This window comes from Leptosomus discolor, chromosome 9, assembly GCF_034619465.1.
Source record: "Leptosomus discolor isolate bLepDis1 chromosome 9, bLepDis1.hap2, whole genome shotgun sequence".
Classification (NCBI taxonomy): Eukaryota; Metazoa; Chordata; class Aves; order Leptosomiformes; family Leptosomidae; genus Leptosomus; species Leptosomus discolor.
The window spans coordinates 12,000,064-12,069,969 of NC_141399.1; the positions used below are offsets into that span (position 1 = coordinate 12,000,064).

At 46.3% G+C, this 69,906-nt stretch overlaps 3 protein-coding genes across 4 annotated transcripts; 2 read left to right on the forward strand and 1 right to left on the reverse strand.

Annotated features, from left to right (window-relative positions):
* Positions 1-233: 233 nt before the first annotated feature.
* On the forward strand, positions 234-12,834 carry ZXDC (ZXD family zinc finger C). Of its 2 annotated transcripts, none has more exons than XM_086469721.1 (10): positions 234-1,332; positions 1,863-2,015; positions 2,962-3,040; positions 3,151-3,281; positions 4,201-4,371; positions 4,942-5,627; positions 7,316-7,400; positions 9,190-9,362; positions 10,692-10,802; positions 11,850-12,834. In XM_086469721.1, exons 1-10 carry the CDS (start codon positions 234-236, stop codon positions 11,931-11,933), a joined length of 2,772 nt encoding a protein of 923 aa, XP_086325847.1. In that variant the 3' UTR covers positions 11,934-12,834. The 2 variants fall into 2 exon arrangements, with proteins under 2 accessions (XP_086325847.1, XP_086325846.1); XM_086469720.1 differs by having other exon boundaries at positions 10,692-10,793; positions 11,847-12,834.
* A 1,856-nt stretch (positions 12,835-14,690) lies between these two features.
* Positions 14,691-26,192, reverse strand: CFAP100 (cilia and flagella associated protein 100). The gene is made up of 15 exons (XM_086470339.1): positions 26,126-26,192; positions 25,639-25,725; positions 25,165-25,271; positions 23,589-23,781; positions 22,886-22,953; positions 22,058-22,221; positions 21,331-21,411; positions 20,562-20,713; positions 20,291-20,453; positions 18,696-18,744; positions 17,969-18,120; positions 17,012-17,147; positions 16,336-16,538; positions 15,806-15,899; positions 14,691-14,798 (listed from the first exon to the last, which is right to left on the reverse strand). Exons 1-15 carry the CDS (start codon positions 26,190-26,192, stop codon positions 14,691-14,693), a joined length of 1,824 nt encoding a protein of 607 aa, XP_086326465.1.
* Positions 26,193-54,511: 28,319 nt separating this feature from the next.
* KLF15 (KLF transcription factor 15) lies at positions 54,512-61,798 on the forward strand. The gene is made up of 2 exons (XM_009952312.1): positions 54,512-55,554; positions 61,630-61,798. Exons 1-2 carry the CDS (start codon positions 54,512-54,514, stop codon positions 61,796-61,798), a joined length of 1,212 nt encoding a protein of 403 aa, XP_009950614.1.
* The last annotated feature ends 8,108 nt before the right edge of the window (positions 61,799-69,906 follow it).

Consider the following 69,906-nt stretch of genomic DNA (forward strand, 5'->3'; position numbering starts at 1 on the left):
AGCCTTCCCCCAGGAGAGGGGAGGCCGACACGGGCGAGCGCTCCCGGGGTAGCCCCTGCCCGCCCGCCCGCCGCAGCCGCCCGGGCCCCGCTCCGGGATTCCACGCTCCGGGTTTCCCCGCCGCCTCCCGCGCCGCTCCCGCTCCGTTGCGCCACGCTCCGGGTTTCCCCGCTGGTCCGCCCCGGCCCCGCCCCGCGGCTCCGGTTTCAGCCGCTGCTACAGGGACCCCCAAGATGGAAACGCAGGGGCTGCCCGCCGCGGAGGCGGCCCGGGCCCGGCCCGGCGCCCAACATGGCGGCCCTGCCGCGCCGCCCGCCGCCCCGCGCCGCCCGCCGCCGCCGCCCGACTGGGAGCCGGCGGCCGCCGCCGCCTCCTCCTCCTCTGCCGCCAGCACCGCCGCGTCGGGCCTCTACGTGAGCTTCCCGGTGCTGTTGGTGGAGGAGAAGCCGGAGCCCGGCGCCAGCCCGGCGCCCAGCCCCTGCGCGCCGCCGGCGGGACCCGCGCCCGACAACGACGGGCTCCTGCTCGTCTTCAACGTGGTGCGCGGCGCGGCCGAGGCCGACCCGGGCGGCGGCGAAGCGGGGCGCGCCCAGCCCGGCCCGCCGCCCGCCGAGCCGCCGGAGGAGGCCCCCGGCTCGGCGGCAGCGCCGCCGCCTCCTCCCCCGCCGCCGCCGCTGCCCCCCGCCGGCGGCGATGGCGGCGGCGGGGCAGAGGACGGCTCCTTCTCGGGGACCATCACCATCAACAACCAGAGCCTAGTGGTGCGCATCGAGAACGGCGTCCTGACGCTGGGGCCCGGCGCCGAGCAGGCCGCGGGGGCCGCCCCGCCGCCGCCCGCCCCGCCGCCGCCACCCGCTGCCGCCGCCAGCCCCGCCGAGCCGCCGGGCGGGCCGCGGCCGCGTTCGCCGCCGGCCTTCCCCTGCCCGGAGCCGCGCTGCGGCGAGGCCTTTCCCCGCAAGCAGCAGCTGCGGCTGCATCGCCTCTCGGCGCATGGCGGCGGCGGGGAGGACGGCCGGGGAGCTGCGGGGGCGGCGGCGCGGCCCTTCGGCTGCCCGGTACCGGACTGCGCCTGGTCTTTCGCCACGGCCTACAAGCTGCGGCGGCACCTGCACTCGCACGACAAGCTGCGGCCCTTCGCCTGCGCGGCGCCGGGCTGCTCCAAGCGCTTCACCACCGTCTACAACCTGCGGGCCCACAGCCGCGCCCACGAGCAGGAGGCGGCGCACAAGTGCGAGGCGTGCGGGCAGCGCTTCCCCAGCGCCGCCCGCCTCGCCGCCCACCGCCGCCGCAGCCACCTGGAGCCCGAGCGGCCCTACCGCTGCGACTTCCCCGGTAAGCCGCCTCTGGGGCTCGGTTCTCTTCTGCTTCCAGAAAAAAAAAATAACTCGCCCGCCGGGTAAGGATGGGGGACCCTGCCCTGAGTCTGTGCAGCGGCTCAGCTCGCTTTTCCTCCCCGCTGCCCCTCCTTCCCCTTCGGGTCACCCCCCCCACGAGGAAGGCCCCCGCTCCAGGCCACCTCACTTACCAAGAGGGAAAGTTCGGGAGCTGGAGGATGCTACGCCTTCGCTGGTCGGCGTACGTGTGGCTTTGTGTTGGTGTGGTGAAACGCCCGAAGTCACGAGCCCAGCAGTATACCTTAAACCGGGCTGCATGTGTTGTGGTTGCCTGTCTTGGCTAAATAATTGTAATCCCTGGGAGAATGTAGTTTAGGACTACACTGTTTGTTTTTTCCGTGTGCCAGGATGTAATATCCTGGAAAAAGGATCATGAAGGTCCCTCACTAGAAGTTGGGAGGGAGAAAGTGCAAGTTTTGTGATTCAGTTTTGTATCGAGCTGATGCGCTGTTTCCCTTCTCTCCCCAGGCTGCGAAAGAACGTTTATCACAGTGAGCGCGTTATTCTCCCATAATCGAGCCCACTTCAGAGAGCAAGAGCAGTTCTCCTGTTCATTCCCTGGCTGTAACAAGCAGTATGATAAAGCCTGCCGACTGAAAATCCACATGAGGAGTCACACAGGTATTCCTTGTACCTGGGGAAGTCGGAAGATACTATGTGGAGAGTGGACCTTAGTTTGCTGGAAAAACTGAAAGCCATGAAGGGAGAAAGGGTGACAGGAGTTATTTGGAGTCAGTGAAAAGGCTTGATTCTTGGCCTTTTGCAGAGTAGGAGTCTGCTGAATGAGCTTGCCAAATGCGATGTAGCTATGGACATGCAAAGCTGTGGCGTTTGGCATGTGAACTCTGTTCAGAAAAATTATCCCAGTTCTATTCCCAACTTCATAGACATTCAAAACATTGGGTGGATTTTAATCTTGGCCAAAACAAATGGCTAAAAAACTTTCAGAACACATGAAATGTGTGTACCAAGGTCTGGAACAGCAAGAAGATAAATTTCAACTCGAGCAAGCACTTCTGACTTGCAAGGACCATTGCTAAGCTGAAATCCAGCCTTTTAGTCTTTTAAAGATGATTATATGTACTCTCAGCTGTCCTCTGTTTTCCTGGTTTCGTGACTTTAAAGTGTTTCGGGTTTTGTTTTTTGTGGTTTCTTTTAAAGTGTCATTTTTATTAAGTGAACATTCATAGATGTGATGGAAACTAGCTTCACTTACGTCACTGTATTGTAATCAACATATAATCACAGGCATGAAAACAAAAAAACATTTCAGTTGGTTTGTGTTTTGAATAGCGGTTAGTGAAGCACCTTCAAGATAGCTCAGATTAATATGGGATGGATTGATAATTTTCTGTGCTCCCTGATGCATAGGGAGAGACGCGATGGCCTTGAGTTAAAGAAGGCTCAGACTGAGTGGGAAGGAGGATCGCAGTACTCCACAGTGAATTGCAGGAGAGGGTGGTTGGGTCTTGTCTTGAATCAATTCAGTTTAAGCAGCTCTTGAGATTTTTTAGTGGCAGTGTGTGTTTCTGTATTAGATTACTAATGTCACCTTTCTTTGCTTAAGGTGAAAGGCCTTTTATCTGTGATTTTGAAGGTTGTGGCTGGTCTTTCACCAGTATGTCCAAGCTGCTGAGACATAAAAGGTAGCCTTTTCTGATTATACTGTCCTATGTCACTTGTTTGTTTGTATTTCTTTCTGTACTTAAGCAGCAGTGGATTTAATCATACTGATGGCAATTTCCTTCCCTTGTAGGAAACATGAAGATGACAGGAGATTTTTGTGCCCGGTAGAAGGCTGTGGGAAATCCTTCACAAGAGCAGAACACTTGAAAGGTCACAGTATAACTCACCTTGGTACGAAACCCTTTGAGTGTCCAGTAGAAGGTAACGTTCAACTATTGTATGTGTTAGCTGATAATTAGCGAGTATATTGCCTAAAAATTGTATGCCTTTTCCCCAAATGCAAGCTTGTTACAGGGTTGGAACAATTTAGAGCAAATCTTCTAGCAGAGTTTGAAGAGGTAAAACTAAACAGAAGACATTGTAACTGCATGAGTGATCACTCTACATTTTACCGAGTGCGGAGGAAACATCGGTTCATACTGTAGCATTTTTTCTTTATGATGACAGGACTCCTTTATTCTGGAAAATTGTACTTCTGATACTCAGTTTCTGTAGCTCAGCTTTTCCACCTGATTAATCAGAAGTAATGAAAAGCGGCCCTGTCCAACACCTTCAAGGCCACGTTTTGCTGTTGTGACATGTCATCTCAAGTGTTCAGTGGTTGCGCTGTGGTAGTCTCTGCTGCTGGTTTGGTGGGTGGCTGTGTGAATGGTATCTGTTATGGTCATATGGGAGCCTCGCTGATGGTCTGTGGGTTTATTAGCACTAGCTCCATCGCTTTGGTAGGACTCAAGGAACAAAGATTTTGAGTCTGGTCTGGAATATTCTGCTTCATAAAGTAAACCAGCTCTACTTGGTGATTGTTTTTCCTTTAATGGTTTTGGCAGCAGTTGTCATGAAGAGTTTACATTTAAGATGCCGTAGCAGGGAAAGATTGTGCATGACACTGAATAAGTTAAGAGTTTCTTGTTGTCAGAAACAAGTTGTTGAACTCTCCTGCCCACTGGGATGTCCTTGATGTTGAATGAGGAAGTGGATATCTCTTCTGATTCCTCCAAAAGTATGCACAGGCATTGCAAAATAGCAAATAGAGTTCTGCAGAGCTACTCCGGTTTGTTTTCTTAAGATACTAGATATGAACATCAAATTGATATTTAAAGCCTTGTGTATCTGCTTGCAGGCTGTTGTGCAAAATTTTCAGCACGAAGTAGTCTGTATATTCACTCCAAAAAACATCTCCAGGATGTGGACTCATTAAAGACTCGTTGCCCTGTATCGAGCTGTAATAAATTGTTCACTTCCAAACACAGCATGAAGACACACATGGTCAAACAGCATAACTTCAGCCCAGGTAAAGTGTGTGTTTCAAACTATAGGAGGGTGCAATGGGAAAACTAAATGTTTTATTAAGGAAAATGTGTATTTACCTGATGTTGAAATCAGAGCACCATCAATAGGAGTGGCAGAATTTTCATCGACACTGGAGTTTGTTTTCCTCCCTTAAAATTTTCAGTGGGGCCTGTAACTGAGTGTCAGAAAGTGAGACTTGAGCTTGCCCAGTGTGAAACTATGAGAAATTGCAGCTTTTTTGAATGGAGTAGAGCTTGTCCTTCTCTATGCTATCTGTAAAATATGAAGAAGGACTAGAAGCACTCCTTTTTGCATTCCTCTACAACCTAACTTAATCTGGACTGCCTTAGTGTTATGTTTTGGCAAGTGCTTTTGTGACTGAAATGTCTCAGTAAAGCAGTGAACTTACTTCAGTAAACTTGTTTTCCTTAAATCTGCTTTCAGGGAAGTTGGGAAGTGTTTTAATAGACTGAGAATCTAGAGTTTTAAGCTTCCTCCTGTGATCATTCATATTTTTCCTCCCTATTATCTGATGAAAGGTCTGTCTTATAACCAAACCCTTCTCTTCCAGATCTCCTAACTCAGCTCGAAGCAACCAGCTCCCTCACACCCAGCAGTGAACTCACTAGTCCAGGACAGAGCGATCTCAGCAACATAGACCTCGTATCCCTGTTCTCCAATGTGTCTAGTAACAGTTCTGGAATTGCAACAGACATGGCACTAGTGAACTCTGGAATTGTCACGATTGATGTTGCTTCAGTGGGCTCAACGCTTGGAGGAAACCTGCCTGTCAGTAACAGTTCTTTAAGCCAGGCAGTCGATCCCTTGATACTGGTGGCTAGCAGCGATATGCCGCAGAGCCTGGACAGTTCTCTCTTGCTGGGAACCAGTGCAACAGTTCTACAGCAAAGCACTTTAAATTTGGATGATGTGCAGACTGTCAATGCAGAAGCCTTGGGTTCACTAGCATCTCTGTCCGTGAGGAATTCCAGTCAAGATGTGCATGGCTTGACATCCAGCAATAATTTAACCATCGACACAGCCACTTTGACTCCTTCCAGTAGCCTTGGCAGTACCAATGTGCCTGAGTTACTAACACCAACTAAAGTTGAACGGAATTTGCTTCCTAGCTCGGATGTTGTTGGTCAACAAGAGGGCAGCAAAGTAGTGACGCAGTTTGTCTTCTCCAACCCTCCAGGGAGTTACAGTGCACAGAAAGAAATGGATCTCGGCACAGTCACTGGCAGCTCATTTTTGGTACGCAGTAACTGTGTTCATTTTACCCCTAGATGACTGAGACACCCTGACTTTGGGGATATCCATTGCATCTTACACCTTATAGGGAGACCTTTCTCTCAGATTTTGCAGATTATGCATTTTGGCTTTTTTTGATGAAAGATGCAGAATGTTATGTTGAACAGGGTGTTGTCAGAAGTAGATTTGGTGTGGTGCTGAGTTCTGTTAAGAAATACTGGAATTCTGGTGGGGAGAGTTAAGGGAGAACCTTTCAAAATAAGGGATTAAAAAATAAGTGGCCACCTGTCTGAGGATGAAATGGAATTTATGAGAATACCCAAGAATCACAGAATGGTTTGGATTGGAAGGGACCTTAAAGAGCATCTAGTTCCACCCCCCTGCCATGGGCAGGGACACCTTCCACTAGACCGGATTGCCCAAAGCCCTGTCCAACCTGGCCTTGAACACTGCTGGGGAGGGGGCAGCCACAGCTTCTCTGGGCAACCCGTTCTACCCTCACACTAAAGAATTTCTTCCTTATCTCTAATCTAAATCTGCCCTCTTTCAGTTTGAAACCGTTACCCCTCATCCTGTCACTACCCTCCCTGATGAAGAGTCCCTCCCCACCTTTCCTGCAGGCCCCCTTTAAGCACTGGCAGGCCGCTGTAAGGTCTCCCCGGAGCCTTCTCTTCTCCAGGCTGAACAACCCCAACTCTCTCAGCCTGTCCTCACAGGGGAGGCGCTCCAGCCCCCTGATCGTCTCCATGGCCTCCTCTGGACCTGCTTGAGCAGGTCCATGTCCTTCTGTGAGGGGCCCCAGAGCCAGACACAGCCCTGCAGGTGGGGTCTCACCAGAGCGGAGTTGAAAGGCAGACTCCCCTCCCTCCACCTGCTGGCCACGCTGCTTTTGATGCAGCCCAGGATGTGACGGGCTTTCTGGGCTGCGAGCGCATGTTGCTGACTCATATTTAGTTTGTCACCCACCAGCACCCCCAAGTCCTTCTCCTCGGGGCTGCTCTCGATCCCCTCATCGCCCAGCCTGTGTCTGTGCTTGGGATTGACCCGGCCCAGGTGCAGGACCTTGCGCTTGGCCTTGTTGAACTCCATGAGGTTTGCATGGGCCCACCTCTCCAGCCTGTCAGGGTCCCTCTGGATGGCCTCCCTTCCCTCCAGCGCGGCGACCGCACCACACAGCTTGGTGTCGTCAGCAACCTCGCTGAGGGTGCACTCAGTGCCGCTGTCCTTGTCACTGACAAAGAGGCTAAACAGCACTGACCCCAATACCAACCGCTGAGGAACACCTCGTATGTCTTGTACATTTCATTCCAGAGAAAGATTTGGTCTGGGAGACTAACAAACATTTTCATCTCAGTCTTCATTCCCATTTTAAGTATTCTTCCCTTTCTGCTTTATTGTGTTACTGCAGACTTAACTCTTTCTCTACATTACAGACTAAATGTTTACACTGTTAAAATCTGAACACTTAAAAATGTGGAGCTAACTTCTGTTTGTGCTGAACTCCAGATATTAAGTACATGCAGGGAATTTATTGAAACTCTAATCAGAACAGCCTGGGAAACTAGAATTCAATGTTTGCAGTGTAAAAGAACTGCAACTGAGAACTCATTAGTCTGTGTTCATTGTCTTGGTTTGTTCCTGCATTCAAAAAACTTGGTGTCTCTTGGCTTTTTTTTTTTTTTTTTAACTAGGAGAGCAGTGGGTCTGCCAGAACAGACTACAGAGCCATTCAGCTAGCCAAGAAAAGAAAACAAAAAGGGAATGGGAGCAGCACAGGTGAGAAGCCATTAATTTTGTTAAATTTACTAAATACAGTTATTTAAGGTTTTTGGCGGTTAAATGGGAGCAGGTATCTGAGTACACTCTTCAATATCCCATCTGGTTTATTGCTAGTTAAAATAATTATGCATGTGGTGTACCATCTGCTACTCAGGATAATCACATTCTGTGGAATATCAAATTCACAGTAAATTTACAAAGAAATCTGCACCATATGTTTCATGGTTGTTAACAAGACGCTGTCCCTCCATCTCTTCATCTGCTTTTTGTTTTCTTACAAAAACAACAAAAAAAATTAAGGTCACTGCTTTCTGTTGTTTATGTGTTTGGTCTTACCTAGGTGGGTTCTCTTTTACTCAGCACAGACAATGAAAGTATCAACTGAATTTGTTTTGCTTCTGTGTTTCACGTAGTAACAGTGTGTATGCAGTGTTAAGGAATTCGTTTCTTTGTTGTCTAGCAATAAACTCTCTCTTAGGTTTTAGCCTGTAGAGAGTTCTTGTGCAGGGTGAGGTTTAGATTATGATTTCAGGTGTGTGCTCTTTGTCTTAAACTGCAGTTTGGCTCAAAGCTGCCTGATGTGAATTATACACTGTTACTTTGTCAGATCAAACATGGTCTAGGGCTCGCTAGACTTGCACAAGCCGAGGTGTTTGAGCTGTGTCTACCCTTGGCACTGGGGTGGAGTATCATGTGTGTATATAAATAGTTTAGTTTTTCCTTGCTGTCTGTTAGACCTCCCACCTCTGAAAATCATCATAATTTTTAAGGTGAGTTGAGACTGGTTCCGAATTGAGCACTGCCGTGCGCCTGTATCTGTCACCTGCGTGACTTTGGTCTGGTTCGTGAGCCCTCGCAGTCCCGCGGAAGGATAACTGCTTTATGAAGCTAGTTCTGAGTGCGCTTGTATTATCAAACCTGTGCATGTGTCATCAGACGCGTCTTGGGGACATTAGTTTAAAAAGGTGATTGCACTCAATCTGCATCTCTCAAAATGACCTCAGAAATTCCTATTTCTGTTCCTCCTCAAGACTCCCTGTAGTCCACTTTTCACCAGCTGTTGCCTTAATGCTACTTGAGCAACGTGGTCTGAAGTGTCTTGTATTTCTAATTGGTTTAACTAGGTCGAATAAACGCTGTGGAGGGAAGTTCAGTGTTTAAAAAGAAGTTATGCAAGCCTTTTATTTACTATAGATTTAAAAAAACAAAACCAAACCCTGAAACAGCTGACAGGATTGTATCCTTACGTTTATTTTGATCAGGTTTTTGGTTTTCAGCTTGTGATACAAGCAGCTGATTTGTCTTGTTTTAAACTGAAAAATGCTTAAGGTTGTCATGGTTGTATTTCTGTAGCTCATTCTACCTAACGGTCTTTGAAATCTTTCTGGAAATAGCTCTTTTTACAGCTTGGAAAAATAACGTACATGACTTCTCAGGAAATAAGTTGCAAAATTAAAAATAGAAAATGCAATTTTACTTCCTGATTCTTTCTGTAACTCCACAAATATGCTGATATTTCTGTGCTACCGCAGGGGTGAGCCCTAAGCCTAGCAGTTTGTGGTGTGATTTTAATAGCATTCCTGTAAAAAGATGCTCAGTCAGCAGCTGGAGTTCATCACCTGATTGCTCTCTGGCCTTTTAGCAGTTATCGGGTGGTGCTTAATTATATTGCACTGTTCCAGGCATTTGCTGCGTAGTGTAAATAACTGCATAAAATTAAAAAATACTAGCAGGAAACTGGTAAATAGCTTCTGACCATCTAAATATTAAAACTGCTCTCTTTTAGGGGCATCTGGCTCTGGTCAGAAGAAAAGCAAAGGTGGTAAAGTAAGCCCTACAAACTTTTCATCATCCACTACTGGCAGTCGACTGGGTAGCAACATAGTTCTGCCAAATGGAGGTCTGACAATAAGGGACCCTGCCACTGGAGCCCAGTACGTGCAAATTCAGCTTCTTCAGGTAAGAGCTGAGGAGGAAAAACATGCTCATCTTCTCTGTTACCCAAACTGGCCCATTTATAGAAGAATCTGACTGTCTGTGAACTTGGGTACTACTGGCCCTAGATGAGATTTGCAGTATGTACACTGTCTGTTAGGGCATTTGCCCACAAGAAGCACTTTCCTGTGAAGTTGATATGAAACTGGCTTTAGAGAGATCTAGAAATGCCTGGAAACAGAGCTGGTTCAGTCATACGACTGCTGGGGACCCAAACAGATGCGTTGTGGAAATGGGTAAGATGTTTTTATTGGGTTTAGTACTAGTATTCAGTCCAGCCTGGAACATGTGGGCATTGTAACTGTAGGAAACATCCTGTTCCACTTTTTAGGCTGGATATACTTGATGCAGGAAACACTGAGGTGGAACTAAGAGTTTTAGCAAACTTCCATTTCGTGTGTGAGAGTTGTGATCCTTCAACGGCTTAGGAATTTCCTAGTTTGGAGAGGCAGTTATGAGAGCAGCAAAACATGCTACGTTCCCGTTCCAGAGTATGGGGTAACATTTCTTGCAGAAGGAGGGGATTACGAGCATGCATTAACTTAGGGGGTGCATGGCAGTATGACTTTTTCTTCTAGTCTTTTTCTTTGTTGACACCCCCCCGCCCTGAAATTCTTACAGTACTCAGTCTTTCTCTTATTTACAAGGTAAATGAGACTGACATGAAAAGATTCCTGCAAAGTGAAGTTTCAACCCAAACTGTTTATTTCTCTAGATTGTTGGAATAAAGCATAAGATTTTTTTTTTTTTTTCCTAAAAATACCTAGTAATTGACATGGGCTGGTAGTGGAGCATGACAGGTAATATGTTTTTGGCCAGGTGTAGATTTGTATAGTATCCAGAGAGAGGGTTTTTTCTTCCGCTTTATTCCTAACAGCGTCTGGTATGGAGGAAGCTATGAGCAGAGCTCTCAATCTATCTAGCTTTCTGATGGGTATAAATGTTTGTAACTTTCACGTTAAGTATCGGCTTCACACAACATGATGGAACTTGTCTCATGTATCTGAGCGTTATGTTTGTTGGAAGATGAACCATTCCTTCCTTTTCAGGTCTTGCCAGTTGATTACGATAGGATGATAGGTTGTACACTGAGCTAGGTTCAGGTACACTGAGCTAGGTTCAGATCTCAGTGGTGGTTAGCTTTCCCCATCTCTTTGTGGCTCTAGGCCTTACTAGTACAGTGCAGTAGCTTGATCAGGTTTTTTTTTAAGTTTGGGGGGCTGAGTGAAATTTGCCATATTGTGCCAAGATGCTTGAGGGTCTTGCAATTGCATCGTGTTTCTGCATTCACAGGATGATTCCCCGGGAGAGGGAGATTTGCCTTTTCAACTGAGCTCTCAGTCCTCCTCGTCACATTCTCAGCTTACAGTGGATTTACCTGTTCATATACTTCAGGTACAGCATGTCAGAGCCGTTGGGTTTTATTGCCTAGCTTGAAAGTGAAAACGGTTTACTGTGTTCTGCCTAATGAAAATACCTTGTTTTCCATTGGGAGTTTAATTTCACTTAGAAAAAGTAGTAGGCAGAGAGCTGCGCTGCAAGATTTATCGTGTGTATGTTCCCAGCCTTTGACACATCACTGGTGGTTATTTTTCTTCCTCTGTTATTGGGTAATGAATAACTACATGTTACTTATTTATTACTGAAGTGCCCCATCCTTGTTTTCCTGATCCTATCCTGCAGATATTAAGTGGGTCAAGAAGATCAGAACTGGTATCTAACAGGCTACAGGAAGGATGGGGAGTAGGAAATAAAATCTTGAGCCTAGATTTCAGAGCGCTGTCTGTGTGGGAATGGCAGTTGGATTAAAAAGCCTGCTCGCTTCTCCAGTCCTTGGTTTCACTGCTTGCCCTTGTTAACTGCTGAGTGTCAGTGTTGTTTGAACGCAGAAAGCTTCATGTAGCTTCTTGCATAAATGTTTTGTTGTTTGCTGTTCTGATAAACTGCGTGTTAATGAGTAGGAGCAGCTGAGAACCGAGCAGCAATGAATGATTAGCATCTACATAATTAATAGGTAAATATTTTCTACTTGACCATGTGAGGCTTTGATTCTGATAAGCTCTGCAGTGCAGTTACTCTTACCAACTGTGCTTCTCCTGGATAGAAAGTAAAGCTTTTGTATTTGGGAGGAGCACCTTGCTGTGATAAATATAGAAATACAAGAAGACTACAGGGGCTGTGGTGGAGCATTAACAGAGGAAAAGCAAATAGTCAGTGATTTTCAGTTTATCTCTAGTAGTAATGCTCATCTGGAGAGTTTCAAAGAAAAACTGTAGTGGCACTGTTTGAATGGGTCCTCAAAGTAGAGGAAAGCTTTGGGTTTCCTCTAAACCATTCAAAGCATTTCTCTGGTGTTTGATAAACGTCAAGGCAATCTTACTGATAAGCATTAAAAGCATCTAGAGGTGAAAGCACTGAACTCTTCCTGCTGTCTGTTTGCTTCAACAGGAGCCACACAACTCCACTGAAGATGATGCAGGTTCTGATAACTCTCAGTTCACTGGAAGCACAATAAACTTACAGGATCTGGAGTGACCGTTATTAAGAACAGTTACTTGAAAACAAATTGGGCAATCGTGTCTTGATGGAGCGAGATAACTGTGTGGGTCTTTTTCCAAGGAAAATACGAAAACGAGGAATACTGGATTATGGTTGCACTCTTTGCAATTTGCTAAGAACAGTTGCAGCTGAAAGATTTTCTTAAAAATTGTAAATCCCACTTGATGTGCCTGTGTAAGATACCCTGTCTGCCTGGTGGTCGGAGAGACTGAGGCAGACTGTTGTACAGTATTGTTTCAGGGAGAAGTACTGTATTAATTAAACTTCAAACTGAGGTAATATTTACTGTTTTCACAGGAAAGCAAGTATTCTACAGCTAACAAGTACAAATTTATAATCCTGCCTATGACAGTTAAAACTTTCCTTCTGATGGTCTCCTGCTGGAGCCAGTGGCATTGAAGAATTAAGAGCTAAAATTTGCAAGTGTTTTCCACACACAAAAAAAAAAGTTTCGGCCCCTGTATTTTGGCAGAAAACTGGAATAAAGTGTCACATGTAACAAAATTAATGTCCTATACCATGAAAATGAGATGCTCTAAAATCTTTGTTTTAGAAATCTAGATTCTAAATGTTAACTTAGCTGTGAATCAGTTTGTAGCTCATGTTGAGTTTCGCCCTTTCCTTGCTCCTTCGTCCCAAATACTTTGCTGAATTCTTCCAGCAAAACTTGAAAAAGAAAACTGCAATAGAACTGTACTCACTGTAAGTGATTAGCTAGGAGTCCAACAGCATCTGAGAGAGGTTCGTTTTATCTTTATGTTCCCTTTTTTGGGAGGAATGTTGACCGTCACGTAAATTTAAGCACCTTGATTTTATCTCATCTATGAACTGCTGCCAAGTTACCTGTGAACTGGCCACTACCTTTTTTTGGGGGGTGGGGGGGCAGTTGTGTTTGGGGTTGTTGGTTTTTTTTTTGTTGTTGTTGTGGTTTTTTTTTTTTTTTTTTTTTTTAATTGAACACTGTTACCACTTGTTCTTTATTGATATCCCAGAGTGTCACATGCACGTGGAGCTTCCAGCTGGTTTACAGAATATGCAGTTGTCAGAGTATTTTATGAGGGGAAAAGAATTGTTACTTAGGAAGATTTGCCCCACTGAAAAACTGCAGTTTCTCTTGGGGGCAGGGGGGAGAGCTTGTATGTACTGTACTTATCTGGATTGCAGACACCTAAATAAGTATAGGGTTGTATAGGAAAAAAACCACCCTTTGGTTACATTTTAAGGTAGTAATTTAAGTGTTTCTTATGGTGATGTACTGAATGCCTATAAAATTATGTATAGGAGTTTGATAAAAGGGTGTATGTACTGTTTTTTATTCTCAATGAGGTGTGTGTGTATGCACGTATGTGTATTTTTTTTCTACAAAATAAGATACGTCATGCAGGAGAACGTTGTGATCTTTCTAATCTTGCACATATTTATTTATTTTACAGTTATACTGATGTTGAAGTCACACGAGGTCATTCAGAAATGCTTTTACTTCCTGTGCCTTTTGAACGATGTATGTGTCCAGACAAATGCTTTTTTTGGTTGAAGACTTGGGGAGAAAAAAAAGCATACAGGTTACATTCAACTTCAGATGGTGATTTGTAGGCAGTATTATATCCTCTGGTTGAACCAGTTTTATTTTTCTATCTTTAGCTTAACTGAGCATTGAGGTCTCTCTGTTCCTCTCATCCTGAGTTACAGCTTGTGTCCGGGGCATCTCTTTAACCTTCTCAGGTTGGGTTTCCAAACTAAACTAATTGGTAGATGAGATCTTCTGCCTGGTGGCTGTGACTGCAGCATGGAGTCCACTCTGGAGAGGTAGAAAGGTTGAGGAGGAATCATGCTGAAGGGACTACAGGGTCTTGCTGTAGTGGTCACCATGCTCTCCCTGGAAGTTGAGACACCTCAAGCTCCCAATGCCTGCATTACTCTGTTCTCAAGGACCATACCAGTTGTTAATCTATTAAAATGGCCAAGGAACACTCCATCTTTTTATGGGACTTGCAACCAAATCTTTCTACTTCTGAAAATGTACCTCACTCAGCTCTGTAAGTGAATGTAAAGTGCTAACCTCTTGGGGCCGAAAATTGGATCACTTGGCTTGAACTCCATTGCTGGCAATGGATATCTGAAGAACTGCTGGTGCAAAAGGGTTAATAAAGCTTTTTTTTTTTATGGTCAGTTTGTCACTGGATGTTGTTCTTTGTATGGATGCATCTGACATAAAGCTAATTGTTAGCAGCTTGATTTCTGCAGAGGTTGTGTGTTTCCTTCGCTTGTGTCTTCTCCACAGTAGTGGGGTGGAGTCTATAATGAAACCCATCCTTTGGATTAAAGCATAGCCTTTGTTTTTTGTAGTCCTTCAACAGATTTGTGGTTATAATAAATGCCTGGCAGATGCCTGGCTTAGTCATGCCTTAACAAAGACTGTTACCCAGGACTGTGATAGATCTAGGTTTGTAGGGATAGTACTATCTGTGTCAAAAACCGAACGAGAAAAGCATTGTTGCTAGCAGGAGCCTGAGAACCAAAATGAGATAATTTTAATTTATTTTCCTAGGCAAAAGATCAACAGGGGGGGAAAAGGGGTTGCACAGCAACTTTCCCTGGGATCTTAGGGTAGGAGAAGAGAATTTCCCAGGACTGTGAAGTTCATCAACTAAGCAAAGACTAATGGAATGTAGATTTATGAAAAACTTCTTCTAGAGCAGTGTCAGGCTACATGCTGTGGTTAAGGCTGAGCTGTCAAGTGAAGTAGTAGAGTTCTTCCTTCTTATCCACTTGTTCTTGGCTCTGCTTTTTTTTTTCCTTCCTGGCAGGTGGGTTGGAACGGAACATCAGCCTCCTGCCACTCTGCAGAGGAAGAAGAGGCACCACGTACATCAGTGCTGTGTTGGAGCAGCATGTCTGAACCACGCAGCTAAAGCTGCTCCATGCTGCCAGGCTCTCCTGCTGCGAGAGTCCACGGCCCCTTGCTCTCTCTTTTCTAGGCAGGATTTAGTATGTCTATTAAGTGTGTCTTTTCTATTAAAAAATGAGTGTGAAACACGTGAAGGCTGTGCATACGCTCGTGGTTCAGCTTCTGCAATGTACTGTTGCACCTGCAACTGCTTTCTGATCGAAGCCCTATTTGTACTTTCTCAAGAGACAGGGAAGTTGGAAGTCTGAAGAAATACCTGAGGGAGCTTGCAGAGCCCTCTTATTTTATCTTGGGTAAAGGAGCAGGGACTCAGAGCCTGTTAGCAATCGCCCGTGCTGTTGCTGGCTTGGTGTGTGACTGAGAACTGAGATGTCCTCGCTGTCATGTTGACCTTTGAAATGTGCAGCAGGAGCCGTGGCCTGAAGTTCCGCACTGTGCCTCCTGAGGGGCCAAAGCTCGGTTTGGCGTAACATGGAACATGCCAGAAAATGTATGGTTTGATGGGACGGCTGAGCTGATCTAGGGCCTTGCCGCCATTGTTGGGCGTGCCTTTCTGCTGCCCTGTTCCTCATTTGCTGATTCTTATGCCTTTTTTTTTTTTTTTTTTTTTTTTTTTTAAATACTGTGAAGTTAACAAGTTGAAATGAGCTTACTGAGAAAATTGGCAAATAATGGAGGGGACTGTGTGGTCAGGACAGAAGTATAGGAGAAGGATGGTGGAAGGACACTGAGCTGGGATAACTTGCAGTATAACTTCTCAGCAGTTGCTTAAATTACATCAGTCCTATAAATTGGGCTACACCCGAGTACGGGTGCCACCCCCACCCAGCTATGGAGGCCCCTAGAACACCCTTCTCTGAAATGCTTGATGTTTAAGTACCCCCGGCTTCTCTGAAGTGGGCTCTTGAGGTGGGGTGTTCCTAAGGATTACTGCACTTACCTTTTTTTGTACAGGTGCCTGAGATCTTTCCAGGGCCCTTTGCAATTTTTCCTCCTGCTGCTTTTTCTGTTGTCTCAGCTTTTCCTCTCTGAGCCTTTTGAAGGAAGCCAATAAAGGACGGGTTAAATGCGGTGTGTAGCTACACCGAATATGCTTTTGACACTTAGCATCAACATTTAAGTGCTACATCTTACATTATGTCTTATATCTAACAGTGTCAGACTGTCGGAGCATGGGGGTTTGGGTACAGCTGATGCTGGAGTTTGTTGCTGTGAAGGTGGTAAGAGGGAAACACTTGCTGCAGTTGATACTGCGCTTTTTGGCCACTACTCGCTGATTGGGCGATGCAAGTACTATGAATGTGAAAGCCTTACAGAAGTGAAATGGGATGGATTGGGCACATGGGCTTTCAAATTGCTGTTACAGTTTCCTGGGTTGATCTGACAAATTTGGCTCTTTCAGTAGCTTTGCTTTTGGCTGTTAACATTTAAAAATAGAGACCCCATTTCCAGAAGAGAGTCTTATCTTACCTTGTCCTCCATTCCTTTTTTTTGGCTTTCATAGCCTGTTCTAGCTTTGCTAGTGGGATTTGCTCCAGGTTGTCCAGTAAATCATTGAACTGTTTTTCTATCACCGTTAACATCTGCACTGTGTGCAGGTTTGCCTCATTTTCTCCAGTGCAGTGGCAGTACACTTCCAGCACCTTCTTGTTCAGGCTTGCGAGCATTTTGCTCTAGAGATGAGAGGAGATAGGCTGAAAGGCACAGCTGAGTTCTGCCCAGTAAAACCACAACACCTCTCCAAAAGCAGAGGAAATTGGTACACTTTAATTCCCTCAAGAAGACTCAATTGCTTGTTTCCTGGTTTGCTTAGCCCCGGTGTCTGGGATAGATGGATGTATTGAGTCATTCTGTTGGTCTCATCTTCCTAGCTTTGCTGTGGCCTGAGACAGGTTGCAGGTGCCTGGTTGCCTCTGTGAGCCCTACTCCCACCTCATAGCAGCTGCATGGAGCGGAATCATTTGCCCCAGTTTGCTGCCTCAGCAGTGCCCCAAACCTGCCCTTGCTATAGCTCCATTGCTGAGAAACAGTGCTGATCCCTGACTCGTGCAACACAGTCTGCTTTTTTTCCCAGGATGGATATGGCTGGTGGAGAGGAACTGTTTATGTGTGCGCTAACCCCCCTCGCTTTCATTTCAGAAGGTACCTGGTCATCAGCTTCGTGTTCTCCTGAGGAAAAGAGGCGAACTTTGAGCTTCAGATCTGCTGCTTTCTCTTCTTCCTTGGCAATGGAGGATTTGAGGGTAACTACTTGCTCTTTCAGCTCTGCTAACTTCTTCTCCCTAGGCCAGAAGAGAAAGGAAGTATTTTGAAAGGGCATCTCAAACACGTAGCTCCTCTGCTGTTTTCCAGCCTGGGACCGTCCCTCCTGCTGCCAGCAGATGGAGGTAACACTTCGTGTCATTTCTGGGGAACTTGCACCCACAGCTCTGAGAGCAGAGGGAACTTCCGATTTTTCTGGAATAACAGTTACTCTGCTGGTGTGGGGGAGGGAGAAGTAGCAAAGCTAAACGTTCAAGATTCTTTAATAAGTCAGCGGAGGAAGTGGATTACCTTTAAAAACATTCACAGGGGGATAAGCTGCACTTTAAATGGGAATATGTGTGTCCAGCTGCCATTGAAATACTATATTGCAATTACACTTGGTTTCCCTGATGGCTTCCATTAGGAAGAGTTTGCATTGAACTGGAGTAGGTGCTGGTCTGGATCACTCCAGGACATGCCTTGTTTCTTCCTTTGATGTTTCTTTGTGAGAATTACATGATAATTCTGACCTATGTCCACTCTAGCATGTTAAATGCATCAGTTCCCCAGCCTGTGCCTTGAGGACTAAGAAACTAGTCCCAGGCTCAAATCCTGTCTCCTAAATTTCATAGATGGGACACTTTCCTAGGAGCTCAGAAGATGGCGAGTTGGTTGGGCTGCAGCTGGGCTCCAAGGTCTGAAATAGAGACCCTTTGTTGTGTGCTGCATGTACAGCATGTCGTGTGGTCTGCAGCATGCAGCCTGATGGTGAGGTGCTAGTGGGAGGAAGAGGGGGTCACTTAAGTTGAAAAGGTTGGGCACAGGGACCCCTTCCCGCCACTTGTGGGATCACACTTACATGCTTTCATGTGTGGTGATAAAAGTGTGTTGGACCTTGTCCAAACTTTCCTTGATCTCTTGGGAACTCTGGAAGAAGGACAAGATCTCTTCCTCCTTCTCCGTGAAAATAGACAGCAGTTGTTGGGGATCAGTAAAATACAACTCAGGCTCCTGTAGTGAAAGACACATGCGATGAGTTTTTGTCCCTCTCTAGCTTCTTTTCCATTAAACTAGATAGAGGTTGGTCTACACCAGCCCTGGCTGTTCAAATGCTCTCCCATGTCTGTGACTGTCCATGTACAAATGACTCCCACCTTCCTGCTATGTGCATAGCTTTATGCTGCCTCAGCAGCTCACTCTCAAAACAAGTTGCATTTGGGGACTAAAAAAATGGTACAAACATTTGTGAGTGGGAAAACTTCAGTTTCAGACATAAGCCAATAACTTCACTAATTTCAAAATCTGCCATTACAATGGGATATGATGTTGTATCTCGTTGGGGGATGGCAAGCTTTGAGATGATGGCAGGTTTTTGGAAAGTGGAGGAGGAAAGTTAAGCTAAGATATCTATAATACGTGTTGCTAAAACATGAACATTAATGAATGTATAAACGTACATTTATAATTAGTGGCTACAGTAACTCCTTAATACCATAATGAATGGTTAGGAGGTGAGAGAAATTAGTAACATCAATAAATGACACAGGATAAACAGAATGTAAATATTTCAACACGAGACTTCTGACCTCATCTTCGTCTGAGCTGGTTTCACTTTCTGCATCCTCCAATGAATTTCTGAAAAAGCATTTTGTGTGTATAAGGCCCTTAGAGACATGATAGTTCAAAGGAGACCTTGTTAGTGAATTATGAACACTGTTGCTCTTTGCCCCCAAACAGTCCTTTGCACATTTGCACGTTTGGCAATTTGACCCCCCATGGCTGTGGGCTATTTGGGGGTCAATAGGAGCTAGAGGTCACGCAAAGATGCAGCCTGGGAGCTGTGTGTGTCCACAAGCAAGCTGCCTTTTGAGCTTCTCCAGGGTCTGCTGGCCAGCAGGGTCAGGACATGAAGCATGAGTCTGAACTGAAGGTGTTCATCCAAACACCTTTAAACTCCATGGGAGGCTTTGGCTTTTGGGCAAATGAGAAGGCAGAGCTAAGAGCCCTGTTAAAAAGACTCAGGCAGCAGCAAAGCAAGTGTAGAGAAAGCCTTGTGCTCCATGTGGGGTAGGGTACTGCTTGTAAACATCATGGTGTAACCACCATGGGAGTCTGCAGTTTTTACTTGCCCTGGGAGAAGGTTGTTGAGTGATTCTTCTTCTGCACAGCTTACTACTATTAACCAGCACTGCAGCCTCTTTCTTCCCTGCTCAGCCCCAGGGATGAGCCAGCACAAAAGCTGGAAGAGCAAGGCAAGAGGTGCCTGACTGATGTTGGCAGCAGAGCCTGCTCATCACTTCCACTTGCACCTGTCACCCTGTGCCATGGAGGGGTGAAAAACCTCCTTTTGCATCACCTTAGTGCCAGCCCCACTTGGGTCCGCATTGTTCCTGCCATGTGGCAGCAGCCTAGTAATTGCAGTGGCTTCATGAGGGGTGGCAGACAGCAGCCCTGCTTAGGAGAACCTGGCATCTGCAATGCTCTGTGTGGAGGCAGAGGAAATGGCCCTGCGAGCAATGACTGACTTCAAACTCTATTGATAGCCAGGTTTTTTGGCCTTAGGTGACTCACCAGCCACTCACGCTTTGCTTTTCCAGGCAATTGCTTTCTTTGACTCAAGAAGCTGGAGCTGGTCATACTTGTCTCATACTCCCACCTGCCCCTCCCCTTCTCAGGCTCTCCCACCTACATTACAGCAGTGTTACTCTGCCTGCATCCCATCATACACTGTCTGAAGGCTCTCACTGGAAGTAGGCAGTCAGTGCAATGTGGGCCTACAGTGGACCTTAATGAATGGCAAAACAACAGGCAGCTGTTTGCATAGCCACTGTGACCAGCAGTGGGAACCAGCATCTCAGCCATAAATAAGCCACAGAGCAGCTTTGCACCAGGACAGATGCCCAAGGCCCATGATTCCTCTTGGGGTTACCTCAAGGCCCCAATTCTTTGGGCAAGGCTGTCAACAGAGGATTTGAGGATGGAGCACTGTTGGAGTAGGTACATGGGTGCTGACATGCACACCTGATGGCTTTCTACTGATATTTTGTCTTGTTCCCATAAGACCCAGATCTCAGTATGCTCACAGCAAAGGTGAGGAGTAGGTTTCCCCTATACTGACTCCCAGTCAGTTGAGTGCTCTCTACAGTTCTTCAATCTGTTGTTTGCATTGTCTTGAACTTACAGTTTTCTTGTGGATAGAGGCTTCAGGAAGTTTTTAAGCTGTGGCCTGATCTCATGCAATGACCTGAAATCCAAACTTTCTGAGGACAGTAGGGAACTTGGCACATCTATGTAGGTGGTACTGTAGGGAGTGGCAGCGTTTGTCCTGGCTGTCAGACCCTGGCCTGGAGACAAGAAGAGATGTACACTTAGAGCAGGGGGCTGCCCCCGTGAGGAGTGGGCAGCTCTTCCCTGGCACTCACCCTGCTCAGTGGTGGTGGGAGGCAAGGCACTTTCTTCATTAGCTTTGGGTGTTGTTTTCAAATCCTTTTCTTTTTTGTGTTTTTTTCCACATTCCTCCTGCCACTCTTTCGGAGATAGTTGATAGAGGAAGTCCCTGTACATCTTGTACTCCTGCAGAGTATTCTTGAATCTGGATATATCACTGGGTTGAAAGAAGAGGACAAAGTTTGTTAGCAGGGAGGAAAGCCCCTGTTTGAGCAGGTTCTTTCTAACTCTTGATATTCAGCTTCACCCAGAGAAGGGACAAGAGGGCACATATCTTCATGGACACGCAAAGATAAATGGGAACCTGCCCTGCGTGATCTCTGGGGTTCCTCATGTGGAAGCTGTCTAGTCACACCTCTGTGGCCAGACCCTTGCTGTGGCACTAGGCTTGCTGATCTGGGAACTTTTACTTGAAAATGAAGGTGAAATCTTGCCAGCTCAACTCATAATACGAATTATACATTATTTTTTTTGTCCCTACCCAGGTCACTGTTAAAATGCATTATTTAGTTTTGATCGGTTTTTAATCTGAGACTAGGAATTTAATTTTGGGTTTGGAGTATTCATACTTTTAAAATATATCATTAAAAAACTAGTTGAGTTGTTTTAGAAACAAAGCCAGCATCTGGAAAACAAAAGCTGAAATATTTTGACTCTTAAAATTGAACATTTTTAGAAATCTTTTTCCCCAATTCCCTTTTTCTCCGAGGGCTGTGAGGGTATAGCACTGTAGAGGCTGTTACAGGCTAGGCAGGAATAGCATGCAACTGTTACCTTTGGAGGTCATCTATTTGGGAAGTGATTGCCTGGATCTCCGTTGTTGTCTTTGTCTTTGCTGCGGTTTCTTTTTTGGCACTAGGGAAGAAAGTATAAACGTCAGCCATGAAACAATTTAGCAGTAAATGGGTAGTGAATTGAGGTACATACAAAATGGAGAAAAAGAGGTGGGGGGAGTTGAGGTGCATATTGGAGAAAAAGAGGTGCGGGCAGTGCTAGAAATCTCTCTTTTATATGTATCCCAGGCTTGTCTCCTGCCTGAAGGCCGTGCTTGTCTTGGCAAGGAGAGTATGGGGTCCCAGTGACGTTTCCTGGTTAAGGCATCCCTAGTTTGGCTGCTGCTGAGCACCAGTTGCTGCTCTGCCGTTGTGATACCTGTAATGGGCCAAGTGCTCAACTTGCTTCACTTAGGGGGCTGTTCATGCTGTGAGGGTTGGGCTGAAGCATTTCCCATTTGTAAGGGTGTTGTGAGAAGAATGAAAGTGGTGGGGTCAACAGCAGGTTCCTTGCTGCAGCCAAATCAAGGGCTTTTGCAATGAGGGGATTCCCCAGCTCTTTTTCTCCTTCCTCTCTTTCACTGAATGGGTGGAGAGAAAGTGCCACCAGGACTGTAGCTCTGGGCAAACTCAGACGCAGAGTATTTGCTAGCCAAAACCCTGTAGGGAGGTCAAGCAAAAGACCTCCTGTGTCCAGCGCACACGGTGGTTCCCTCAACTTCCATTACATTTTCAGGGCCTGAACAGAGTTTTTATCGTTCTCCTTCAGGAACTCATCAAACTCGGCAGCATCCTTCTCCAGGTAGTATTCAGCCTTTTCCAGTTTTCTTTCCTCGTTCTTTGCTATGTTCTCCATCCTTTGAATCTCATCTCGCATTACTGCCATGGCATACTGAAATGAACCCGAAAGGGAGCACAGTCACAATGGTTGGTTGTTTTTAAAGATATGCTGGATGAGCTTTGTTCTTGGTTACCTTATTGCCTTATAGTTGGTGGTGGAGGGGGTAAGGATTTCAAACAAGGTATGTGTCTTAGTGCAAACTTGGTACATAGAGGCCAGGAGATACTTCAGAAGTAACATAGCAAATAAGCAGTGAAATTAAAGACAGAATCCAGAAGTCCCAGCACTGCATTGACTCCTGGCTGACAAAGATTGATACAGGTGTGTTATAGCACAATAATAGAGGTGAATAATGGGGATATTCCAGCACGGCTCCCTTATTTGGAGTTCAGAATGGCTCCCAGCTGTAATTTATGTGAAGGACAATAGGAGCCAAAAGGTCAATATATCTGTGCGTCTCACAAATGAAATAGTTGCATGGCTGCTACTGGATGGTGCAAATGACCTATATTCCTTTCTTTCTTGGTTGGGGATTGCTGGGCTATAGATTATGAGTGTCTTTAACTCAGGACTTGGACAATGATGTCTGATCTGTGCTTCCTTGCTGTGATCTCTAGGCAATGGATCTCGGGGGAAAAAAAATAGGCGCCAAAACAAAGCAACACAGGGAAGAATAATTAAATTAACAGAAGGTAATATTCTTAAAGCCAAGTACCTCAAGTAAAAATATCTCTCGTCTGTCATTTATGTAGTCACGGAAGGTCTCCTTTTCTAATGGGTAATCTGAAATTAGGATATAAAATTGATCAGACTGGAGCATGAAATATGGCCAAGGCAAAACACAGTGACTATGTAGGCTGCTGTGAGCATGGATGTGGTTGGCCTTGGAGCTAGCAATACTGATTATTTTATTGTAGTTTTGACTTTGTTTAGGATCAGTTTCATAAGGGCTTTAGTGAAGTAAAATCAGATAGAGTGGAGTGGAGAATCTGGTCCTTACAAAAGCAACATCCTCTAGACATTAACGGCAAAGCTACTCTTCATGTCAAAGGCAGAAAATACAGGCCCACATCCACTCAAATCCAACTTTAGGTCAGCTTAGTAGAAATGTCTCCATGACACAGGTCCTGCAAACTCTCAGCTGATTCCGAGAGCTCCCAGCTTCTGTGATGGCCACAGGGGATGGTGGAACCCAGGCTACTGTGGTGGGGGTGACACATGCTCTGTATGTAAATGCATGAGAGGGAGATGGCCCAGCCACACAGAGGTTGGCAAGATGCAGCATACAACTATTGTGTCTGCAAATACTCACCAAAGGCAGCTAGAGCTAACTGTTACTCCCACCCTCCCTTTGATTATTGCTTTAGTCTCTTACCCAGCTGAGCAGCACCACTACATAGTTAGTAACTGTTCATTACCTTTTTTAATGGCTATCTTCCGTGAAAGACTCTCCTGAAGAGTTTTCAGTCTCTCTTCATTTGTTGCCTGTTTTCTGGCCTCCTCTTCTTCCTCCTTTTGCAGAGCTTTCCTGAAGCCTTTTTGCTTTGCTTTTATTTTAATGGAGTAAGTAATTTTCTCATGAATTTTCATGGTCTTCATCCTTTCACGTTCCTGTGAGGAGAAGTCAGTTATGTGGACAGTTTGATTATGTGCTTTGTTTCCTGTAGTTTTTAAAGACTAGAGTGGTTATTCACAGTCTAGAAATTTGCAGGCTGCTGATACCCTGCTGATGCATGTTTTCCTAGTTTATCTGACTAATCCCAATGATATTCTCTCTTGAGGCAAATGAAACACTTCATTTCTTAGCATTTATTCTCATTAGTTTGTTGATTTGTATTCTGCATCCAGCTACCAGCTGTGCCAGTTTGTACCTACTCAGTGTCCTCATTTTTCCTTCCCGGATTATTCCTGGGAGAGAATGGAAATTTTCAGAAATTCATCCTTCAAGTCTCCTAGTAAAAGGGGACAGCAGCACAGCCCACGCTCAATACCAACTCAGTCCAGCTTTCACAAAGGCATGTAAACCTTCAAGTTCATCAACAGAGAGGATCTATTCAAACCCACTCCAGAGCCCTCTGGAGGGTAAAAGGTTGTTCATGCTCAGTGCTTTCACACGGGCTGAAGTGTAATTCATTGCTGTCTGCACAGTGGGAGCATGGGTTAGGCTGAGGCTATCACTCGGCAGATGTCCTTAGTGCACTTCTTCCTAAGCCCTTCCCCATACTTATATAGTGATCCGAGTGAAAACCAGACTGTATCAGTCATCATTGTGAAGTGAGGAGGCTTGCCTAAGCTTGTTTGGAGCCCTCTTTTTGTGATTTAGAAACAAAGACCTCTTGCTTCCACACTACTACCTGGCTTTTGCAACCACATGCAACAATCAGACCTCTCAGAGATGCGACAACCTCTTTGTGACTTCCCACCCCCTTTGGATTGCATGCCGTAGGGGAAGTCTGCTGCAGGAATAAGAGAGACACATTCCTGAGACCCAGCTCTCCGGTCTGGTGCATTGTAATTCCCTGTCTTACAGAGAGAAACCTAAGGCATGAAACCCATGTTGTCCTTCTGCCTAGGCATTTGTTTTATTGGCAGTTCAGAAGGAGGCCACATCAAACATTGGAATACAGAAAGCCAAACCTGTTGAAGTGGAAGGCAAGAGATCTTGCACCAAAGCTTTATGTAGAAATCAGTGCTAACAGCGCTGACAGGTGTTTTCTTCAGGAACAGGAAGAAGTGGTAAATCTGCCTTGAAGTTAACAAAGTGACAGTATCCAGGTGTTGCACTAGCAACCAACAAGTCTGTGCTCAGATCTGCTCTTGGTAAAGTTAATCTCCTGTCATGAAATTCAGTGGACTTGAAGCTGGTCTGGGGGAATCTCAGCTGATTTGGTAGCTATTACTTTTCTGATGCACTAAATTTCAGTATTATACTAGTTGGTTGCCTGACCTAGTGAACTGCTTGTATATACATTGGCCTGAAGCATGTATACATACCGCCTTAGCCTTTTTTCTTTCCTTGTCCCTTATTGAGAAAATATCGATGTCTGGAGGAATTGTAAATGGATTTTTCATTGGGTTTTCTTCATCCTCTTCTGGGCTTTCTGCAAAAAATGGATGAGGATGCAGAAGACGTGAGGCAGAATATCAGGACTCACTGCAAAGGGACTCTGATGTGCTGCATCATGCCTGAAGGGTGGGCAGCTGTGCTCAGAGCTGCAGATGTCTAACAACGCTGAATCAAGAGCAGTGGGCTGGATAGGGCTTATAAGAAGCCAGTGATATAACTGAGACCTCTGCATTGTTTATGTCACTTGACCATATCTGTTGATCAGCTCACGATTTCAGCAAGGGATTTTTGTAGGTCTGGAGCTATTTCACCCATCTCATCTGATTGTGGGAAGAAAAGTCTGAATACAGGCTTCTCCTTTGATCTAACAACAGAAAGCTGGTGGAGCATCGTGCCCTTACCTGACAGTACAAGCTGGGTTTCCATTCCAGGTTTGGAAGAGAGACTTTTAGATGTTGACTTTGTATGTGGAGATGGCATCTTTGACCCTGCCCCAAGGAAAACCATAAACAATCAGTTGGGACCTTCCAGTAACTGGTACAGAAGGTTTTACAGCAGTGATGGGCCTTGCGGCTTTCCAGATTTTAACCACTGAGCCTTTTCTATCTGTAGGAATTAACAAAAAGCTTCAGTAAACTGGAAAATATTTGTGTTCTGACCCCAAAAAGGAGATGTTCATTCCTGGCTTACGTGAAATCTGTGTAAAACACAGTCCTCCTTACATACACACAGACGGGAAAGCAAAGATGGAACGATTTGGAGATAGCAAGCAACTCAAGTCCCCTACCTCTTGTTCCACCCACATCTCCAGTTCTGATCCACACCCATACTTTTTCATCCTTCTATCACTGCTTCACAAGCAGCATTTTTACTCCCTAAAGCTCTTACCAGTAATTGCTTCAGCACTGTGGGTTTCTTGTGATAAGGCTGAACGATTGTTGAACAGCACAGTCATGCTGTAGGAAACGGTCTTGTTTAATTTTAGGCTGGCAAACTGTTGAATGTTAGTTTTTTGTTTCTCTGAGTCCAGTCTATTTTTGTAGTCTTTGCTATGGGTCCTAGGGGAAAAGGCATTATTGTAATGATCTCGCTTACAAAGAACAGATAGACCGTTGTTAAAAGTTATCCTTTAATCAACAAAGGCAGCAAGCTGGGTCCAGTGAGGTAGTAGTTCAATTGATGCAATTCTGATGCTGGGACCATTCCTGATCTACACTCGTATAAGACATAGCAGAAAATATCCTCTTCCGCTCGCACTAGTTTTAAGGCTATTTTAGAGCATCATTTTTTGCTCTGAACAGCCTCCAGTTTTTATGTATTTTGAGCTAAACTCATCTGGCCTCATTTCCATGTACGTCCTTCATGCTTTGTGTTTCCTATTGGCTGTGTTTCTCCAGCTGCCAGTTAGTATCTTATTCTTTGGAGGTGTCAGACTTTCACTGTTGATGAGACACAGAGGCTGAGGGAAAATTTAGGCTGTTTGAGTACATCCCAGATGTTTTCTTTCTCCTTTTCTGTTCTTGAAGTACCTTTTCCAAAAGCCTCCTTGACTGGTTGCTTAGATTTCATGTCTCTCTGAACTTTGCATAACTTAATGGGATATTTTTCTCTAGGGTTGCCTCATCTACGTCCTGGAACAACACAACCCCTGCTGCTGATGAGTTCTGGAGAAAAGCCCATCAGGGCAGGGGTAGGAAGGCAGCCAAACACCTGCAGTGTTCAGTTGAATACACTTTGTGAAATATGCAGAGCAGGTGCAGCAAACACCTGGATGTTCAGCCCTCTTAGTGCACACCTTGACTACTGTAATCTGAAACCCTTCTCATAAAAATTTTCCTGTTCATGTGATTGATTTAAATTCCTGCTACAGGGAATGAGACTGAAAAGCAGGACTAGACAGAGAGGATATTGGCATATGGAAAATAATTGTCAGTGCAACCCTCTGAGATAGAAAGTGCTTTATAATATAACTTTAGCTGAGTATAGGAATCTGTTTCTAAGATTAACTTATAAATATACATTTATCAGTATGTTTTTGTTTGAGGTTGTTGGTTTTATTAATAGATTGTTTGCACATCACTTTGGAAATAATGCCAAAAGCTACAGAAGTGCTAGTTGTGCTGATTATAATTATTAAGCTCAATAATGCAAATAAAAAAATGCTTTGTTGCTAGAATCATTTGGCATATATTTCACTGCCTCTGACATTTTTATGTTTCGGTAGCTACATACCAATGGCCAGTAGTATGTGAATCAATAAATAAGGCATTCATGGTTTTAATTTACTGAAACATTTATTCAGTGCTTTTCCCTAGCTTCAAGCTGCTGCGCAGAAAAAAATATGCCAAAGTAAACATGCAAACAGTTCTAAAAAAATAATACAATAAAATCCATCCACCATGTTCCCAGAGTGCAGGATGAGTGTATGTTTTATACACTCAAATGATTTAAATGATACTGTTGCTTGCAGAGAAGACGCTTGCTGGGAAATCACTCCAAATTTTGAGCTGCAGAGTAACTCTTCCAGGGACAGATGTGTCCCATTTCCCAATACGTAGCCCCACTCACCTGCGGAGAAGAGGGTTAGTGCATGTGATTTCCCGGTGACACATGGCAGCACCTCCACTTGTCTGAGTGAGACACTGTGTCTGGTGTCGAAAACAGAAAAGAAATTGCTGTGATTGCCCTCACCCCTTTGTTTTTCAGTTTCTCACCCAAAGGAGAGCTCCTCCTGGCTCCTCTCTGTGCGAGTGATGTGGTCAGACAGGGAGGTGGATGTGGCCGTGGCCGTGCAGCTCTGCTCAGCTCCAGCCTTTCGTCCCTCTCTTGTTTGCTCTGCCATGGAAACCTGCGCGCCCGTTGCCGGGCAGCATCGCCCGCACACGTGGGAGCCAAGCATCGCTCCCTGCTGGCGTTAGGCCTGGGTCCCCCGTGGCATGGACAATGGACAAGCGTCCCTACCCCCATGGAGTGGGGCTGAGCCAGGTGCATCCTCCTTCGCCAAATCGCCTGCCTGGCTGCAATGTGAGCACATCGGTGGGTCCCTGGAGCAGGCGGCTCGCTGAAGTTCAAACCAGGCTTTGAGATGGAAAAGGAAGAAAACTTCCGTGGTGTCAGAGGTCTCCCCAGCTTGCTGGGTTCTTTATTCATTATTTCGGTCAGCATGGCCTGGGAATCGGGTATTTAACCCCACCTCTGCAAGCAAAGGAGTGAGTTGATGAAATGGGAGCTGGAGCCCCTGCTTATGGAAATGATTGTTCTTTATCATTTCATAGCCCCTGCCTTGGTTTTTTTGTTTGTTAAATCTGAACAGTCGCAGTTTGGATACTGTGGTATGAGTAAATGAACTGTCGTTCCCCAAGTAAATAGTGCTATGGAAACCCAAATATCACCTTCCAAAATATCATATAATACTAAAGATGATTTGATAAAATATCAGTTGAAAAAAAGTAATACATTTTAATGGAGGAAAAGATCCTTAAATCCCCATATTTACTCTTTCCTATTTCTGAGAAGAACAAATCAATTCCAAATGGATCGTATTCTTCTCTAGACTCTTTAGAGTCTCTATTAATACAATTTCAGCTTTCTGAAATAGCAGTTTCTTTCATTTACTGATAGGTTTCCAAACAGCTTTCTCCATCTGAATAACTCATGCAATAAATAGCATGATTTTCTGTAAGTGCAAACTCCCATTGATTGTTATAGTTTTTTTCTATAATTGCTGATTATCAAGAGACTGGATTCAGGCAATAGGAGGAAAATGCTTATACAGAAAGAAATTTCTCTTTATTCTGCCCATGAATGCTTTGATTTTTAGCAGTGATGCAGAAAACTATGGTGCTATCTTTAGTATGTTTGGGGAAATTTCCCAAATGTATTGGAGAATATGTACAAAAAATGAGACTACAGAATAATTTCCATTACCAAAAAAAAAAAAAAAATCAGGAATAAACTGTACTTAAGACACTTTTTTCTAAAGGCATATCATCAAATGTTCTTTGTTCAGAAATATCAGTTTATTACAGCATTGCGACTTTGCTGCAGTGGTAACATCACAGAAATAGATAACAGAAAACTAACACATCTGAGCAGCTACGGCTCTGTCTGGCATAATCTCTATATCAATGAATGATACGTTTATATATCCGTTGCTCTGTTCTGTGCTGTCCTTGCTAAACACTTATTTCCCCAAACTGGAACAGAGATTATTAAAAAGCAGAGAATTATTTTGTGAATTCTTGGAAACGTGCAAGCTCTTCATAGCTTTGGTTCATTGTTCATGTCCCACACACGCCATAAGCCACTTAGGCTTTGCATTTCCTTGACGTCAAAGAAGTTTTTAAGGTCAGAAGGACATCTGGGGTCTATTCTTAGCCAACATTAACTTGGTTAATGAATGGAGTAAACAGCATGTGCAACATCACGGGAAAAATCTGCCTGGTGGCATAGGCTGTGCAGCTGACCAGTGCTGCAGCTCATCAGGGATTTCTGGGTTGTGTAATGTCACTTCAGGGTACCAGGTTTTTGGGGCTTATTAAATGCCCAGGCAGTGCTTCCTCTGTGTGAAGCTGAGAAAGACAGGCAGGTGGCTTGATCAGAATGGCAGGCTGCTGCTTCCATTCCCAACAGGATGTTTGCAGATTCAGGGGCTTGTGGGGGTGTTTTTGTTAGGACATGGGATTGGGATTTCAGGGTATTTCTGTGCTCCCTTAATTTCTTTCTTGAAGGGGTTTACTTGTCTTCTCCAATCCTTGGTCACCCCATTTTTGATGTGAAGGGGTTACTTGTCTTCTCCATGCAGTCACCCCATTTGTGATGTGGGGATACTGATCCCTACCACAAAGGTGCTGTGAGGGTTAATTAGCATTGGCAAAACGTTTTGAAATGGCTGGTTGAGAAATGCTGCCAGAGATGAAAGCTGAATAGGTATCTAGATAAATAAATATTCCTTTGTAGTCTTATCATTATGCGAAACTCCCTGTGTACCCAGGATACTGCCCAGGTCACTGAGCAGTCATCTCTCCATTGCCTGGAGTCTTCTCAAGGGGACTCATTTATTTAAGTGTTTCACTTCAGTTTCTGTAGTATGAGCCATGGTAAGTACAATACAAAGAGAAAAGTCTGACAGTAACCAGTAAACACCACGGAAATACTGAATGGATTGGCAGTTTTTTCTTTTTCTGGAGCCCTTATTCCTTTGTTTCCTGGTGAGTTGTGTGGCTGCAGAATCCGGAGCATCCCAGGAGGGAGAAGGGGAAGTTGGAGCCTATTCCCAGGGTTAGGCACAACAAAGGAGGAGAGATTCTGAAACAACTGTCCAGAAGACACCACCTACACGAGCTCTGCTGAAGGCAGTGCAGCCAACTCTGTGCTGCAGTATGGTCTGCGGTGAGGTGTCAGGAGAAGTTTTTCTTCTGATGAGTCTCTCTGGGGCACAGTTCTCCTGCTTTTTTCCTGCCTGGGGGCGGGGAGCAGCTTTGGTAGTTATGGAGATCCCATGGGGAATATGTGGCTGCTCACACACTTCTTGCAAGATCTGTGCACGCTGCTGAGCTCTGTAGAGAGGCCGAAAGGGGGAGAAACAGTGACCATGTGGTTCCGTTTGTACTTTATTCACAGTACAAATCCCTGCATCAGCACCACAGCTCAATGAAGGATGCCAAAAGAAACAGTACGGGAGACCATATCCATCCCACCTGATCCCAGCGTGTCTGTTTCCCTGCAGATCTTCTCCCTTCCCAGCACCAGACCGTCACGAAGGCAAGGCTGAATGGCCACACGCATTGACCACTGCATGTGCACAGCAAATCCAAGGCCTCTCGACAGCAACAGGGATGTCTCCTTAGGTTATAGGGCACAAGGAAGTGTTGGCCTGACAGAAAAATTTTTACTATGGCTTGGAGTGGAGCCATCCCAAACAGGGGTAAGCAGTAGAAGATAAGCAGGAGACCTCCCATGAACAGCAAAGCTGTGATACCTAAGCGCCATGGCCCCATGGGGTCTAACCACTGGCACTGCTGTTTACCCCCTGCTCCCTCCAGCTGAAGTTTACTTCCAGGAAAGGTTTTATCTCAGTGCAAAATTTTCCGGCTGGAAAAATGTCCGGTAACCTTTGCATGGCCAGAGCCAGCCACGAGATGGCAGCAACCTCGTATTGCCAGGGCTGGGGACTTGGCTCAGTGACCCGCATTGCCCACTCTTGCTTCCCCATGCCCCTTTTGCTTTACAGATGAGGTCTCCAGGCTTGACGAGCACCAAGAAACCCTGGCCCATCCTCTGGGTTGAAGAAGCATCACCAGAGGAGGGCTCTGCAAGAAGACCTGTGACTCAACTTTCTTTGCAAACAGGCTGATGGAGCAGGACTCACTCAGGTCTTTGTGTCCTACCGCTGATTCTCCAGGCCCCAGTGTGTTCTTGGGCTGTCTCATCCAAAATGAATCTGTGGTACTCTTTCAACTGGTCTGATTTCAACCTAGTGGATGAAAGCTGCTAAAATCTCTGAAGGGCCATGTGGAAATGACAAGACAGTCCCTGTCTGTCCATTTGCTGTGGGTATGGCATGGGTGCTGTGTAATGACTTGACCAAAAAGCAGCAAGTGCTCAATGATTTGTATTTCATGTGCGTTCTTGCTGACAACGCAGACTCCTTCCTGCTGAGAAGAGAAAATGTTCTTCAGTCTTCATCTTGGCATCCTTGCTGGATCTGGGCCAGTTTCTTTTGCAACGCAAAGCTTATTCTAGTGTGTGCTGTGGTGGCAAGGAGTCTTTCTCGTAGTGACTGTCAGCAGTGCTCTTCTCAGACAACCACACGCTGATAAGATCTGTGCTTTGCTTTAGCTCCTTAGCTAATACAGCCAACGCTGTGAGTTGACTCAGGCTCCCTGTCTTCTGCGTCAATCAATGTGGGGACTGCTTGTTGATCGATCGAGTGGTGGTGGTGAAGCAGAGCCTCATGCAAATGCAGTGGAAGGTGGCAGAATCACAGAATAATACCACTTGGAAGAGACCTCTGGAGGTCTGTAGTCCAACCTCCTGCTCAAGGCAGGGCTAACTTCAAATCATATCAGGCTGCTCAAGGCCTTGCCTGGCTATTTTGGAAACTTCTAAGGATGGAGACTTCATAGACTCTTCATATGATGGAGGATGAGGTGTAGGAGGCTGAGCTTGGGCTCAGTGGGGTGGCCCCACTGGTTTGCTCTGGTAAGGATATAAATAAACGATATGATTGCAATTTCAAGGCCAGTTCTGAATAACCTTTTAGACCTGATCCCAAACTGAAAATGGTAACTAGTTCCAGACTTCCCTCAGAACTCAGTACTTTTGGGACCTACGAGTTTGCATTTGGCCCATTGTAAAGAAAGCCACAAAGCTGCAGCCAAGGAGACTTTCCTAACCAGGGCTATAAATCCAGGCTATTTGCAGGACAAATGACCCAGGAACCTGAGGTTGCAACTTTATGATTTTGCATTAAGCTCTTAAGGCGCAGTTCCAGACTTTTTCCTGGACCTTGCTTTGTGGCAAAACTACAGCTGCTGTGACGACATGGGAACTGATCCAGCTGAAAAATACCATGCCTGAGGAAAAGATCCTTTTTATTATGATCACCGTGATGGCTTGAGGAAGAGGAACATATGGGCTGGGGGAAAGTGGAATTGCCCCTTTCAGTGATAGCCTGCGCTTTGGTCGGCTTAGAGAGATAATGAAACTGCAGCCTTGTGATGGTAAAACAGGCTGATCCTGCCAGCCCTGCACACAAATTTCCTTCAACAGAGAGTATGGAGCAGACCAGAAAGGATTCATGAAGTAAAGTTATGGCCGTGCTGATTTCCAAGAGCTGCAAAAGGGAGCACATGGCTCCAAACTGTTTCTGCTTGTGTGGAATGGATTAAAGGTAAAAACAACATGGTTATTCACTTTGTTCCTGAGCTGTTTCAGTCTTGCCTATCTTCTTCTCCAGAGAAGCTTGTATAGGAACTGTTATCTGTGATCCACAACTGTGGCTCATATCCCCAGGGTGGTTCATGGGATCCAATTCCTCTTGCCAGAAGATGAGGCATCACTGTGTACCAGCTGCAATGATTCAGGAAGGTTTGGTGCCAGCCTGGCTGTTTTCTTGCAGGATCTGCCTATTTGCATCTGTGTTTTAAGTATGGAGAACTGAGGCACACAGAAGCAAAATGACTCAACCAATGCCGCACAGTGGGTCTCTGGTGGGACAAGCCCCAAATCCACAACTTCTTGTAGCTGTTTAGCCAGGATCATGGAGAGTACAAACATGTTACTCACGCAACGACAGCTGTATTACTTGGAAATGCTGGAAAGTTTCCACATCCCGTCCCTATTGCTTTGCCTGCACCTGTGTGAATGCCCGCTGTTCTCCCCACCAGGATATCAGCAGATCCTGTAGCTTGTTTTCCATTGAAATATCTCTTCTTAGGTAAATATTACATCTGAGGTTGCTTTGCCAGTGGCTTTCCTACCTGGAGTTTGTACAACAGGTCAATGCCCTGCTCGGAGATAAGAGGAATACTTGCTGTGAGTGCTGTTTACTGCTGTGATATGCCACCCTGCTCTTCCCTCATCAGCTTCTCCTTTAAAGGTTTTTGAATGCTGCTTAAGTTGTGGAGTTTTATCAAAGTGAGGGAAATTTAAGACAAGCCATCAAGTGCTTTGACAAAGTAGAAAGACTTGTTTATTGCAACAGCCGTGGCTTGTAAATTATTCATCTGTGTGTAATTGAAACATGCAGATCCTCAAAGGTCTTGTTACAAAGGGTGAGGTGAAGGATCAGCAAGCTTCAAGCAAAACAGGAAAGTTAACAGGTCCTGGGGAACCCTTCTCCATCCACCTGCATCTGCTCTACGATATTGCCTGTTTGCAGAAGAAAATTAGCTGCCGATAAGGGAAGCAATGCACAGATATGTGTCTGTGGGGGGAGATGATGTCTGTGAAATATCTTCCTGTGTCAGTTTTCCCTCTGGTGGGAAACAGAGATTTGAAGATGTTTGCAGTGAAACGTATACACAGCCTGTGGGCATGTACCAAGTATCAATGCACAATAGGCTCTGGCCTCTGTGAGATGGAGAACAAGTTTCCAAAGACCAAGAGAGATCTGAATAGCCAGCTGAGTGGAAAAGAAGCCAGCAAACTTCTGCTCAGCAGTTCTGTCTCCAGACAAAACCAGACTTCAGCTAATTAAAAAGAGCAGATCCTAGCTGGAACATTAATTGGAACAACTATCATCTTTTGTCTGTGTTTAAATCTATATTCTAGCTTTCTTGTGGTAGGTTTGGAGAGAGAGGGAGTTAACCCTTTAGCTGACTTGTTATTTTGTTAGGCACAGTATGTCCTTAGAAGAGAGCATAATGAAACATCTATGAATAGGTCTGGATCCTTTTTTTTTCAGGAACAAACAATTCTCTGTCTAATAATGCAGAACAATCATCACAATGAACATTCTCAACCCTTCCTTCTCACAGCGTTGTTAGTAAAGTGATCTTGCTCATCTTTCAGAGGCCTTGTAAGCAGTGCTGGGCACAGGGCCAGCTGCTGTTCTTCCCCGTATATATTGTATTAAGAGGACACCTCTTCTTTAACCTGTGCTCATTTGTTCCCCTCAGCCTGTGTGCCTTCTTATTAGACTTGATGTATGATCTATAGAAAGTGCAAAGAGCTCAGCTGATATCTGATATGCTTATAAATAGCCTGTCTGCCCTGCTATGGTTCTGTAGCTATCCCAACATGAGCAAACACTTGACGTATTGCGCTCTTCCTGGAACTGGGATGCTATCGAAGATTTTCCTCTAAAGCATCCAAATTTGGCCTCTGTTGGAAGCTGGGTACTTGACTGGAGGCACCACTGGTCTATTCTAGATTGGCAGTTTCTCAGTCTTGTCCTAGTCTCCGAGGCAAAGGCATCGTTCGAGTAGTGAGGGTCTTCCACTGTTTCCTGCCCTCCCTGCTCCAGTCCCGCGTTGCAGGCAGAGGCTCCCTTGGCACAACTACAAGCCCCATTCCTTTCCTACCGCTTCGCTCACACACCACCCCCAGGCTCTTCTTACTTCCTTCATTCCTGCACCCCCAGTTTCCTCACTCTCTGTCAGGGCCAGATCCTGTTTCCTCGATGGGCTCACAAAGTTCATCACGAGTCTGACAATCCTTGCTGAGATTTGTCCTGGGATACTTCCCCGAACACCAGCGCTGCCATCTAAATGCAACATGTACTGGCTTCCAGTGGACCAAGAGCAGCAAAACCAGCAACACCTGGTGCAAACTCCTCCCCACTTCCTTGGTATGTATCCTTTAACACCTTTTTCTTTTGACGACCTCCTTGAGCAATAACTATGGTCATTTCTCACCCCCACTTGCACTGAGTGAGCCTCAAATTCGGCTCCCAAAGAGATTGCCAGAGAGAAATTAATTTAGGCAGGAGATCTATGGAGGCGTAGGGGCCTGATCAGGATATTTAAGATTATCCCTGAGTAGTTTTCTTGTAGATATGATGCAAGAAGTGAGTCAGATCCCTCCGACACAGTTTGACCTGATGGATGTGGCCAGCAGACAGCTGAGCGGCAGCACGTGGGACTTGTGCTGTTTTGCAAATGGAATAAAGTTCGCTTAACACAGCGGGCAGCTGCCTATAGCTACTGTTAACTCAAAGGCCTCTCACCTGAAAACAACTTGCAGATCACTTACCCTATCACCGCTCGCAGGTGGAATTAGCTCCTGAGAGCCACCGAGGGTGGAGGAGGTGGGTATTTCTGAGAGGTGACCCTCTTTCCCAAGACAGGGCAAAAGTTATTTTCCTGTGATGCGGAGTTCATCATGCTTGAAATGCTCACAGTCCCCAACCCCTTTTGGGCAGCCAGGACCCTGTCCAAAAAACTCTCCCCCTTCTCTGGGCTTTCTGTTTCAGCGATGCTGCCAATACTAGTCTTAATGAAATTTTGCTTTTTTTTTGGCTGCTTTCTTTTCCTAGGTGTGAATGCTGCCATTACTAGATGACACTCATTTCCCATGGGTCCCTGCAGGAAAATCCTTCTTTCCCACCAGCTCAGCTGCAGGCAGGTGTCTCCTGAGGCAGGTGGCTTAGGTAAGTCACTCCCTCTGACTCAGTTCTTGTTGCACTGAGCTCTTGATGCCTGTCTTCCTTCTGGATGTGTCTTGTTGATTACTGACAGCCACAGGTGAATGGCTAACACACTGGTAAACGTCTGATTTTTAGACATTTAGAGGTTAGGAGATGAAGTTCATGGAAATTTGTCTCCTAATATTTACCTCTTGTGTTCGGCCAGCATCTCCCCTGATCAGCACCCACCCCAGTTTCATCTCCCTCCAAGTCTCCATGGTGGTCTACTGCCTGCCCTGTTTTCCCTGTCAGCCAGATTCTGGTTCAGACTCTGCCCATTTTCTTCCAAGAGGAGACTGACTCCTACTACAGCTTCTGCAGGCTGCATCCCTGCAGCCCATCCCCACCTCTGCAGGGCAGCCCCCCTCATCTTGGGTGCAGTGCTCCCCTGGGGCAGCCGTTCCCTTGCAGTCCCCCGAGAGCGGTATTTGCAACTGAGGTGTCTGGAGAAAGCATTAGCATTGCTGCATTTCGACAGGTTTTATGCTTGTTTCTTGAGTTCTTCTTTGTGGTTGCTAGTTCTACTGCATGCCCCAGAGTTGTAAGGTGTATCCCAACATCAGACTTTCTCTTCCCTGCGGAAAATGGGGGCAGCGGTGCTCAGAGCTTCTGATGGGAGTTTCTTTCAGGCATGGCAGCAATCTAACTCTGCTGAATGCAGACTTGTGCCAGGTTAAGCCATCACCCTTGAATGCCTTCTCTGTTCTTGTTCCAATGCAGCTTCTAAATTAGAAACCCTACCACCTGCATATGATACGAGCAGGGATTTTGCAACACTGGGAGGCTGAGTCAGGCATAGTGACAAGAACCATTTCTGCTTCTGAAAGGCTCAGTTGCATTCAGCTGCCCACCACAATGGTTTCCCTTCTCGCCCCATCTCCCCAGGGGTTGTGCAATACTGGCAAACCCACTGGTCAGCCCAGTGTTGGAGGAGCAGCCGTTCCAGCACTGGCAGCTCTGTGGGGCCCCGGGCGCTGGCTGGCTCAGCAGGGACTCTGCTCGCTGCCTGCCCCATGGTTTTTCCCCCCTGTCAGCAACAGCACGTCCAAGGTAAATTACCTCTTTTTGGAATTACTTTAGTTTGAGCTCAGATTGGCAGCCTCTGTCTTACTGCGTACCTCTGCGATACAGCAGCAGGACACCAGCCGGGTATGGAAAACAGGCTGAAAGCGCTTGCTGTGCTGTATCCTCTCCAATGACCCACCACACGTGTGTTATATGGATGAAAATTTACCACTCCGAATTTCCCTAGACAGTACCCTGCAGGGAAAGAAATCTGGTGCCTGCCCTTCCGATCCAGCCCCTTTTGCCAGTTCCTGCTTTTCAGCCTTCCTAGATAGAATGTAATGGAGCTTGTTAAGGCTGTTCAGATTGGCGGTGGCTGTGGGAAAGGGTCTTGTAAAATGAGAGCTTGGATTTCTGTTATCCTCATATTTAGTTTCCTTTAGACCTTTCAGTGCTTTCTGAGCCTGGCTGACGACTAAACTCAAGGACCAGTTAAAGACTGTTATTTATTTTCTTGATACTTTTTCTAGCATCTCGTAAACCACCTTCTGCCTTTGGCACTGTTAAATGGTGAAGCAAGGAGTTTTACCACTACAATATTTCTATGTTTTGTTACAGCAGAAGGAACAGAGCCCAGTTCCCAACTGAAGGTCTCTTAAATTGTTTGACGGTTCCATATTTGAATATATAGCATTGCCTTGGGATATGCCCAATGAAACCTCCAGCAGTTTGCCTGATTTACCTTCTACTCCCCATACACTGTGTTAGACCCAGGGCTTAGTGCTATGCTCATCCTGGGTCACAGGTTGATCTCTTTTCACAGGGATTTATCCTTTACCATTAACATACGGCTGCTCAAGACAGCCCCTTGAAGCCACCCGTGTGGCTCCTCAGCAGGCATGGGGACTCCAAGGCAGCCAAAGAAGGCTTCTGGCACATTTTCATCTCAAAATTGTGGATGAGGGAGGAGGAGGCTGCAATAATTGAGCTGATGAAATTTTTCATCTCCTGTCTGGGTCCCAGTGGGCTCTGAAGAGAGTCAAGAAGTGCCAAGTCCTTGAGCTGGCCCTGTCCCACGTGAAGGCTGCCTTCCAGTGTGGCTCAGGAGCCGCTCTCTGCTCAAGGTGATTTTTTGGCATTTTCCTTCCATTCTGCACCTCTTGTTCTGGGTTGCTGAAGCTTTTCTGCTGGCTTTTTATGCTGTATTTTTATGAGGACTTGTCTCACTGATGGGGCTCTGATGACTGGGCCACCTTCCTGTCCTTGTTTCCAGAAAAGACATGCTGCAGCTGAGCCTCACCCAGGATGCCCGGACATGGTCCAGCTCTGCCCTGGCAGACTGCAGCTCCACTGGCAGCTCAGCTCAGCCCTTACTGGGAAACCTTTTGCAGACTCTCATTCCCTTTTTGCAAAGCCTTTATCTCTCTCAAGTCTTTGGTCCACCTTTGAGCCCAGTGGCCCTTCAGTTGCTCATTTTCTCTTGACTCAAAAGCAATCCTAGTGCTCAGCATTCCCCTTGGAGGTGACATCCCACGGCTGAGTCCAGCATTGAACCATTTGCCACAAGCAGCCAGCGGAGCTGCCGGAATGCCCTCGGGACTTTCTTTGTTCCTGCCCGTGTCCAGCTCCTTTGGCTGCCTCAGAGCCTTCTTGCGTTATATGCTCTGAATTTTCTCCCTCCCATCACCCCCAAAACCATCACTATCTTTTGGCTTCCCCATGAACCTTCCTTGATTCTCTTACTCCAGAGAAGACCTAAACATCTCCATGCAGTTATGCTGCCCAATGGGTCCCTTGGCTTTTTGTAACCTTTACTTCTCTTGCCCAAGCCCATTTGTACTAGGCAGTGCACAAATAAAATGAAAAAAATCCAAGGATTGTTCAAACTGTCTCCTCCACCCCATGCAGACATCCCTGCCTGTGAGGGCAAACAGGTCTTTTGTCCATCATTTTGCTGCTGCACAGTGACGTCCCCTCTATTTTAAAACGTTTTCACCTGAAAGCAAATTATTAAACAGCTTTTCGAGCAGACTTGCACCGATTTCATTGTCAACCTCTTGCCATGCCTACACACTGAAGGCCTGATCCTGGCAGTGCTGACCCAGTTTGCTGTGAGCCACAGTTGTGCCCGATTCCTCAGTGGAGTCTGTTTCGGCATTGTGCAACGTGTCTGTTCTCCAGGGGGCCCGTGCGCAATCTGTGATCCGGACAGACGTCTGAGCTTGATCCTGCTGGAATGACGTCAAAGGTTGCGATATTGTACCTCTTCCCGGTGCTGGCAGGGCCCGGCCTGGCGATGTGCCGCTGCAGCGGCTGCAGTTGCGCTTGAAGTTGCGGGGCTGCTGCCGGTTCGACCCGCACAGTGCAAATAGTAGGTTACCAAATGGCAGCAGGGGTGGCCTGTGTTGGTTTGCATGGTAGAGATCTGCTTATGTCCCTGGTTCTTCCCTGCAAATCCCTGCTGCTCCAGAAACCTCTGACTGAAAGAAAATGGAAGTTGCTTTTAAAAGTAGCATCCTCCGATGTTGACCTGTAAGCAGATGAAACCCCAGCAAACTTGCAGCCTTTCCTGCACTTGGGACTCAGGCAGGCACGAGCAAATGCCATTTATCATGGAGCTGCAGCAGGCAGCGTGACAAAGGGTGCCAGTAAATTACTGGCTGTGTTTTGGTGCTCATCTCCGGGGCGCTGATTAGGAGAATAGGAGTACGATGTCTGTAAGAGCTATTTTGAACGCTTGCTGCTGAGGTCCGCTGAAGGCAACAGTGACAGTTAAAGCAGCAGCCTCAGCTTGCATCCAGCCAGCCGTGGTGAAATAAGGGTGACGGGTACACTGCTACACCTGACTCTTTGCAACAGGGAAGGAAGAGACCGGCACATCCTTGGGGCAGCACAGACTTGACTTCCCCGCACCCCAAGGCACCCAACTCGCCGCACTCCCCAGAGGCTACGCAGGGCAGGGGAGTTGTGAAATGCCATCGTGCTGCTCAGCAGGACGTGATTCATTGCGACCTCTTGGCATCGTTACAAGCATTGCCGGCACCTCACCGGCCCTTCGCCAGACCTACCCGCTGGTAAGGCGGCTGCTGACATTTCACATCTGCTGGACCCGGTTTGAAGCAGGCTGATTCCAGCCCTAGATTGGTGAAATGACGTTTCTGGTTCGTTCTGCTGTGCGCTGGCCCAAACCATGGTCCATTTTGACAGCTCTGCACATAGGTGAGGGAGAAGGAAGGAGTGTTTGATGGTTTCAATTTTTATGTGTATGCTCAGGCAGTTCTTAGGTTCTGCCGCACGTGGTGAATGCCCTGGGGAGAGTGGGGAAAAAAAAAAAAAAAAAAAAGATGATCTGTAGTGTTAGCAGAAACATTTTTTGATGGCTCATTAAGTGAAGAAACTATAAGATGTAGAAAAAAAACAATTGCTAGATTTAGAAAAATTGGACAGATTGTTTTTTAACATGTAGGAGCAAAGGTAAGGTAAAAAATTTGTAATTTTGAGCTGGAAATAGGACTGAGACAAGTCTTGAAAGTAAATATTTAATTACTGCATCAATTTTGATAAAGACCCAGAGTTTGCAATTGATTTCTTTAGCCTCTGCTGAGCCCACTAATGAAACTCCTGGTCAGTACTGGTGTTGCTGTGGGTCCCATCAGCAAATGACTTACACTTGATTATATTTGATTTTGCATGCTAAAAGTGAAAAACTTGACATCCCAGAACCAACGTCCTTTCTGACTTCTCTGCTAGTGATAACTATCTTATTTCTGCGTGTAAAAGCAAAATTAGTTTTCCTGACTGGTCGCACTAGCGAGGTTGTGAGAAGAAAGGCTGGCATGAGAATACTTTGCTCTTTGCAGGGCAGAAATTAGCCAGTATTTACCTTAGAGGCTGCGATATTTGGACAAGAATTCCAAAGAGAATTACAGTAGTGAACTTCAGCTAACTCTGCTAAATTTGCGTGATTAATGCTTAACTGTAATAAGGGAGTTGATACTTATTGATTGACAGGAGCCATAGTGCTATCTAGAGAAGCCCTACTGCCTGCATTAGATCACAGGATGATCACAATTAAATGCAAGCTTAAGCAAAGGGAAAAAAAAAAAAAAAAGAGTAAAAAAGTCCACATCTAAATGTTGCCCAAGCATTGGGGTAAATCAGCCTTAGAGCCAAAGGCAGTTGCTGCGCCATGCCTCTGCAGCAGACAGATCCCAACCCGCTTGGTCAAATACTGGGTGATGTGCAGAAGTTTAGAGAGAGCTTTTCTTTAGGAAAAAATGAATTAGCATGTCATTTAGTAGACGTTATGGAAGAATGAAATCATTAAATAAGAAGTGATCACATTCAGTGATTACAGGTTCTTCTCATAGGAGCTGCCATATTCCCTGTACCATTGGCACAACTCAGACATCCTCAAAAAAGGCTTCATCATCGTCTTTTTTCTACCTATTCTTCAACAGATAATCAAAGTGCATTTTATGAACATCAGTTTGTTCAGTATTGTACAACATCAAGTTTATTATCCTTGGTGAACAACTGGAGAAACCGAAGTACAAGGAGATGAGGTGAGTCGCTTCTGGACACATAGGCAATTAAATAGTAGCAGAATTGGTTTCCTCTCAAGCAGTGTTTATGGGAAAAAGTATATGCCAGTAATCTGAATTTAGCTCTGTTATTTCTTGCGACACCAGTAGGAGAGAATATTTTTCTTCCAAACACCTACAGAATAAGAAAATGTGCATCTTTAGATCACAGGATGCATGACTAAATTTCCCCCAATCTTTTTTACAAGTCCAAGGTTGGTGTGAATGAAAACACTTGCTGTGCACATCTGTATTCTGAGGAAGAATAATCCAGGTCTGAATCAGTGTTTTCTTCATTGCTTACATTGCTACTAAGGATCCATCAGATGAGAAAACAGAAGATTACATCACAATGGATATTTTTTTAAATGAGCAAATAATTTGTTTTGGGTTTTTTTTTGTATTTGTTTTTAATTATTCTGCCGTGAATATCTGCCCTGTGACAAGCAAAGCAATCAGTTCTCAACAGCAGCAAAATAAATCTGAGTCCAGGGCAATGCAAATTGGGAAGAAGCTCCAGAGAGTAGTGCTATTTGAAATAAATTGAGGAATTATTTTGAAAGCTTGCATGGAAGAATGGAGTTTTGCCAACTATTACAATTGGACTTCAGAGTAACTGCTGAGTGGGTAATTAGTCCCTCAGGAACACGGGAGTCTGGACAAATGTAAGACAGAACAAGAGGGAAAAAAAGTGTATGAAGAATTGACTTTAGAAAACAAGCTAGAACATTAGTCTCAGGAGAGATATAACTCAACTTTCGTTTAACATTTATTTCTGTGATGAACAGAAACGTTGTTCTTAACCCCTGTGCTGAAGCAGGAAACAGAAACCTTCTCTGTCTTTAAGGCAGCTGGAACTGCTTTATTGAAGTTCATCTCTTTGATAAGAAGGTGAAGGGGAGGGCAAAGAAATGCACTGAACATACTGCAAATCCAGCAAATAGGACTTAAACTCAGGTGGAGCAGGGAAAGAAACCAGTTGTGGAACTGGTCAAGATATTATGTGGTGTCTGTCGTGGTCTTCAGTGACTCCCCCACCTTGAGCAATTAGCCAAGGTTTAAAAGATAATGCCCCTGCAACAGTTGCTCACAGTCTGCCTACAACGCATGGTCTCATTTTCCCCTGTGCTGAGCAGCACCCCGGCTGCAAGAGGGTGATTCATCTACCCAACTTGTTGGAGGATCTTGGCATACCTCTTCGCTGGGTTTACGAAGACTTGATGAAATACAACTGCAAAGAAAACTCAAAGCATGTGAGACACTTTTGAGGTTATGTAGTGCACATGTGGTTGGTCCTGTCCTTCCAGAGCTCCTGATTCATAGTCCTATGCTGTAACTATTGAAGTAGAGATTTATTTGTAGAGTTTCTGCACTTAGTTTTTGTGGTTCATTGCTCCCATTATTATCTCAACAGCAGCAATTTGCTAGTCAGTCCTCTTAGTAGAACAGGACTAGTATTGCTTTGAATGTTCCATGTTCAGAAAAAAGAATGTAATTCATGAGACTCTGGAGAAGAAGGAAGCTCTGCAAAAACATCGAATATATTCAGGTGGGAATCTGTGTAAATGGATCATATTGACTGGAAGGTGTGTCTGGAGGGTTAACATAGCTTCATAGCTGAAGGTTCAAGACCAGACCCCTGGTCTTGAGGACTTTGTGCTTTCACGCTGCTCTATAACCTCCAAAGAGATTGAGTCAACCTTCCTGCTGGGTTCCCACTGTATCATCGGCCAAGTGATGGGGTCCCACTTGCCTGTTCTGCGCTGGTACCCCCAGGAGCACTGTCTGTTAGTGCTCTGGGGTTGCATTTCTGACCTGGTGATGCTCCACTGTGACCTGAATGAAGGTTACCGGTGTTTTCATGTAGTCTCTGTGTTTATTATTTCAGGTGAGCGAGAGGCTCTGGATTCCATCAGTTGAGTCATCCTCTCTGTTTCCCAATTCAGTGCAAGCGGCCAGACAGGCAAGCAGCTCTTCCTTAAAAACATTCAAATTCTCTTGAGAGGTGTGCCAGTTTCTGGCAGACGTGGTGTTGGAAGTGGATGATGGACACAACACAGTCACAGTTGTTCGTTCCTGTAAACATTGTCTTCAAAATCACCGTCTCCTCTCACCGCCTTAAGCCACTTCCCTGGAGTGCTCAGCACAAGGATCCTGCACAAACACTCCCAGCTCTGGCATATTCCTTCCAGGAGAGGGCAGGGGAATACAGTTTATTGCAGATCCACTCCTGAACCGGAGCCAACATTCCTCATGTCCCAGATCTTCGTGTATGTTTTCCAGTCTATTTTGCTTTCCTAAACTTGGAGGAGCAGAGGTAGGTGCTGAATCTCCTCGAAGTAAGTCAGTGGGTTTTGTCACATTTGCAGACCTGCCTGTCCCTGAGTCATCTTCAGGAGGGATAGCTTGGACCAGGCTGTTCCCCTTGCACTTGAACCTCTTGCAATGAGCATCACGTGTCACATTGAAGGCATTGGCTTCTGCACAGGTTCAGGACCAGGGTTTAAACAGCTGAGCCCCAGCTCTTCTGCTTCATCTCACCATCGAGCCAGCAGAGGCAGTGATGGGACAACTTGTCCATCTTGCACTCAGCACGCCTGTATCCCTGCAGAAGGTGGTCCGATTCCCTCAGACGTTCATCATGTTAGCAGGTGCAGCTCTGCTCATGGACGCTTTTGCCAATAGATTCAAATGCAGGGGTTGTGCATGGAAATGTGACGTTAGAGCTGGAGCTGGACCTTGTTAAAGATGGCCTGGAGAAATACCAGCCAGGAAGGCAGCTGATGTTTTCTCTCTCAGTACCTTAATGAACAGAAAGTTTGGGAGAAAATCAGAAACTCTCTCCTGCTCTCCACTGTCTTTAATAGTCCAAAAGGTATTAACACAAAAAGTCCTAAAATTAGTTTCTTCCAACTTGCCTCCTCCTAGACCTATGACTCTGACTTGAAAAGACAACATAATTTCCAAACTAGTGAAGGAAAGAAAAAAAAAAAATATCATCAATAAACTGTTGGCCCTGCAGCACAGATGCCCTTGCAAGGCCAAAGAAATTAAGCCCTGAGATCTCTGTTGCTGTTTCCACCTTGTCCTGCAGAACCACAGTCGGGGATAAACACATTCTTTGTGTCAATATTTCTGTAGTACCAAGAGAACTTGCAGTCCTTATCTGCAAGTGTCAAGGACTTCTAAGTTAAAGTGATCATAACATTATTGGAGAGTCTGACAGGCTTTTTTGTTCCCTCTCTGTCCGTGTAACTGTTCTGGTGCTGAAGCTGCAGCCCAGTGGAGCTCGGCCGGACATGGCCATTGGCTTTGTGGTGCACAGAAGGGATTTGTCTGCAGGAGGCTAGTAAAAAAAAATCCCAAAATAGAATTTGAAATTCCTTTTAATTTTTTATTTGCTTGATTATTTTTGCTTCTTTCATTGGGAAAAAGAGCAGCCTTGGTTCATAAGTCACATGGAAATGTGCAAGCAATCAATTTAGCCTGACTAACCCTTGTTTTGCCAAGTGGCTGGCTGGCTCATCGGATTACTAATAGTTTGCTGCTGCTGCAGTAAATGGGGGTTAGCAGTGGCTGGGGCAGAAATACCACAGGTGACCTCTAAAGACAGCAAAGCACTTACCCTGTGCAGCACAGTCCCTCTTTTTTGCCCATCCATGAAGTTCAAACACTTTCTCTTCCAGACCCCTCAAAATCGAGAAGTCGTTTGTAACACAAAGCTGTGCCAACAACGTACAGAAGACGGGGAAACCCGAGGCAGGAAAAAATCAGCCTCTGTACAGCCACATATGGAAAGGCAAAGCCTGGGCAGAGCCAAACAATTCTTGGGTGTAAACTGCCGAGCGCGGAGCAGATGAACCTTTTGCTGCCTTTCCCACCTTTAATAGGTCTGTGCTACGTGGCATAGCAACTTGGGAACAACTTCAGCCTACGGTTTCTTTTTAACTTCGTAATGCAGTGCTATTATTACCTCCAGGGAAATTTAAAAGGCTTAAATGCTGAGGTTTATTTGCCTTTCCTGACTATATCTTTAATGCACAGCTATCAGGCAAAAGCCAATGAAAAGGACCTTAACTTTACTTTAGCCTCAGTGTTTGACTGGGCTATGGGAATGCTAGAAAGGTTGTCTGAGCAGGGGAACCAGTTTGACTGAAGTTCTCTCCTGAAAGCTGGCAAAAGAGAGAATGGAAAATCCCCAAGCAGGATCAAGAGACAGAGGTAATAGTAGATTTTAAAAGGACTTGGTGAAGAGACGAACAGGAGGAAGGAAATCTCTTAGCGATGCACAGAAAGGATGGAGCAGGGAAAACACAAGTGTGTTTTATAGCGGGGAGCAGGGGCTCAGTGTTGCTGCAGTACCAAAAGAAGGATGCTGATGTGAGACGTCAGTCACAACTGCACAAAAACTTATCCCCAAAAGCCTGTCCCAGCCCAATGGTCATTCCTGGTTCTCATGAAAATTTGGCAGCCAAAAGTAATCAGAAGTCACTGTATTTGTCTAGATCTGTGCGTTTCTCCTGCTGTTAATAAAGGCCTGTGGTGTTTCCAAAACCTTGAGCAAAACTTAGATGCCTGTCAATTTGCTTTCACTGTCACAGAGCTCTGAAGAGTTAAGCAGTAAATCAGTTGACAGCTCGAGAAGTGCATTCAGGTATCACAGAGGAATGGAGAAATGGCTGAGTCAGCGCAGAGGCTGTCACCTGCCACTGTAGCTTGTAATTCTCAGTTTTGTGTTGAAGCCCCAAAGCGTGCCAGTAGACCCGAAAACCAGGACTGTGGTTTGAGGCCCTCCCAGCAGACTCATGGGTAAAACAATGTGATCATCATGGGAAAGAAAATTTCTTGGGTAAAATCTCTGCTCAGAAAAGATGCTGTAGAGGATGAAGCTGTGGACATATTTCACCAAGGATGACCCCAGATTAGGGTTCCAAGTGACAGTGACTTTTGCATGTTTTCTCATTATTCTCTGTTGTACAATGATGGGTTTGTGCTGGAGTGAGACATCAGAACTTGTGCTATCGTATATCCTGTTTGTTTGGTTTTAGTGTGTCCTTTGTCTCTGTCTAGAAATTTTGTCTGGGCAGAAAAAGAGGACTTTGGATATTTGTCCAGGTGTCCTGATGTCCAACAGCCTGGTCAGGGCAGTAATTTCTATAAGAGTGCTGGACACCCAGAAATGACTAAGGCATAGTCATTGACCACATGCACAAGAGCTTTGCTGAAGTTTCCCAGCACAGCTGATCCCATGTGCGTGGCAAAGGGGATCTGAACCCATGCAAAAAGTTTGGTGCATCCAGAACTTGCCACAGAGCACGCGAGTGAGCTCAGGTCAGGGGTTCATCCCGGATGCTCTGGTCTTGCTTCCCAGGTGCTGTGCACTGCCTGCCTGCGTTTTTAATATCTTTTTTTCCAGGGAAATCTCAGGGAGAAATACAGACACCCTAGTTACACTTGCCTGACTATTTCCATTGCATTTCACCTTACAGCGGTCACTGTTGCCTTCTATCGAACAGGTAAGATGCTCTGTAGAGTTCTTCAGACGTCGAAATGCGTCGGATCCCTCCTTCATCGCAGCGTGCAGCTGCACAAGGGCTGGCACCGGCACAAGGGAAGGTGGCTGGGCATCTCCTCCAGCAGCAGCACACGTTTGGATCTTCTTGAGCCCACTGAACGCATCTCACCTTCGTATCGCTGGCTTCAGCAGCAGCTAACGGCGCTGCTGTCCTGTAGCCGGGCAGCGGGCAATGCTCCCAGCCTTGAGTGGTACTTCTAGGGAAGCGGGAAGGTTGTGGGCCTAGTAAGGTGGATGAAACTTGAGAAGCAGTACTGGGACACACACCGTTTTATTTCCGTGTAAGGTAAATATGGGATTCCACTACCTCTCCAGCAGCTTAGAGAAAGTTGGGAACTAATGTGTCTAAAATATAAAGAAATTGTCTTTTGCATGCAGAAAAACAAAATTCAGAGAAACCTCTAATGTGTCCCAGTGAATGTGTAGGTTGTAACAGTGGTAAAATTAAATTTGTAACTTTTGGGTTTTTTTCAGGGTAGCAAACATCGTAAGGGAATTTCCTATCTGTTCAGCCAACAATTCAAATTCCATTTAAGCCCAGCCTCGAGGGCTTGCGATTTTAGCTGTACCTACATCTCATGCCCTTTACATGGCATCAAGCTAAACTTCACCTACTCAGGGAACGAAGGGTTTTTAATGGAGAGAAAACAGTAAAGCAAGGTTTGCCAAAAATCTATTTTGGGTAAAACCATTTAAGGCCAGCATTTTTACCAATGTAATGCTTTTTACATCAGTGAAGTTACACTAATGCAGAATTTGGCCCTGACGTATTTGTATAAATATTGTATCTAGGAATTTGATGAGCAAGTATTTGTGCATTATTCATTGAGGTAACGTGGAGAGAAGGAGCGAGATCTGTGCATGAGAGCAGAGCCCTGAGCACCCCCGGGTCCTTTGGCAATACCCACCGGGGTGAGGCAGCGTCTGTGGGGTCACCTCTGCGCTGCTGCTGGGCCGTCTCTGCTGACACTTGCTGAGGCTGAACATCCTCCCAGGAAGAGACTGGTTTGTGTTTGCCAAACTGCAAAACATGTTACTCCGAAGCGATGCAGGCGGAGGATATTTTTGCCAGTTTAAGGCATTGAGCTGGAGTTGAAGAGAGAAGAGACCATGGCCTAGTTCTGCCACAGACATTTTGTTTGACTCTCTGTGCCTCAGTTTCCCCATGAAGTTGTAAAATAAGAGTAATACTTCATTTTTCCTGCAGGACAGGGAGGCCACAGTCCCACAGCGGGACAGCAGGGATGCCGCTCTGTCCCATGTAGCCCTCAAAAAGGTGCACAGACCTGTTGTCACAAGACTTTTCTGGTGTCCTGGACTGCACCTTCCCAAGGATCTGAGAAATTTCATTTTAAAAAAACACTGATAGAGCAGAGAAACTTATTGCTGCTGCTGCTTTTGGCATCCATGCAAGCTTCCTCAGCTGGGCTTCACCTCTGTGGGAGTTACAACACAGATCCTGATCTACGCTGAACGTTGCATAACTATAGTGCATCTATTTATGTATATGTATATATAAAATGGTGTGTATATATATAAAAAACTAGTAATGACTGTAATAAAACTGGGGGCAGACCCCAAAACTCGATACTTTCTAGTGTGCTGGAACTCACCCCAGCAGGCAGGCAGGAAAGGGGCAGGTGTTGAGGGCGTGGGGCAAGAGTGAGGGTGTGCAGCAGGGAGACGCCATGGGACTTGCAGCCCTCCAGGAACCTTGACATGCCCAGGGTCTTGCACAGGGCCAGGGGCTTGCACCCCTCCAGGAGCCTTGACATGCCCAGAGGCTTGCACACTTGCACGGGCTTGCACGGGGCCAGGGGCTTGCAGCCCTCCCGGGACTTGCAGCCCTCCAGGAGCCTCGACATGCCCGGGGGCTTGCACACGCCCAGGGGCCTGCAGGAGCGCGCACCCCCGCAGGGCTCCCTCGCCTCCAGGACCCCGCAGGCCCCGGGGGCTCGCCCATGTGCTGACCCTCCCGGGCACCGCCCCGGGGGCCGGGCCGCGCCGGGCCGGGCGGTGCCGCGGCTCCCATTGAGGCCGGTGTCGGGCCGGCCCCCGCCGCGGCGGGGCCAATGGGGAGGGCGGACGCGGTCGAGCCTCTCCCCGGCCTCCCCCGCCGCCGCCGGGCGCCCGTCATGTGAGGGGGATATAGTACTACGGGAGCGGGGCCGCGCTCCGCAGCCGCGCACCCGCCTCCCGGGGGAGCTGCGCCCGCCTCCCGCCGCTCCGCGCTCCCTTGCGCACCGCCGGGGCTTGTTCTGGTGATCGTGGGGTCTTCTGCCGTCTGTCGTGGGGTTCGCGTTGCTTGTTTGTTTGTTTAGGGTTTTTTCTTTTTGACTTCTACAATTATTTTTGATTTTTATTCTTATTTTTGTGTTTTGTTTTTGGTGGTGGGGTGGTTGGTTTTTTTTATTGTTGACTTTTTTTGCATCCTTCCGATCGTTCTTGGCATTTTCTCCCCGCTCCCCGTCTTGCAGAGGAGTTCAGGTAAGGGCGTGCGAGGGGCGCGGAGTTTTGCGCGGGTGCGCGTCCCGCTAGCGGTGCCCCTGCACCCCGTTGCCGCAGCACTAGTAGCCGGGGGGGGGGTGGTGGGGGTGGTTGTGCCGCTGCTGACCGCTCGGGGGGTGCTGGAAGGTTAAATCCCCCCCCGCCCCCGGCGGTGCAGCAGGGGGGTGCCGGGCTGCGGCCGGGGGTGGGGGGCTGGTTTCAGGCTGGAGCTGTGCCGTGACAAGGGGGGGGGGGGGGCTGTTACTGCCGGTCGTCGAAACCAGGGGACCACGCGGGGGGGGCGGGGATCTGGTGCCCCCAAAGTCTCCTGAAAAGGTATGGAGAGAGCAGGAAAACAATTAAAATAAATAATAATTAAAACCACCCCAAACAAACCAGGAAAAAAAAGAAAAACCGCCAAAAACCAAACAAGCAAATGCTTTGCAGCCGTGGAAACCTGGCTGTGCTTGTGCTGGGGTGGGGGTTGTGTCCCCCCCTGCCCCGCTTTCACTGCCCGGGCGGCTGATGCCGCGTTATTTCGAGGCACCGTTCGCGGCAGGGAGGTCAGCCCGGGGAGGGGGGGGCGCTCCGTGGGGGGGCCCGTTGCCAGCGCCCGCTGCAGATGGAGTGCCTCCTCTTGTGGAAACCGAAGTTTTGGGGAGGGGGGTGGGGGGTAGTTTCCAGAAAATGAAGCTTTAGGAACGTTTCTGCAGCTTCCCAGAGGTGGTGGATTTGGGGAAAAAACACAAATGGGGAGACACTAAACAGCCCCCCTCTTCCCCACCACGTCCAGGGAGCAGCGCAGCCACCGTGCAGAAGGGGTGACAGCAAATGGGTTTCCTCCTGGCTTCTTTTGTTTATTTATTTATTTACACACACCCATCTATTTCTGGTTTAATTTCTTAAAAGCGCTGGGCCTGGTTCACTGCCTGGTTTATGGCTCTGTCTGTGGAGCAGGAGTCATCCTGAACAGATTTAAAGTCTTCTAGGGAACGAGAGAAAACCCTACAGAGATTAGTCCTAAACTAGAAAAAGCTGTAGCTGTATACGTATGGAAAGACTGTCAGTGTATCCAAGCCCATATACCGCGGCGTGATCAGTTGTGCTGGACTGACTGTCCAGAAATGACAGGCTGGGAAATACAGTCCCTGTGTTTCAGCAGGTTCCCAGAACTTATTATTTTAAAGTTGCTCTGAGTCAGAATATGCTTTCACTTTTTTGGGGTTTTTTTTTGGTCCCTTTTTACATTTTTTTTTTAGCTGGCGGTTAGCTGGACAGGTTTTAAACAGAACAACATGTTTCTGGCAGAAAGGACATGATAACAACCCGGGGAACTCTTAAAAATTGGAGACCGTCGTGCTGCTGTGTGCTGTTGAACAGCTGCTGTAGTTTGCTCCAGAAGTAGCTGGTTTTCAGTGGCTCAGGCACTGAGGTCCCTCTTATAGGTGCTTACGTTTCTAACGTGTTTTCAGGTCTCCTGGAGATGGAAGTGCTTTATGTAAACAGCATTGTTAGTTTTCATAGCTTGAGCAGCCCTGGCTTTTTTTTTTTGTTTTTGTTTTTTAATCTTCTGGTTTTGGCTGTGTCTTCAGGCAAAGTAGGGATGAAAGCCTTTTAGTTGTTAGTCTGGCCTTTACGATAAAATATAGCCCGGGCCCAATCCTGCATTCCAGGCATTCCCCAAAATCTTCTTGGCTGTTCCACAAGTTTTGAGAGTGAACAGAAAGCAGATCTGGCCGTAATGTGCTTGGATCGATTTGCTTCTGACAGTCCCCTCTCATCTTCGAATGACTCTGGTTACACCAAGTGACATTGCTCCTTGTCAAAAGAGTTGGCGAAGTAAGCATGCTGGCAGTTTTCTGCTGAGGTATGTTGCTCATAGCAGTTGCTAGGGGCTTGTTGGGGTTTTTCCCCCCCTCCTTTAAGCCCTTATTTAAGATAGGGTTTAGTTCTATTCCCCGTGAAACATAAGGATGTTTTGATATGTGGCTTCCTAGTTCTCTCAGGCATTTAAAGAAAACTTGAACTTTTTTTTTTTTTTTTAAAAAAAAAAAAGAACTTTACCAACTGCTGTTGATGCACGCTCTTTTCCCACATGCGAAGCACGCCAGCTTTTCTTAGAAAAAACCCATGTTGCAGTCCAGATTTCACTTGCGGCACCATTCTTCGGAAGTTCAAGCTGGAACAATACAGACATAGGAGGGAGGATCAGAAGCCATCTAGGGCAAGTCCTCCTTTCTGCCCCGCATTTCACAAGGCAGTCACCAGTTTTTGGTGCAAGATAGAAACGAGCTGCCTGGGTGAATTCTTACTGGAAGCCGATACAAACTTCTCGGAAGCAGATTGTGTTTTCTGTTTCAAGCCTGGGAATAGCTCAGCTCTGGGACTTCTGCTGGAGGAACTTTCTGTCAACGCAGAGGTTTGTTTTCTTTGGAAAAAAAAAAAAAAAAGTCCTATGTGTTAGAAATAGTTCAGCTCTTCTGACTCTTCACTTTTACTATAAGAAATGATTATAGGCTAAGGTCACAAAACAGAGCCACTAACCTCTGTTTGAACTTCCTCGTGTTCAGCACATGTGGGTATTTCATTATCGGTGCAGAGGCATAGCTGACTGACAGGCCATGCATACCAGGAAAATGTGCAATCTCACTTTTAAGTCTTTCTTTCAACCTACCCCTACTTCCTCCATGTGTATATGAAGGAGGAAGCTGTATCTTTAAGAAATATGTTTTGTTTTTTTTTTTTTCCCCGGTTCTTGTGAAATATTACTAGATGCTGCCAATGGGATGGAGCTCTTTAAGGGTGTTGTGTAAAATACCTCGCTCTGTGTTTGCTGCAGCGCTGAGCACATAGACGTCTTTTGATTTTTCTCTGGAGAAGGCAAAGACAGGGCAAACTCTGGAGATCAGGCAGCAAGGACGCTCTGCAATAGCACTAACAACCATCCCCTTCCCTGCACAAAACTGGGAGCTATTGACTATTCATGGCAAAGCGTCCAAAGTGCAGCGGCAGAGCCTGTGGAAAATGACAGCGTGTAACAAGATTGACTGGCATTTCCTTCGCGTTGGGTCACATGCCTCCTAATTCACACACGCACAAAACCTCATAGGCTGATCAAATGACTTCTATCTCTGCACTCCACATACCTTCCACAGAAAGAGTTGTTTTATTATGCACATATACAGCTCTGTTTTCAATCAGTCACCTTGAGCGAGTGACTGAGGGCCAGTGTTCATCTGCGTTTGCTCTCTAAGAGGCATAGTCTCCATCCGTAAGCAATTTGGGTTTTTTCCTCGGGGGGGGGGGGGGGGGGGGGGGAGGGGCAGGTGTGGGGTGGTGGAAAAGAAAACAAATATGCAGCTGCCCCTCCCGCCCTCCCCTCCCCAGAAACCTTTCTAGGAAGTTTGCTTGGCTTAACTGGGAAAGCGCAGGACAGTTGCTGCTGTTGACGAGCATTGCAGCCTGCCACGCTAGGAAGGATGGATTTTGTCCTTGTGCCTCTGTGGGGTTGCAGCGGGATTATGGCTCATGTGAGCAGGGGCTTGTGGGATGCTGCCCGCTCGCCCCCTCAACACAGGGGGGGGAAACTGGGAGCGCGGCTGCCTGCTGTGGGTCACGGCAGACTGAGATGCCAGGGGTTCGTACAAGCCCTCCGAGTTTAGCAACTGGCACGAGGTTCAGATCACCTCAACCTCCATACCCAGAGGGAGAGGAGTGTGGAGTGATGAGGTGAAACCAGCCACCAGCTGGCTTGCCAGGACCTGGTAATTAGCTCAGTGCAGTGCCAGCCTTATTAAGGGCAGCGCAGGTGATGATGACGCTGGCACACTGATTCATTACATCTGGAGGGGAAAATCCGCCTAGTAAATGCTGAAGCACAGTAAATATTTTTGGCTCCTCACAGATTGATCCTTGCATTATGCTGATTAGCCTATATTTGTGGAACTGACGAAGTTAAAAATAAGGTTGGTGGAAAGCTACAAGGAAAGGATTTGCATTTTATGGCCACCAGCAATAAACTTTTTTTATTTGTTTTTTTTTTTGGGTGGTAAAAATTTCAACACTTTATTTTTTTCTCCCCATTCCCTTCTTTGGCTCTAGGTTTCACTGTTAGGTGAAAGCCCATAAATTATTTTCTCTTGGCAGTAATATTCTGGAAGGGAGCTGTAAATCTAGAGCACACAGAGTTGGGAAATTTTCTGAAAGAATTCTTTTGCAAATACGTGGTGCAATCCTGCAAAATGCTTCGTCCCTGACAGTCCTTAGGGGGTGGTACGGACGTATCAAAGCATGTAGCAGCATGTGTACTCAGTGAGACTGGATGCTTTGGACTTTCCTGTGAGCTAGGGGGCTTTACGAGCTTTAGTTCATGGAGGTAAATGATTAAACCAACTTCTGACTGTTGCTGTTTTGTTTTCCTACATTCAGGCTCTCACCTGAACTTTCGCTGCCTGGTATATGCTGTTGGGATATCTGTAAGGGATCGCCCAGGAATGGTGGATCACTTGCTGCCTACTGATGAATCCTTTCAATCTACAAGATCTTCTCTTGGATACTTTGGGGACATGACAGCAGGGGTGAGGTCCTACCAAATGCTGCCCTCTCCCCTGTCAGAAGATGACAGCGACTCGTCCAGCTTTTGTTCTTGTTCCAGCCCTGACTCCCAGGTTCTCAGCTCCAGCTATGGAAGCACGTCCAGTGCGGAAAGTCAGGACAGTATCTTAGACTACTTATTGTCCCAGGCATCGTTGGGGAGCACTGCTGGGACATGGTGGGACAAAAGGAGACTTCAGCCAATCGTGAAAGAGGAGTACTTTAGGTTGCCTGAATTTGCTGTGGATATGGAAGACTCAGGACCATTTCAGCCCACACTTGAGGAAATTGAGGAGTTTCTGGAGGAGAATATGGAGTTGGAGCTCAAAGAAAGACCTAAAAGCGAGACCAAGGACTTGAGAGCTTGCAGCCAAGTTTCTGTTGCTTCGCTACAGCAAAAAGACCATATGTTACCCAGTGCTGGTTTAAAAGAGAGCAAAAATGAACAGTTGAGCAGCGCAACAGAAGGTGTCCAAGCTTCAAATGGAGGAACGTCCCTGGAGAATGGAATACCGGTTATGCTCCAAATTCAGCCTGTACAGATCAAACAGGAGTCCAACACGAGCCCCAGTTCCCAAGGACCATCACAAGAGAACATTAAAATTGCACAGCTCCTAGTCAACATCCAAGGACAGACATTTGCCCTTGTGCCTCAGATAGTTCAGTCGTCCAATTTGAACTTGTCCTCTAAATTTGTCCGCATCGCTCCCGTCCCCATTGCCGCCAAGCCAATTGGGCCAGGAGGCATGATCCAGGGTCAGACAGGAATCATCATGGGTCAGAAATTTCAAAAGAACCCTGCAGCAGAACTCATTAAAATGCACAAATGTTCTTTTCCTGGTTGTACCAAGATGTACACGAAAAGCAGCCATTTGAAAGCCCACCTGAGGAGGCATACAGGAGAAAAGCCTTTTGCATGCACGTGGCCGGGTTGCGGATGGAGGTTAGTATCGGGGTGCAGCACTGTCCAATCCCCCTTCCCCTTTTTGCTCACTTGACCGAACTTGCCAAGCAAGTAGGTTTGCACTCTGTTTTATAAACTGTCTCTGTTCCCAAAACTTGTTCAGTTGGTTTGAGAATTAAGAACTTTTTCTTCCTGTTAGGTAATCCAAGACCTTTGATAAATTAATTAGCAGAGCATCACCTGCTGGCACCAGCTGTTTAAGTGTCTTCAAAAAATAAGTGGTCCATCATAATTTGTATTTCATTCCAAGAGGGTCAGATTAAGCTTGTTACCACAGGCAATACCTTGCGTTCACATCAGTGTGGTTGCAACACACCAGCTGCAGCAGATGCATGGCTGGTACCAGCTGAGGGCTGTAAGTGAACTGGATGCTTTAGGGCAGAATCACTGTGTGTGGCCCCAACTGCGTGGGGCTAAATGTGACCACTGAAGGGCTCTGATAAGCAAGTGTGGTTAAGAGCAGTATTCTGTGCAGTTTCATAGAAAATGCACTCTGTCCCGCTCCTTCTGGAAGTGCTGGCAGTGACAATCTGGCATGCTCTGGGTTTTATTCTCTGCATTGATTCAGGAAAATGCGTGGGTGCCACTCAAAGTTGCAAAAAGCTGTCAGATGTAACAACATAACCAGAAGGCTGAGGTGGAGTTAAGCATTGCTTGAATGAAAGATTGCAGGTTTGATTGAGCAAAACCTTTTGCAGGGGGTATCTCTTGAATGACTTCTATTATTAATTTCTATTTTTAATACTAGTTGAAAAATTAAAACTTTGTTAAAAAAAATCAACTTTTTATTTTAAGGAAACTTTGATGGGAGCCTTCCTCCTTCTTTCCAATTAGCTGTATTACTAGCCTGTGTGCTGGCAAGTGTTAATATACAGCATCACAAATTATGATGGGAGAAACCAAAATCTTAACTCCCTTGTATTAAATTAAACCAGACTTCTTTAAAAAAATATCCTGCAGAGCTTCAGCGAGCAATGTGTAATGAGGAAATGGGCTGTGATCATGAGGAACAGACGAGGTAAAAAGTAACAGGAGAGGGTTGTGTAAAAATGCAAGTGAGACACGCAGTAGTTAGAGATGGCTGGATTGGTTTGAGGGAAAAGGTCAGAATGGGGCCAGTTTGACGTTTGCCTCTCGGAAGGACTGAGGAGATCAATGCAATTAATTTCTTTGGTGATTTTTCTATCCTGTTTGAGTTTATGGTGGCTCTACAGACTGGTGATGGTTTTCTTTCCTTTTGTGCTGGTGGCACTTCTCATGAGCTGGGCTCAGTGGCTTGCTGCTCAGGATACACTGAAATTAAAGCCATATTATTTAGCTGATTGGTCCCATAAGCCACAGGCTGGTTTGCTCCTGACCTGCAGTAGAGGTGCTTGCTCCTTTTTATTGGGTTGCCAGAGTACGTGTGCACAGGCAGCAGATGTGCCTCTTGCCTGTGAACGTGCCTATGGGTGTCTTGTTGGCTTTCCTTGCGCTGGGATGTGAGCAAAACTCTCATTTTTGTGATAAATGCATGTGGCACCTGAGGGTTTGTCTGACCCATGCTGAGATTTATACCAACAATCCCAGTGACTTTTGTGGCTCCAGATCAGGAGCCTGAAGTGTTGCCTGTGGGTGACCTTCTCCAGCTCTGTCTTATTACAAAGCTGGTGTTTCCCAAGCTGCAAAACCAAGGGGAACATTCAGGAAAAATATTAAGTGGTAAAGGGTGGAGATGGAATTTACGCCAGGGTGCCTGCCTTTTCCCAGTGTTGGTGTGGATCGAAAGCAGGATGAAGGTGTAAGGTGGGCCAAGAGAAGTGCAGGTCGCATAACTGGGAGCACCCTGGACTTTTACTCTCAGCCAGCCACAACTTTTTAAAGATGAGGAGCCCAGCAAGGATGAGAAATTAATCACCTTAGCTACAAGGAACGTGCGTCTTGCCCCCAAACAGCTGCTGGAAGGGCTTCTTAAACTCCCTGTTGCTGTTTATCTTGTTGCATTTCACAGCCCGGGCTGGAACCCCAATCCTCAACACCCCCAAACTTTGGAAGGGCTCTGCTCTGAGGGGGGAGGTTTATATCCAACAGGAAAGGTGGTACTTGGGGAGCTGCTTCCTGCGCTAACAGCAATCCTTAGCACCAGCCTGAGATTCCTGTGCATCCCCTATGTGCTGCTTCTGCATCAAAGGCCAGACCCAACTGAGCACTGAATTACTCAGTCCCCTTTCATCAATAAAGCATGTTTACCTTATCCAGAAGTACAGCGAGAGCTGTGATCTTGCATGACTTAAGTCAAATGCATCTGGACTGTTTGCTCCCAATTTTATATCATCTCAAATGAATTTAAGCACTAAAACACTGCTGGGCTCTGCTTCCCCCTCCTTTCCTTGCATTCTTGTGCTTGCGTATTTATTTTTTCACCAAAGACACTTAAGATCTGACCTCACTGAAGACAGTAATTTCAAAAACAAACCGAAGTGTTGCCTAGCACAGAATGGCTGAGCTGTGGGGGTTAAAGCTTTCCTAGCTCTCTGGGCAGCCTTTGCTATGGTGAAGTTGCATGCTTTAAATGCACCAAGGTAGGGATGTGCACACAGCAGACCCTTTTGCTAACACCTAGGACAGCTGGAGGGTCCCAGGCACCTCCCTGAAGGAGGCTGAACCCTGCTTGCTTGTGTCCTTCCTTGGCACAGGGCAAGAGCTGTTTTCGGCAGGCTGCAGAGAGGCGTTCGTAAGTGGCCGGTGACCCGTTGCGGTCGATACCCCGCTGTACTGGTCAGCGCGCTGATCCGTGTCATGCCAGCTTATACCTTTGGCACATGGCAGCTTCTGGTTAGCGCTGCTTCTGAGACAGCCCTGACCAAAAAAAGCTGAGCTGCAGCACGGGCCTCTCCCCAGCAGCTGTGTTTCGCCATGGAGCAGGAGAAGCTCTTTCTTTCCCTCCGCTGGCACAGCAGCATGCAAGGCTGCAGCTGTTGTAAGGCCTGGGGGATTAGGCAATGGCGTTTACATGCCCTGCTGCATCGTTGGGCTGGAGATGCTACCCCGCAGGCGGCTCTGCAGGTGACAGTGTGCAACACAAGCTCTGCTGGGTTTGGTAGGGAGGGTTTAAAGGCTTGTAATGCACATGGCTGGGAGCGTGTATGGGACCGGGTGAGCGTGGGGAGGACCACGCGTGGGACAGGTCAGGGCAGGTGTCTTGCAGTGGCCTTTTTTTTTGCTGGTGCTGTGCAAAGGGGTGTGCAGGTGCGCAGGAGGAGCGCTGATTTACCATAGCGGTGTTTTGGGGATAGGCAGGATGAATCCAGAGCCTCCTCTCCACTGTGGAGGAGATGTACAGCCTGGGTCAGTCTCAACGGCTGGTGGCCATGGTAGGGACCATGGACTATGAGGCTGAAGCTATTGACCTTTCTTGCCCTGTGAGCCACATAGTGATGCCTTTGTTTGGCTGGGAGACACAGGACACATCCTACACATCAGGGAGCTCTAGGATTTGTCTCCAGGGAATATGTACTTACAGATCCTCTGGGGTCCCATCAGATAGAAAGATGAAGGAGGCTCTTCTAGTTGCTTGTGGGACTGGGGGTACCTTGTTTTTCTTGAATCTGTCATTCCACTGGGGTTTATTTGCAGTTTTCTTGGGGTGATCTTAGTGCCAGAATGTGCTACAAATATCATTTCACTGCAGAGCAGGCCACCAGATCCTCCTGGCTTCCTTGTCCTAACCTTTGTGTTGTTTTTTTGTAAACACACCGACAACTCAGGGTTTATATCTGTGGGCTCTGTAAGTTGATCTTTCCGTGACTGCTGGGGAACAGTATTGCAACATTCCTGCCTCTTCAGCTAAGGACATCGTTATGAGGCAGAGTGTATTTTTATCAGATGAACTCATCCAAGCTCCCAGGGTATGAGCGGAGCTGCTCATTCCTGATGTGCGCCTCTTTCTCCCCCACCATCTGTGCAATCTCCATCTAAATGCACTTGCGGAGCTCTTGTGCAGGATTAGCTGTATGCTACTGCACTTCTGTTGCAGATGATGACATGGGACAAGGCAACTCGGCCACATCTGGTTTTATTCCTTCTCTGAGTGATAAGCCTGTATATAAGAAGACATCTCTTTGCAAAGGTGCTTTTCCTTCTCTGCTCCCTGTTTTCCCTGGACATGGTTGCCACTACTGGCCACAGGTCCATTCCTTGTCCAGGAGTGAGTCCTGCTGAGGCAATCTGTACAGGCAACATCCTGCCCTCGCCAGAAAGATGCTTAAGTTCCACGCATCCGTAGCTCTAGAAGAGCCTCCCTCCAGGGATGTGGCACTGGGACTAGCTCACTGCTAAGGACCTGAAAGAAATCCTGGCTCTGCTGCTCCCGGGTCCGTACTGTGGTTTTAGGAAGCTGTGGCTGGAAGGAGTAGGGTTGCTAGAGAAAGCAAATATGCAGTACTAGGGGCAAAGAGAAACCCGTGTTGTAGCCTTTACGAAGAAGACATGTCCTAGGCGAAGAACAGATTGATGGCTCTGTTAGGGCATCTGCCTGTTGCTCTTAATGGTGAATTTGACTCACCATGGGGATACCAAAGCAAGGACAAGGCAGAAAAGCAAGAGAATGGGTGAAGGAACCTCCTCTGGAAATGCCCCCGAGAGAGTTGTGTCCACACCATATCTTACCCATTGCCAGTACCTGCATCTGCTTTGTGCTGGCTGAGGATTCTCTCTGGGTAGCATCACCAGACTGAAGAGCTGCGGAAACTGAGGAAACCATTCCCAGCTTTCCCAGTGCCTGCACTGTGTTCCTCAGCGGGTGGTGGGAGATCAGAGCTAATTAAAAACTTTATGTGGAAACTTATTTTTCTTGCATGAAGGACTTATTCATAGGAGCCCAGTGATCCTGTTTCCCCCCTTTCATAAAAACAGCGTATTCACTCTGTTGGTGATGTGATATTTTGCTCCAGAAGGGCACATTTTTCTACATGTTCTTTCACCCATTTATTCAGCTAGTGCCCATGACTTCATTTATTTATTGTAAATAAATAGCTGATACCATTTCTTGCAAGCGCTCTTTCTGTGCCGCTCTTTGTTACTGCTCTGGCAACAAAACACTTAATTGCCCTTTGTCAGGCAGCAAATTTTTGTACCCATCTGGACAGGGCTGTTTTAGTGTGACATTATTAATTAACCCTGTGGCACCCAGTCAGGTCCAAGCTGGAAAAAGAGCTGGTCCTACTGTTAAGACTGAAGGATTAGTTGATTTGAGTTCAGAAAAGCCTGTGGGATTCACAGTGGCTGTTTGGGGATTTTTCTGTGGAGATGGAAGGTGGGAAATATCTAAAATAATATTACTCTGGGAGACAATTTTGGTAATTAGAGGCTCAATCTTGGTTTCAATTTACCCGTGAAGTAACTGCTAATGGCCATTGGGGCTCAGCTGGATTTCAGCTGTGACGATGTTGAGCATCTCTGGTGCTGAGATGTTGATGACCCTTTATTTGGCCTGCAAGAGCATGTACAAAAGCCAGTTTTTTGGCTGGATCTGATAAGCCATGGAGCTTCTGTGTAGCTGTGTTTGGCTGTTATCGGAGGTCCATCTCAAACTAGGTGCAATTACCAAATGTCTGTTGTGCTTGGGTTAGTGGGAGCTTGGGGCAAACCTCACCTGCGGGATGTTGGTTGTTATCTCTGCTTGAGAATAGTCCATGCTTGGATTTGCAGGAGAGAGGTTGCAGGACAGGCTTGGAAGGGGACTGGCAGAGGGATCAAGAGTAGTGCAGTTTTAGTTGAGCTGTACCCATGTTAGTGGGTTTGGGGCAAGGTTTGTACAAACATTGCTTTCATGAGTTGTTCTGAGTCCAGAGTTGACATGGGATGGGGTTGATAATTGTGTGTTTCCATCATTGCTGCTGACTGCCAGTTGGGACCAGACCGACCTTGCTGTGCATCCCTTTCAGTTTGTGTGTTTGGGCTTTGCCACAAGTGGATTCTCCCAGTGGCCTAAGGGGACTTTTTTTTTTCCCCCACTGTGAGAGACTTAGCAATGTAAAACCCCATTTATCTGAAAAGGCTTCTCTTCTCTTGCAGGTTCTCCAGGTCAGATGAGCTGTCCCGGCACAGGCGCTCCCACTCGGGGGTGAAACCCTATCAGTGTCCTGTCTGCGAGAAGAAGTTCGCTCGAAGTGACCACTTGTCCAAACATGTCAAGGTGCATCGGTTCCCACGAAGCAACCGCTCCGTCCGCTCCGTGAACTGATTGGTCCTGCTTTCCCCTTCCCGCCCAGCAATCCTACAACAGCTGATGACAGCACTTTGCTCACTATATTTTTAGTGATAATTTATTTGTCTCCACAGAACAGTCAATGCTGTTACTTGATACCACCATGTCTGAGTGTCCCATGTCTTTTAAAGATGATTTGAGAATGAAGTCTTTTTGGGTCAAGGGAGGGGGATGCTTCTTCCTTTTGTTGTGTTTTCTTTCTTTCTTTTTTTTTTTTTTAAGGATGTTATTTTCCTTTCCTTCTATCTTTCCCTCCTTTGCTGCTGCTTCTTTCGGAAATTACAGTGTTTTATTTTTAGCTGTTTTCTGCTGCACAGGAAAATGTAAGAGTTGCTTGCTGCTAGTTAATTATAGCCCTGGCATTCCTGAGGGCTTTGCTCATGTACAGGCCATTCATTGTGAGTTTTTATTAAGCTGCTCTATTTGTCCAGTTTGGAAACAGCAAATTCCTTTTGAAATGAGAACAACTCCTTTGTTTTTGGGTCGCCTGAGCCAGGGATTTGTAGGGGCTGGCCATAGGAGGAGGAACAGTGGGAGTCGGGGACAGGGGGAGGCAAGGCATGGAGAGCGCTGGAATGTGCCTCTGTGCCTCTTTGACTTCTCCAGCTCACATCTACCTTTTCCTTGGTAGGGCTATATATAAATATTTATGTATATATATTCATACATATATATTTAAGCAAAGGCATGTCCCAAGCAAACCTGAAAGCTCAGGCTGGCTGAAGTGGCTCGGAGTGGAGCCTCTTGGTGTGGCTGAGCGTGTACTGTGTGCATGCTTCTCCTGTTCCTTTGCTGCTGTGGAGGTGAAAGGGTGCTCATGCATTGAGAGAAATGCTGCTTTCCTTTGACTTTGGTTCACAGCATCCACTGTCTTTAGCAGAAGAGCTGTTGTCTAGCAGGTAAAGCAGCAGGAAACCATTTGTGAGAACAGCTGAACTCTGTTCCTGCATCTGCTCCTGTCCTCTTGTGTGATCTTTGGGGAGAAACCAGAGCGCCAGCCCCAGAGGTACCTGGTGGTCCTGGTGAGCACTGGGCATCCCGAGCGCCCGCTGCAAGTCAGTGTCTTGCTGGTTGGAGCTAAGTCTCCATTACTCCGCTGGCTGGCAGGGTCTGGTAGGATGTACCTGTACCCAGGGGAGGGTGGGAGGCATCATGGCCTGGTGGGACAGCACCATGAGATCTTCTGTCCAAGGGTGATCTTCAGTGCTAATCTACTCCTTGCCGACAGCCGTGTCAGAGCTCCATGCAGCTGGGGTGGGTGAATGGGTGAGAACAGTAGCCAAAAGAAACAAATTTCTGTGGTAGCTGGCTAAGAAGGGAATTTAAACAAATACTCGGATGGTAGCAGGCAAGTGATTTTGTTTGTGTTTCTTCTTGTTTTGTTTTTCCTTTTGAACTCTGGCGATTGTAAGAAGCTTTAGAAGAAAATAGAATTCAGTAATTAGGAACGATTTTGTGATGGATGTTGCATTTCCTTTCCATTCGCAAATGGCATCTGTTTGTCTTTTTGTTGGCAAAATGGGAAATAGGAAACTGCGATTCTAGCGGTAGGCAGAGCAGGAGCCTGTGCTGTGCAAGAACAGCAGGTCTAGCTAAAGCAAATGCATTCCTTTTGTCCTCTAGAAATTAATATAAATGACCTATCATCTGTTGACTGGTTTATATCACATCCTATGAATGTATGTAAATAAAATTGTACATAGATGCATATCTATATAAAATATCTTTTAATAACATATCAAAATTTGTGTAAATTGGAAACAAAAATACCTATAAAGCCAGTGTACATAAGTTACAATTCTGTATATTTTCTTTTGTTCTTCATAAAAAATATATTTACTTTGACAATAAAATGAAAATGGAAATTTTGAATCCCTTCTCGAAATTATTATTCATTAATTTCCTTTGTAGCCAGCTCTGTAATCAGGACAATCAGTGCTTGAAATTTCCTAGTCACCTAGCTGTAACTTTTCAGGTGCTGGGTAACAGGGAGATGATGGAACAGATCTGAAGTTGTCTTCAGAAGCTTTTTCTCATCTCAGGAAGTTCCTGGGACGCACGAGACCTCTCAGCTCTCCCTTTGCCGGAGCCCTCACGCCTCGCCTGGCAGCTACATTGGGACCTAAATGCCTTCTGTGGTTTCTGACTGCTGTGGAACAGGTCTTCAGCTGCAGTAAAACTGTGGTTAATAAATTAGAGCAAGCAGGTTTTGAGGAAATTCAAGCTCTAGTGGTTAGTGTGAAAGATGAAGACCTTCAGAGTCTGCTTGAGACTGTGATGGTGACTCACTGTGTGACCCAGGACAAAGGACTCAATTGCCATGTGCCACAGTTCCCTTTCTTGTAAAATAGGATAATAATGTATCATAGTGATGCTGTGGGACTTAATTTACATTTATGTGATCCTTGGATGGAAGGATCAAGCAATAAGACCAGTAGTCATAGGATTAGATCGTGAAAGAAAGTCCCGGCACGGCGGAGGTCTTGGTGCCAAGGCACTTCAGTTGGCTCTTCTGTAAATCCCATGTCTGAAAGAGTGATGTGAAGGATCTGTGGTTCAAAGCATGCCTCAGGTCTGAGGAGAAGATGCCCTGTTATGCAACAGCCATTGCTTCCCATTCATATCAACAGGGGTATGAACACTATGCTCTTGTGACCTGCAAGCCCGGGCATCCCTTGCACTGTGCTTTTGGTCGCTTGGTCTTCACTGGAAGAAGAAACCAGCAACATTACTGGTGTTAAAATCACTTCTGAGTCTCCATGGGAGCAATGATGCAGTGGGTCCAGATCTTCTCCCAGCAAGGATCACTCTGAGACTAATGGGCACTTAGGGATTAAAGTGTCTCCCTGAAAAGCAGCCACCAAAAGATGCCAGCTGATGAGCCAGGGCTCTCCAGACCCTTGGTTATTTTTCCCAGAGAACCCTTATGAGTCTGGCAAGAGGACCGAGGCATGAGGCAGACGAAGTTCTGCTCACTCCAGGCTCTTGTTACCTCCTGAATTGTAACCTGGAGACCACAGTCCCAAGGACAGCTGTTTTAAGAGTGCTAGTTGTGTACACGCTGTAATTAGCAAGCCTGCACCGAGACGATCTCCGATTCCCTTCTGTTCTCACCCTGTCGACACCATGCATTAAACCAGCTGCTTTATTTTAACCAGCATCCCAGGCTCCTCCCTATCTCATCTGGAGTTCTGATATTGCTGTAACGTTGGGCAATTCACCCTGCAAGACACTCGGGGCAGAAGTTGTTATTTTTCTGCAAGAGGTAATACTTAAATCCGAAGTGGAGTAATGTAAAATACCTGCTGTTGGAGCACAGCAGTGCAGAAATCTAACATCTAAGCTATGTTTTAGCCTGGAGTATTTTCCATGAAACACTTAGTATCTCTTTTTTTTTCTTTCCTTTTTCGTTTATATTTTAGGTACAGTTTCTGAGTGTGGATTGTGTGGGGTTTTCTGGCTGATACCTGTGAGGAAATTTAAGTTTATGTAGAAGTTGCAACATTTTGCTCAAAAGAGTAGGGCCATATTTGCTGTGGAAGGAGAGTTGGTTCTGCGTGAAAATTAATTATGTTTTCAGAGATTTGTCACAAAAAAGTAGAAATTTCCAAGAGATTTTGATATTTGTTGCACGTGGAATTACTGGGCTGCCTGGGCCTCGCATGAGAAAAATGTGGCCTTGCCGTAAGCCTGCTTACTCTTTACTCGCCTGAAGATAAATATATATCTAAGTGCTTTGATGACACAACCGTATGTAAGTTTATTATGTCCCTTTATTACTTCAGCAACTCTGCACGGCAAAGCACAGCATGGCATCGTTATACATAATTTTAAGTCTCATTGACTTAAAACATCTATAATTGGATTTCTGAGGTGTGAATGGACACGTGTGCAGTGTTAGAGCCTTCACGCAATGGTCCTATCTATCTCTTAACACTTGCGAGATCTCTGTACGTTTTTAAAAGATTTTACTGGCAATTTCTGGGTGTTTATAGTCTCTTCATCAGAGCTAGTGGTGAAGGAATAGTGTTATGAGAGGTGAGGAGCTGTCGACTGGGAAAGTTGTACTTGAGGTAAGGACTAAGCATAAGGAATGAGTGAAGTGATATTTCTGTAAGTTGACCTGACTTCTGTGACTCATGGCTAAACACAGAGCAGTGGAGTGATGTGTCCAAAACCACAGAGCAGCTCAGAGGGGAAATGGGAACAGAACCAAGAAGTCCCAAATCTCCTTTGCCCCAGACAGTGGCACAGACCACACGTCAGTAACACACAGCGGGTTACAGAAGGCAAAGAGTAATAGGACACGTAAGTGAGACATCAGATAAGCAAAGAAAGGTAAAGATGGGGCACGAGATAAAGCCAGGCTGCACTGATAACGTCTGCTTTTGGAAAGGATGCCAAAGAGAGAGGAACAAGAGCCCGCTTGCTGATGTGTGGCACTTGGGAGCCACCAAGGTAAAACTCCCTAAGAAGGGTCCTGCTCCCCTGACCTGTGTTATGTGGGGGCTTTTTCTTTCCCCTGCCAATTTAGCGGGGGAGCTCAGGGAGCTGCACCCCTGTGGAAAGCAAACCAGCCCATTGAGCAGGGTGGTGTGATGAAAGGTGACAAATCCGGCTCCCTGGAGGAGTTCTTGAGTTTAGACCCTGTGATGTTTGCAACAGTCCCCTGCTTCCTGCCCTCCCCAGGGTGTTGTTTCCACTTAAAACCTTGTGCCGGGAGCCTTCTCCTTGTGTAAATGGCCACTATACATTTAATCCAAACAACCAGGTGACTCTGGCACAAAGGCAGTGGCAGTAAGCCAGTGTTAATGATTACCCTGGGCCCCTTGGGTTATGTAAGCCTGGATGTGCTGTACCACAGGCTCTCAGCTTGGACCTGCCCTCCTTATCTGGGAGAAATACCAAGGACCTGCCAACACCCATAGACAGCCATTCGGAGCCAGCTGGGATTTTCCTTCTCCCCTTTTGACAGCACCTATGAAACCCGTTACTCACTTGGTTCAGCGATTGCCATGCTTTGCTTGCTTGTTATTCAGAGACATTGCTTTTAAAGAATAAGTTGTGCTAAGCTCCCACTGACTTCAGCACAAGCCAAGGGCGGTGACTGCCATGGCTTAGCTGGGGAAAAAAATGTCTTAGCTAAGGCAGGGACTGCAGATCCTGGTGGGTCCTTGGCTTCCCTGGCTCATTTCTTCTGTGATGTTGTGGCTTTTAATCTCATCCTACAAGTTTTAGTTTTGTTCTTGCTTTTTTTTTTTTTTTTTTTTTTGGGAGGGTTTCTTATGTTTAAAGGTGTGTGGTGTGTGAAAAACAGATATTGTGAAGAATCTTCCATCCTTAACATCTAGTGTGTGTTTGCATACAGCTAGAGGGATGGGACTTAATGAGTCTTTTAGTCAAATGATCCTGTATCATGAGGTTTGTAGCTCCTCAGTGCTCAGAGTTTTACAGATTTAAGCTTCAATCTGCTCTGCTAACTCAGTGCAGGTCTTCTTCCAGCTGGAGCTGGAGCACATCCTTCATCTCTTGCTGTGTTCCCTACCTGAGTAACACTTTTCTAATGGTTTTGTGGTTAGGCTGATCTCCTACAGAGCTAAGGCTAGATGAACCTTTTAGCCCTTGGAGAAGTCTATTGCAGAGAACTTTCATCAAGCTCATCTGTCTTGCCCCACAGAGTGTGTATATGTTGGCCAGCATCTTGCTGAGCCACAGCTTGCTATTCGAGCATCCTGCAGTTTAATGCAACATCTGACAAGGCTCTGGCCATCACGAGAAGAGGGCAGTGTTTGCGTCTCTGACGAGTGTAGCAAGCCGAGGTGTCAGGTAAAATGGGAGTGAAATACATGAATGGCAAGTAACACTTGGGAAAGCCAGCTCTCCTCTTGCTCTCACTGGTGAATGTCTGATAACTCTTCCCCTCCTCATGTTGGATTCATAACCATCCTGAGAGGGAGAGAAAATTGAGGTGAATGTGTCCTATAGTTTTCTGGTAGGGAGCGGTGGAAGGAAAACAGAAACTGAAGCAAGTTATGGTGCAACAGGCGCTGTTTTGTCTATTCCAGCACAGATAGAGTGACAGACTCTTTTTGCAGAAAGGGCTCTGCTTGTTGCACAGGAGGATGGTGGTATGAGCTAGCAGCCAGCATCAGAGCAGCTGCCGTACAGTGCTCTTAGGCAACAGCAGCTTTGTGGCAGGGGGTTTACTGAATAATAGTCAGAGGGTTGTGCCTTGGACAGTTGGCAGCCATGAACAGAAGGGGTTGGGATTGCTTGCTGTCAGTCCTTCAGGTCCCCTTCCTTGTATAAGGATACTGCTTTTCTCCTCCTGACTCTGTAGCTGATTCTTGGAGTGGGCTTGAGTGAGTCTTAGCACTTTCCGAAGCAGAAATATTATTTATCCATATGACCCAGATACTAGGAACCTCAATAATTACAAGACACTCTGAGATCTTTAGTGGAAACATCTATCCAAGAATTGTTTTGCATATGACTGAGGGTGGAGTCCAGCAACCCACAAAAAGAAAGGTACAAAGAATTACTGTTCTGTATCTAAAAAAGCCTCTGGCATCTGCCTCTGCTATTGAGTCCAGCGGGCACCAGCTTAAGCCCTGCTAGTTATTCCAACATTATGGTTGCAAGTATAGGGATTGGGCTATTGGGCTGAAAAGCATCCAGGCATTTAATAAACTCGCCTTCCATAAGCGAAGGAGCGGCGTGAACGTTTGAGTTTGGCTGTTGACTGCTGACTTTTTCTGAGAAGTCTATAAACGGCAGCCAGGTAGTCTCTCACTTTTTGTTTCTCTGGTGTGTGTTGTTTTTCCATGGACAACATGTCCTGGACCTCAGAGAGCTGGCTGGAGCTAGATTAATTCAGATCGGGTGTCCCTAGTGGCAGATAATGTATCGGGGAGGGCAAAGGGCTTGGAAATTTTGTTATGTCAGGATGGCTGTCCTGCAGCTAGGGTGGCTGGAAAAACACCAGGGCTGCGCTGACAGTGGTAGTGCCGTAGCAAGCGATCTCGTGGACTGGCACTTGTGCTAGACCTCGGCTCTGCTGTGCTGACTCTTGGATCTGATCAGGACACTGTGGCACCACAGAGCTGAGACATGGATGGGGGCAACCTGGGAAAGGGCTGATGCAAGGATTCCCTTCCTGTAAATGAGATGTCTGCCTCAGCTTATAAGGAAACGGCCTCTGGTACAAGCTCATCCCTTCTGCAAGTGGCAGATGCTCCTGGGGAAGGTCAGCTTTGGCTGAAAGGAGAGCTCAGGGTGACAAGCAATCTGTCCTCTCTCACAAAATTGAGTTAGTTACAGCTGACAAGTTTGCTGGTAAACTCTCCCCAGGAATTAATAGCACAACTGAAGGGTGTTCATTTACCTGCTACCCAGGACCTTTAGTGTCCTCACAGGCTATTCCAACAACTGATAAATAAACACATGTTAGTAACACATTTGCCTTCAAGAAAGTGTGGATTTTCTTTGGCGCCAAAGCTCACAACAGCCCTTCTCGGGCAATGCCTGGTTGCCTGAGTGCTCACCCTTCACTCAGTTTCACTGGCATTGCCTTGTAGATAATCCAAGCTTGTGCATGAGATCAGTGACACTCATGAAAGTTTAATGCGAATCAATCTGTTACATGTCTAAAGGAATGATTAACAAATTAGAATTGGTTTAATGATGACTTCATGTGAGTTACCTGATACCCTGTGACAGATCACTGGTGGTTGGAGGACCATAAATCCATGGAGAGCTGAAGTCGCCCTCCTCACTTTGCTCCTGCATTTTCATACTAATCTCAGTGAAACAAATTACCTGTGCTAAATTAATAATAATATTTGGCACTTCTCTAGCATCTTCCAGCTGAGGAGCAGAACATGCTTCCCAGTGGGGAATTAAGCCTTTCAAGCTCCCTGAAGAGTAGTTGTCACCTTCATTGTGCAAAATCAGCAAAACGATTTAATTGATTTGACGAATAGTTGTTGGGGAGCTTGTGGCAGAGCTGTAGAGCAAACCCAAATGTACCAATTCCTTCTCAGACCCAGGCGTTAATCGCAGCTTAATCATTGATGTGATTTTCA

Coding starts and splice junctions, on each gene's coding strand:
- CFAP100 (XM_086470339.1), bottom strand. CDS start 26,192: ATGACTGTGCTGTTCAACAATCGTTCAGCCTTATCACAAGAAACCCAC. Junction 25,272..25,638: donor AACCCAGCTTGTACTGTCAG/GTAAGGGCACGA, acceptor CATTTTTTGCAG/AAAGCCCAGAAGAGGATGAA. Junction 17,148..17,968: donor ATCACCACACATGAAAGCAT/GTAAGTGTGATC, acceptor CTTCTGGCCTAG/GGAGAAGAAGTTAGCAGAGC.
- ZXDC (XM_086469721.1), top strand. CDS start 234: ATGGAAACGCAGGGGCTGCCCGCCGCGGAGGCGGCCCGGGCCCGGCCC. Junction 2,016..2,961: donor CCACATGAGGAGTCACACAG/GTATTCCTTGTA, acceptor TCTTTGCTTAAG/GTGAAAGGCCTTTTATCTGT. Junction 10,803..11,849: donor ATATACTTCAGGTACAGCAT/GTCAGAGCCGTT, acceptor CTTCAACAGGAG/CCACACAACTCCACTGAAGA.
- KLF15 (XM_009952312.1), top strand. CDS start 54,512: ATGGTGGATCACTTGCTGCCTACTGATGAATCCTTTCAATCTACAAGA. Junction 55,555..61,629: donor TGGCCGGGTTGCGGATGGAG/GTTAGTATCGGG, acceptor CTTCTCTTGCAG/GTTCTCCAGGTCAGATGAGC.